This window comes from Delphinus delphis, chromosome 2, assembly GCF_949987515.2.
Source record: "Delphinus delphis chromosome 2, mDelDel1.2, whole genome shotgun sequence".
Classification (NCBI taxonomy): domain Eukaryota; kingdom Metazoa; phylum Chordata; class Mammalia; order Artiodactyla; family Delphinidae; genus Delphinus; species Delphinus delphis.
In genome coordinates, this window is record NC_082684.1 from 89,646,895 (window position 1) to 89,718,983 (window position 72,089).

Genomic DNA, 72,089 nt, shown 5'->3' on the forward strand with positions numbered 1-72,089 from the left:
ACACTTATTTCCACATCTGTTGTTCTTTTAATCTATCAAGCAAGGATTATTCTTGTACATGTCCCCTTGTGCACATATGCAAAAAATATGCTATGGAACTTGACTAGAGGAAGAATTGTTGAGTTGCTGAGAAGGGCATCTTTGACTTTATTAGATCAAAAACTTGCTTCCATTGTGTTTGTACAATTTATATAGTGGTGTATGAACTTTTATATTATCCCACATCCTTACCCAAACGTGTTATTATCAGGACTTTAAAATTTTGTCAACGTGAAAGATATAAAATGATAACTCAACATTTTGCTTCAATTTGCACTTTGCTAATTGCAAATAAGCCCATCATGACATGAGTTCCAAATATTTTTCCAGTTTTCATTTGCTTTTATAGTTTAGTGATGGTATCTTTCCAACTTTCTTTCCATTAATTTTTCTTTTTCTATTTGTATTTTCTTTTTACTGTTTTCTTTGTGTTTATCTTTTGTCCTTTTTTCTCCAGATTCTTAAGGTGAATTCTTAACTTATTTTCTCCAGTCTTCATTTTTTTCTTTATTTAGATATGCATTTAAAGCTTTCCTTTTATTCTTAAGACTTTCCTCTGGAGACAATGGTTCATCCAATGCAGTAATTTAAACAGTGGGAATTTTTTTTTTTTGCGGTACGCGGGCCTCTCACTGTTGTGGCCTCTCCCGTTGCGGAGCACAGGGTCTGGACGCGCAGGCTCAGCGGCCATGGCTCACAGGCCCAGCCACTCTGCGGCATGTGGGATCCTCCTCCCAGACCGGGGCACGAACCTGTGTCCCCTGCATCGGCAGGCGGACTCTCAACCACTGCGCCACCAGGGAAGCCCCCAACAGTGGGAATTTTAAGAACAACAGGCTGAAGTATGTAACAATTGTTTAAAGGAATTCTTTTGTGTTCCTTGCTATCACATAATGCAGGTGCCTAGCTGGTTGGGGCTGGTTTTGCATACATAATACAAATTTAATTGTGCTTAAGCTGGCATGCCCAGTAATCATGAACAAGTGCTTTTTCCAACTGAGAAGCTTCAGCTCTGCTCCCTTTAGGTCGTCTTACAAAGAAAGAAGTTAGAATTCTGTTTAATAAGATCAGTGAACCCTAGTCAGCAGAACAACTTCTAGAAACGTAACTGATTGACTAGGGAGTTATCCTTAGATACTATCAGCTTAATCCAGTGTCTTCTAACTATGCCTCTCAATACATATTATGGTTTTATGACTTGTCTTTATAAAAAGTTTCTAAGTGAGACATAAGAGTTGAGGTTTTCAGGGAAATTATTCTTTTACCCAGTAAATAAATTTCCTATTTCTTTTGGGGAAAAATGATAAAGAAATATATATATATATATATATATATAGAGAGAGAGAGAGAGAGAGAGAGAGAGAGAGCTATCATTCCATTTGTTTCCCATATTTTCTAGTCAATTTATGTTATATTTTCATTAGAAATTAATTAATTATAATTTTACTAGTACTTAAAGAGAAACGTTTTCCTGTGACTGAATTTGTATTTATACTAAATTTTGTTTGAAGTAAGTAGATTTTATCATAATTAAATTTAAAAGTTATAATTGCATTTCTCTGTTAAAACTTAGCTCATTTTTGTAAGGTTACTGAATAGTTTCATTAGTCTATTTTGGATTTTGAAAGCAAAATGATATAGAGTAAAAAATCAGGGTTTAGAAATCAAACTGTCTTAGATTGAAATCCTGGCTCTGCTATTCACTAGCTGTGTGCACTTGAGCAATTTAGTTAATTCTCAGTCTCAGTTCCTTATCCTTAAAATGGAAATAATAACACCCCCACTTCTAAGTAAATCTTATTTACTTCTGTGTAAATATGATTAATAAATATATGTATTTGAAATATCTGATCTCTAAACAAGTTTTGAGAGGGCTGATCAGCTTCTCTCACTCCTTCTCTGTCTGAATTCTGCACTTAATTTTGTATTTATTTATTTTCAAATTGAAAAAATTATAAGCACCCAGTTAAACAAGAGTGTAAAACAAAATAAGTCTACCTCCTACCCCAGACCTCCAAAGGTATATCTTCCCATTAAATTCTTCCAATTTCTTATTCTCTTTATAGAAATAATCAGCACACACTCATAATCTATGTATGTATGACTGTTCAGCATCTTGTTTTTTTACCTAACAATACATCCCATTAAGTGCACATACAGCTGCCTCATTCTTTTGCCTGGTTGCATAGGACTCTGTTCTAGGGATGCGCCAACATTTATTTGACTGGTCCCTTGTTGATGAAAATTTAGGTTGTCAGTGTTTTTTTTAAAAAAAATTATTACAGTGAACAACTTTGTACATACATCATAGTACACATGTATAATAATACTAGAATAGCAATTTTATGGAAAGGAAATTATTGAGTCAATAATTTCTTCATTTATATCATGCAGAGTTACTGTGAGAATTTAATGGAATAATTCAGATACACTGCTTAATGTAAGGTCCCGCATATAGTAAACAATCAGTAAACATTCTGTATTATTAGTAGGGCACCTATGGGTCTCAACGCCTGCAGGCAAAGCAGTATCCAGGAGCATCAAGGAAGCTCTCCAACAGAGAGGCAGGTGCTGGCTGTTGGGAGCATGAGCACTCTGGTAGCAGGCGTATATGAGAATAGCAGAGGGATCGGAGGGGATGTGGGCAGAACACTGAAGGTGCCTGCTCCAAAAGCACTCATTGCATTATTTTATTTTTCTTAAAGAGTGACATAGATGTCATTGGAAATGGTCTTACTGGACCCAATAATTACTGGACCCAATGGGCTTAAATGATAGATCATTGAGTAAAATGATCATTTTTGTTCTGCGTGATATAGAACAACCAGTATGACAATTTTTCATGTTTTAGTTGAACACTTTGGCAAGTTTTAGTCATTTTATGTAGGCATTTAAGGCAAAGGAAGTTTAAGCTTTATTTCTTAAGTTTATTCCGTAATATTTAGTACTGATATCAGAACATTCAACCACCTTCTACGATGAGAAAGCCAATAAACTGGAAACTGGTTTGTAATCTCCAGTATCAGGCATTCGTGTCTTTGGCATTAGAGCTGATGTATCGACTCTGCTTTGTGGTTCATGCCAAAGCAGGGGCCTCACAAATCCCACTTTTTAATTGGATTTTTTCCCTTTTTGTAACAAACAACTCTCTATTTCTATATTAGGAAATATTCTTCTTCCCTGCTGAGTGCTTAAAGGTTAAGCATTCAAGAAAGGAGGCAGATTTATTCTGGCTTTTTATTTTCACATATTGGATTGCTTTCTTAGTATTTACTGAGAATTCAAAATGTGAGAGCTTCTGAAAACTAAGATGCCTTGCTTCTTGTCCCTGAAGCTAATAATGAGAAGAAAGAAACCATTAGAACTAATAAGATATTTCTTTATATTTAAATGAAGGACAACTGTATGCATTTTTTTTTTTCAGCAAAAAAATCTACGTATTTAACCTCCTTACCAACCACCATACTATCCACAGGGAAGTTCTGTATCCTGTGAGCCTGTGAGCCTAACTTGGAACTATGCACCTTTATGGTTGCTCTGCCATGACGCGCATAAAGCGTGTCTACTTTATGTCCTGTCTACTTTCAGGGAGGTTATCTAAATCTCAGAACCCAGAGTCTATTTATGGTCCTGGATGCCAAGCTACTTCTGCTACTAGGCTATTTAAAACATTTTGTGAACAGTTATTATTTCTAATGACCGAGGTGCTTATCAGTAAATGACAATGAAAATCAACACCAGAAGGTGGTAGGAGCTTGAGGAGGCTGGTGGGTGCTGGTTGGCAGGACTGGCCCCTGGAACGACTGCAGGGCTCATCTGCGGTGGCTGCCATCTGCTGGTGGAAGGGGTTATTGCCCAGGTGGCTGTGAAATCTAGCGGAGATGTCTGGGTGGGTGGGGGTCTAAGCTGCCCACTTGCACTAACGGGTTAGATGGAGATTTCCAAAATGGCGCCTGCCAAAGCTGATATTAGCAAGGTGGCCTGAAATTGCACAAATGGCTCTCCCCAGTGTCTCAAACTCCAGGGAGAATTCCAGCTGGTTCCTGCGTCTTGGGCAGATGCTTCAAGATTAGTAAGTAGGTCTCCTTCACCGCAAAGGACCATGGACCCATGGACCATATCTGCGCACTTTTCAATCTGGTGTTTTGGCACTGTTTTTTGGGTTGAATGAGTCTGTGCACAAGTCCTTTAATAGCAGGTTTTCCATTCCTTGTAGTTCTATAATTTTCCTGGACATATTCCCCATTGGTTTTCAAAGATAGATGTTTTGGGATTTGGTTTCTCCTGTGCAGATCTAAGGGTTTGGGTGCCTGATGTGAAGCTCAAATCCCTCGCTCCTCAGGGAAAATAACTGTATCTTTGTGAATCTTCCTGACTGTGGATGACCGCAGCTAGGGTGTGGTGTTTCTCCTTGGTGTAATCGTGTATCTGTTTCTCCTACCCTCTAACACTGTCCTTGTACCCTTTGCTGTAGACACTGTGTTCATCCAGTTCTCAGGTCCCTTGAAGAGAAAATTATTCTATATATAGAGTAGATTTGTTGTGTCCTTGGGAGTTCAGGGTCTTCCTATGCCGCTATCTTGAACCCTCCTCTCTTTTATTCGAATACACAGATCTCTTTTGCTTTTCCTCCGCCTCTTTGGCAACAGTTTCTAAGCAGGACTTTCATACTTCATGGAAATGTTCATCCTAATTCCCTGCCCCCAGTCTTGTGCCTGTTATAAGTCACATTCTTCTAGGATCCTTTCCTGACTCTCGAAGTCTAGGTGAGGTATTTTGGAACTTTTCCTGTTGCATCACACCCTGTGCTTCCCTCCTTTCCCTCACAGAAGTTATCACTTTTCAGGGGACTGTGGATTTACCTGTCTTTATTCCTGACTGGACTATAAACTCTGTGACACCAGAAGTCATTGGCCTTATTTATCTCAGTAACCCCAGTACCCTAACACAGTGCCTGGCACAGAGTAGGTTCTCCCCAACAATTTGCTAAATCAATGACTCCTAATTCTATGTCTTAGCCCTGGCCTGTTTGCTATAATATAGCTGCCTGCCAAGCATTTCTAACTGTTTCTAGCTAGTACCTTTGCTTCGATATACCCCAAACTGAAATCCACTTCCTCCAAAACTCCAGATTATCTTCTCTCTCCATGGCAACACTGTTATTCCAATCCCTTGGACTCCAAACCCTGGCATCATCTCTGGCTCTTCTCTCTCCCTTGCCAGCCACATCAATGAGTTGACAAGCCTGTAGAATCTACTTTTTCAAAGTCTCTCCAATCTCTCTCTTTCACTATTCCTGCTTCCACAGTTCTAATATAAAAGATTTGGTACATTTTGACTAGATTACTAAAATAGACAGTCTTGTGGGTTTCAAACTCCAATCTTTTTCTAATATATCCCATTATTAGATTAATTTCTGAATAGTTCCAATTATATCACTTCCTTGTTCAAAATCTTCAAATAGTCCCTATTCTTTATCTAGTTAAACAAACAAATAGCCTAACATTTTAAGGCCTTCAATAATATGACACTGATCTGGCTGTTTATTTTTATTTCTTACTATTTCTTGCTCACAATAAGAATGTGATGCTGCAGTAAAACCACACCATTCTACCAGGAAGTCCTACACTTTCTTACCCATTAGTGAAATACCCTCCTTTCTACCCACCATATGTTGGAGGCCTCCTCGTGCATCAAGTTTCATGTTGGAGGCTGCGTCCTACATAAAGCCTTCCCTGATTTCACTCGATGAAATATGATATCTCTCATTTTTAAACCCCCAGAGTTCTTTGTTTCTCTCATATGGTACGCATCAGTACCATATTGTACCTGCCCTTTATTTTAATCATAATAAGACTCTAATACCCTTTTTTTTCTTCCTGTAAATTCAGTGAAGATAAGGATGATGGCTTATTTTTATTATCAACCTACCCAAGCACCTTATACATGGACATATATATATATATATATATATATATATATATATATATACACACACACACACACACACACACACCACACACACAACATAATGTGCAAGGTCTCATGAACTCACTGCTGAAACATCCATCCCCCTGCTCTCTTCTTTGCATATATTCATTAGGAAACATACACTAATACACTAATCATGGCTATATTTTTATATTCCTACGGTATCTAAGATGTCTCACTCCTTCAGCTCATAACCCTTTTGTAAACTAAGACTAGAGACACTGTAGGATCAGCTCTGTGTTCTCCTGCATATCAGGGAAACTCCCTTTATGGACCTGTACACCAACTAAAGGGGGACTCTCCCTGGAATCACGCACATTTCTGTATCTCCTGGGGCTTCAGACAGACACCAACTCCTAGACAATTTCAGAGAGTGCAGCTCTTTACCTTTCCAGGTAGTATTCATGTTCATATTTCCAGATTAAGTCACCAGCCCCTCTGAGACTTGGAAATAAGAGAAGGTTGTTCTTAGCGTGAACAAAAGGGACTTCATGCCTGACTTGTTCCCCAGGGAGAACAAACATGGCCATGTTTGCCCTCACCAAAGCACATTTGCAAGCTGAAAAGGACAGGGCATATTCATCCCTTTCCTGTTTAGAGTAATGGGGAGCCCAGCTGGGGCAGTTACTGGGTTTACAAAGAAAGAGGCAAAATTTTGGCAAGTCTTAGGGAGACCTAGCAACAAAACCCATTTCTCTCACCCCCTTTCCCATCCATTTGAAATGCAGGTTGTTTCAAAGCAGCATGAAATCCCTGGGAATTTCTTGTGCCCTTTCAACAAATCAGCTCTATGAAGGAAGATGACTCAGTCTCCTTTGCCCCCAAAAGCCAGAGCCAACTCTGGCTACCAGCAGTCTTCGCTTCACAATAGAACATTTTACCCCAGGTCTCCTCCCCCACCCCACCCCGACTCCAATCAGTCTCCTTGCTGCTTCAAATGGCATCAAAGAGGGCATGTGTACTCTAATTATTACTGCTCTTCTGGAAATACCTTTTTGATGGCCTGTATGTGCAAATGTACCCATTTACAAATGGACACCTCTCCTTATCAAATAGAAGAGGCCAATGCAAATGAAGGAACTCTTCTTCCTTTACACTGAGTTAACTTTTTTTGCAAAGGGGGCAGATCAGCTCTGGCCAATTATGAACTGGTTCTGCTGACTCTCAGCAATTTAAGTGTGTTAATTAAACTGGGAACTGCTTGCCTTCTGTGGTTCAGTAGAAAGGATTTGTAAGTGGAATATATATTTTAAATAAAATGTGTCTGCTGATTCTTTGTATTGGTCTGTAAACCGGTCCTGAGTTGGCCTGAAGCAAGAGCGCTGATGGAAAATTGAGACCCAGACACATTTCATTGCCTGATGGATGGGGAGAAGCCACCCAGCCATGTTGCCTCATTTTTCTCGGAAGGAGGAGGGGTTGCACCTCTGCTCAGAGAAAATAAATCACAGGGTCAGAGGTCAGAGGTCATGAGTCCATAAAGCTTTATGATCTGTAGCCGACAGTTATTTCTCTTGGATAGAGAAGCAGGAGAGCGAAAACTAAGCTTATTCTCTTTTTTCATGTCCTATCTCTCTGAATTTAATTTCCTTGTTGTTATGTTCAATCCCAAAACATTGCTTTCTCAGTGTTTCTATTATTTATTCTTCCCTATCTCATTCCTTTTTACTACTGTTTGCTCCAGCATCCTATTTACCTTTTCTCAGTAGTGTTATTACTGTTTTATTCGTTTCAGCCAGCTCTTCAACCTTCCCCAGGAACGTACTGTTAGTGACAACTTGCTTATTGACAAATTCCTGCCTCCTTGAAGAAATGCTGAATTAAATTATAGAGATAAACTCTTTGTGCTCTTGTAATTTTTTCTATTAAGTTTATTTCCTTAATTCAATATTTTTTTAATTTCTACATTTTAATTTGGCTTGGTATAGACAGAAGGAGAACAATACTTACACTATCTTTCTTATATTTATTTCTAATTCTTGCTTTCTAGTTTATTTAAAAATATAAAAGGTTTAGATAAAAATTAGGCTTAAAATCCATTATAGATTTCTCAGCAAATTTAACAATAAAATGAACCTGAGTACATGCATCTATGTGATTTATTTGGAAGGATATATTTCTGAATATTAATGGAGATGTCCATTTTGGTTATTTAAACAACAAAAGGAGTAAGAACAAAATAAAGAGTACAGCAGGAGAACTTAACAAATCTCACAAAAAAACAAAAATTTTTAAAAATGAGTCTGGAAGAGAAGAAATGGAGATCAGAGGCAGAAAGAATGTTACAGAATGAATCTGGAATGAGTCACGTGCTCCTCCACAGCCATCACAACCCTCATAAACTGCCAGTCCAGTGCTGTAACATCTCAGCTAGATTGAAAGCTCCTTTGAGGCAGGTCTGGGTCTTGTGCGGAATTCTGTGTCTAGTCTCTAGCACAACTCCTGACACACAATGAGTACTCATTAAGTGTGTGCCCAGTGAGTCAATGATTAAATGAAATTATCAAAGACTTATGATAATGGGGCTCCTACTGCAGGGCTGTTCTGTCACTCATATGTTCTCTATCAAGCTGTAGCTCATGTCATATTTCTTGTGGTCCTCCAAGTGTGCTGTGTTTTCTCACTTCAAGTTTCACATACTGTTCTTTCTGACTGAAGCAGACCCCAGTCTCCACCCACCTTTACCTACTTGTTCTGTTTAGTGTTCAGTTTAGATGAACTTCCTCAGAGAGCTGGGTGAGGTGTTGCAACCAAGAGCATGCATCAAACTCTACTGGAGTCGCATGTTTGACTTATCTGTACCTCTCTCTAGACTAAAAGTTTCTTAAGTGTAAAAAGAGTCTTACATATGTCTGTATTTCCAGGGTCTGGCCCAGAGCGTGAGGGTGAGTAGAAGCTCAGTAACATGCTTGTTGAATTAATAATGAACAAATGAGCACCAAGAACAAGAAAATGAAATGGAAAGGAGAAGTAAATAATGATGAGAAGGGATGTACTATTGCAAAGAGCTCGTCTGCGCTTACCTTGAGAATACAAGGTAAGATAAAGCACAATCTTATCAGAAAACTACATTGATTTTGATGCTAGTGTCATCCTACGTGGACCATGTGATTGGATATGTGTGCTGTTCTGGGAGAATACAGGTTAGTAAGAGGTTGATGAGAATAGAATGTTCAGTTGGACTACAAATGACTAGAAGGCACATGACAAATAGGGTGTGTGGGCATTACCTGGCCATGAATGGAAGACAGTTTGTTGGGTTGTCCCACTCTACATGCTGGAACTTTCTCCCCACTACCTTCTAACACATTCCTTTTCCTCTTATTAGGTTTATATTTTTATTCACTCCATGAAAATACCTTATTAATTTCTACTTCACTGTCTTTTCTCACAATATCCTTTTTTGTTTGTTTTTTCTTTTCCCTTTTCTTGTTCACCTATAAAATATGATTCTTCAGCAATCAGCTCAGTTGGGTATGGGGTCTGGGTTTTTCCAAACTTGTGTTGGCCTGCTAGTGGATGGAGCAAGGGCCCAGCTTGTCCCTGGATAGGGTCTGGGAGGCTGGAATTGCAGGCTGCAGGATCATGGTTTTCTTGCATCTGGTATCTGGCCCCTGGTGGGTGAAGCTGGTTCAGAGGCTAGGGCTAGCTTTCTGGAGAGCAGGGCTGGAGCCTGCCTACCGATGGGTGGAGCTGGATCTTGGTCTTCTGGTGGGCAGGGCTGTGTCTAGAGGTGGCTGTGGGCCCAGAAAGTCTTTAGGCAGCCTGGCTGCTGATGGGTGAGGCTGTCACTGTCCAGTTAGTTGTTTGACCTGAGGTGTCCAGCACTGGCACCTACAGGCTGTTGGGTGGGGCCAGGTCTTGGCACTAATGAGCTAGAGTGGATCCCAAGATGGCAACTGCCACCAGCAGTGTTCATGCAGTAGAATGTTCCCAAATATAGCTGCCACCAGTGTCCCCAGAGTGAGCTGCAGCCACACCCTGCCTCTCCTGAGACTCTCTAAGACTACTAGGTAGGCTTGCCCCGGCTCCTATCAAATTAGTCCTTTTGCCTTGCATCCTGGTGCACATGAGATTTTGTGTGTGCCCATTATGAGTGAAGTCTCTATTTCCTCCAGTCTTGTGGGTTTCCCAAAATAAAGGCACGCTGGACTTCAAAGCCAAATGCTCTGGGAGGTCATCTTCCCAGGGCAGGACCCCTGCCTGAGAGCCTGATGTGGGGCTCAGAACTCTTACTCCTGTGGGAGAGCCTCTTCAATATTATTCTCCAGTTTGTGGTTCACCCACTCAGGGGAATGGGACATAATTATATCGTGAGTCTGCCCCTCCTACCTGTCTCATTGTTGTTCCTTCTTTATGTCTTTAGTTGTAGAAGATCTTTCCTGATAGGTTCTAGTCTTTTTCATCAATGGTTGTTCTGCAGACAGCTGTGATTTTGATGTGCTCGTGAGAGGAGGTGAGCTCAGGGTTTTTCTACTCCACCATCTTGGCCAATCTGTGGGCATAGAGGGAACATAATTCAACATAATGAAGGCCACATATGACAAACCCACAGCTAATACCATTCTCAATGGTGAAAAGCTGAAAACATATCCTCTGAGATCAGGAAGAAGACAAGGATGCCCACTCTCACCACTTTTACCAACATAGTTTTGGAAGTCCTAGCCATAGCAATCAGAGAAGAAAAAGAAATAAAAGAAATCCAAATTAGAAAGGGAGAAGTAAAACTGTCAGTGTTTGCAGATGACAGGATACCATACATAGAAAATCCTAAAGATGCCACCAGAAAACTACTAGAGCTCATAGAGGAATTCGGTAAAGTTGCAGGATACAAAATTAATATACAGAAATCTGTTGCATTTCTATACACTACAAATGAAATATCAGAAAGAGAAATCAAGGAAACAATCCCATTTACCATTGCATCAAAAAGAATAAAATACCTACGAATAAACCTACCTAAGGAGGCAAAAGACCTGTACTCTGAAGACTGTAATATACTGATGAAAGAAACTGAAGATGATACAAACAGATGGAAAGATATACTGTGTTCTTGGATTGGAAGAATCAGTATTGCTAAAATGACCATACTACCCAAGGCAATCTACAGAATCAATGCAATCCCTATCAAACTACCGATGGCATTTTTCACAGAACCAGAACAAAAAATTTTTAATTTGTATGGAAACACAAAAGACCCCAAGTAGCCAAAACAATCTTGAGAAAGAACAGAGCTGGAGGAATCATGCTTCCTGGCTTCAGGCTATAATACAAAGCCACAGTAATCAAAAGAGTATGGTACAGGCACAAAAATAGACATATAGATCAATGGAACAGGATAGAGAGTCCAGAAATAAACCCATGCACTTAAGGTCAGTTAATCTATGACAAAAGAGGCAAGAATACACGATGGAGAAAAGACAGTCTCTTCAATAAATGGTGCTGGGAAAACTGGACAGCTACATGTAAAAGAATGAAATTAGAACACTCTCTAACACAATACACAAAAATAAACTCAAAATAGATTAAAGACCTAAATGTAAGACCGGACACTATAAACTCATAGAGGAAAACATAGGCAGAACACTCTGACATAAACTGCAGCATTATGTTTTTGGATCCATCTCCTTGAGTAAAGGAAATAAAAGCAAAAATATGCAAATAGGACCTAATTAAATTTAAAAGCTTTTGCACAGCAAAGGAAACCATAAACAAGACGAAAAGATAGCCCTCAGAATGGGAGAAAATATTTGCAAATGCTGTGACTGATAAGGGGTTAATATCTAACATATATAAACAGCTCATACAACTCAATATCAAAAAAACAAAAGACCCCGTTAAAAATGGGCAGAGGAACTGAATAGACATTTTTCTAAAGAGGACATGCAGATGACCAAGAGGCACATGAAATGATACTCAACATCCCTAATCATCAGGGAAACGCAAATCAAAACCACAATGAGATATCAACTCACACCTGTCAGAATGGATATCATCAAAAAGAAGACAAGGACGAGGGGAAGATGGCGGAAGAGTAAGACGCGGAGATCACCTTCCTCTACACAGATACAGCAGAAATACATCTACACGTGGAACAACTCCTACAGAACACCTACTGAACGCTGGCAGAAGACCTCAGACCTCCCAAAAGGCAAGTAAGTCCCCAGGTACCTGGGTAGGGCAAAATAAAAAAAGAATAAACAGAGACAAAAGGATAGGAACGGGACCTGCACCAGTGGGAGGGAGCTGTGAAGGAGGAAAGGTTTCCACACACTAGGAAGCCCCTTTGCGGGCGGAGGGGGAAGCTTCGGGTGGTGGAGGGGGAAGCTTCGGAGCCGCGGAGAAGAGCACAGCAACAGGGGTGCGGAAGGCAAAGCAGAGAGATTCCCGCACAGAGGATCGGGGCCGACCGGCACTCAACAGCCCGAGAGGCTTGTCTGCTCACCCGCCAGGACAGGCAGGGCTGGGAGCTGAGGCTCGGGCTTCGGTAGGAGCGCAGGGAGAGGACTGGGGTTGGTGGCGTGAACACAGCCTGCAGGGGGTTAGTGCACCACGGCTAGCCGGGAGGGAGTCCGGGGAAAAGTCTGGACCTGCCGAAGAGGCAAGAGACTTTTTCTTCCCTCTTTGTTTCCTGGTGCGCGAGGAGAGGGGATTAAGAGCGCTGCTTAAAGGAGTTCCAGAGACGGGAGCGAGCCGTGGCTAAAAGCGCGGACCCCAGAGACAGACATGAGACACTAAGGCTGCTGCTGCTGCCACAGGTCACTATCCACATCTCCCTTCTGGGGAGCCTGTGCAGCCCGCCACTGCCAGCGTCCCAGGATCCAGGGACAACTTCCCAGAGAGAACGCACGGCGTGCCTCAGGCTGGTGCAACGTCATGCCGGCCTCTGCCGCTGCAGGATTGCCCCACACTCCGTACCCCTCCCACCGCCCCCGGCCTCAGTGAGCCAGAGCCCCCGAAGCAGCTGCTCCTTTAACCCCATCCTGTCTGAGCAAAGAACAGACGCCCTCCAGCGACCTACACGTAGAGGCGGGTCCAAATCCAAAGCTGAGCCCCGAGAGCTGTGCGAACAAAGAAGAGAAAGGGAAATCTCTCCCAGCAGCCTCAGAAGCAGTGGATTAAAGCTCCACAATCAACTTGATGTACGTTGCATCTGTGGAATACATGAATAGACAACGAATCTTCCCAAATTAAGGAGGTGGACTTTGAGAGGAAGATTTATGATTTTTTCCCCTTTGCGTCTTTTTGTGAGTGTGTATGTGTATGCTTCTGTGTGAGATTTTGTCTGTATAGCTTTACTTTCACCATTTGTCCTAGGGTTCTATCCGTCCGGTTTTTTTTTCCTTAAAAAAATTTTTTTTTCTTAATAATTATTTTTTATTTTAATAACTTTATTTGATCTTACTGTATTTTATCTTCTTTCTTTCTTTCCTTCTTTCTTTCTTTCCTTCTTTCTTTCTTTCTTTTCTTTCTTTCTTTCTTTCCCTCCTTCCTTCCTTACTCCCTCCTTTCTTTTTCTTCCTTCCTTTCCTTTCCTCCCCCCTCCCTCTTTCCTTCTTTTCTTCCTTTCTTTCTTTCTTTCTTTCTTTTCTCTCTCTCTCTCTCCCCCCCCCTCACTCTCTCCCTCTCTCCCTCTCTCTCTCGCTCTCTCTTTCTCTCTTTCTTTCCTCTCCCTTTCATTCTGAGCCGTGTGGATGAAAGTCTCTTGGTGCTGCAGCCAGGAGTCAGTGCTGGGCCTCTGAGGTGGGAGAGCCAACTTCAGGACACTGGTCCACAAGAGACCTCCCGGCTCCACATAATATCAAACGGCGAAAATCTCCGAGAGATCTCCATCTCAACACCAGCACCCAGCTGCACTCAACGACCAGCAAGCTACAGTGCTGGACACCCTATGACAAACAACTAGCAAGACAGGAACACAACCCCACCCATTAGCAGAGAGGTTGCTTAAAATCATAATAAGTCCACAGACACCCGAAAACACACCACCAGATGTGGACCTGCCCACCAGAAAGACAAGATCCAGTCTCATCCACCAGAACACACGCACTACTTCTCTCTACCAGGAAGCCTACACAACCCACTGAACCAACTTTAGCCACTGGGGACAGACACCAAAAACAACAGGAACTACGAACCTGCAGCCTGCAAAAAGGAGACCCCAAACACAGTAAGATAAGCAAAATGAGAAGACAGAAAAACACACAGCAGATGAAGGAGCAAGATAAAAACCCACCAGACCTAACAAATGAAGAGGAAATAGGCAGTCTACCTGAAAAAGAATTCAGAATAATGATAGTAAAGATGATCCAAAATCTCGGAAATAGAATAGACAAAATGCAAGAAACATTTAACAAGGACCTAGAAGAACTAAAGATGAAACAAGCAATGATGAACAACACAATAAACGAAATTAAAAATACGCTAGATGGGATCAATAGCAGAATAACTGAGGCAGAACGGATAAGTGACCTGGAAGATAAAATAGTGGAAATAACTACTGCAGAGCAGAATAAAGAAAAAAGAATGAAAAGAACTGAGGACAGTCTCAGAGACCTCTGGGACAACATTAAATGCACCAACATTCGAATTATAGGGGTTCCAGAAGAAGAAGAGAAAAAGAAAGGGACTGAGAAAATATTTGAAGAGATTATAGTTGAAAACTTCCCTAATATGGGAAAGGAAATAGTTAATCAAGTCCAGGAAGCACAGAGAGTCCCATACAGGATAAATCCAAGGAGAAATACGCCAAGATATTATCAAACTGTCAAAAATTAAATACAAAGAAAACATATTAAAAGCAGCAAGGGAAAAACAACAAATAACACACAAGGGAATCCCCATAAGGTTAACAGCTGATCTTTCAGCAGAAACTCTGCAAGGCAGAAGGGACTGGCAGGACATATTTAAAGTGATGAAGGAGAAAAACCTACAACCAAGATTACTCTACCCAGCAAGCATCTCATTCAGATTTGATGGAGAAATTAAAACCTTTACAGACAAGCAAAATGTGAGAGTTCAGCACCACCAAACCAACTCTACAACAACTGCTAAAGGAACTTCTCTAGGCAAGAAACACAAGAGAAGGAAAAGACCTAAAATAATGAACCCAAAATAATTAAGAAATGGGAATAGGAACATACATATCGATAATTACCTTAAATGTAAATGGATTAAATGCTCCCACCAAAAGACACAGATTGGCTGAATGGATACAAAAATAAGACCCATATATATGCTGTCTACAAGGTACCCAGTTCAGACCTAGAGACACATACAGACTGAAAGTAAGGGGATGGAAAAATATATTTCATGCAAATGGAAACCAAAAGAAAGCTGGAGTAGCAATTCTCATACCAGACAAAATAGACTTTAAAATAAAGACTATTAGAAGAGACAAAGAAGGACACTACATAATGATAAAGAGATCGATCCAAGAAGAAGACATAACAATTGTAAATATTTATGCACCCAACATAGAAGCACCTCAATATATAAGGCAAATACTAACAGCCATAAAAGGGGAAATTGAGAGTAACACATTCACAATAGGGGACTTTAACACCCCACTTTCACCCATGGACAGATCAGCCAAAATGAAAATAAATAAGGAAACACAAGCTTTAAATGATACATTAAACAAGATGGACTTAATTGATATTTATAGGACATTCCATCCAAAAACAACAGAATACACATTTTTCACAAGTGCTCATGGAACATTCTCCAGGATAGATCATATTTTGGGTCACAAATCAAGCCTTGGTAAATTTAAGAAAATTGAAATTGTATCAAATATCTTTTCTGACAACAACACTATGAGACTAGATATCAATTACAGGAAAGGATCTGTAAAAAATACCAACAAATGGAGACTAAACAATACACTACTTAATAATGAAGTGATCACTGAAGAAATCAAAGAGGAAATCAAAAAATACCTAGAAACAAAGGACAATGGAGACACGACGACCCAAAACCAATGGGATGCAGCAAAAGCAGTTCTAAGAGGGAAGTTTATAGCAATACAGTCCTACCTTAAGAAACAGGAAACGTCTCGAATAAACAACCTAACCTTGCACCTAAAGCAATTAGAGAAAGAAGAACAAAAAAACCCCAAAGTTAGCAGAAGGAAAGAAATATAAAAATCAGATCAGAAATAAATGAAAAAGAAATGAAGGAAATGATAGCAAAGTTCAATAAAACTAAAACCTGGTTCTTTCAGAAGATAAACAAAATTGATAAACCATTAGCCAGACTCATCAAGAAAAAAAAGGAGAAGACACAAATCAATAGAATTAGAAATGAAAAAGGTGAAGTAACAAGTGACACTGCAGAAATACAAAAGATCATGAGAGATTACTACAAGCAACTCTATGCCAATAAAATGGACAACCTGGAAGAAATGGACAAATTCTTAGAAGTGCACAACCTTTTGAGACTGAACGAGGAAGAAATAGAAAATATGAACAGACAAATCACAAGCACTGAACTTGAAACTGTGATTAAAAATCTTCCAACAAAGAAAAGCTCAGGAGCAGATGGCTTCACAGGCGAATTCTATCAAACATTTAGAGAAGAGCTAACACGTATCCTTCTCAAACTCTTCCAAAATATAGCAGAGGGAGGAGCGCTCTTAAATTCATTCTACGAGGCCACCATCACCCTGATACCAAAACCAGACAAGGATGTCACAAAGAAAGAAAACTACAGGCCAAGATCACTGATGAACATAGATGCAAAAATCCTCAACAAAATACTAGCAAACAGAATCCAACAGCACATTAAAAGGATCATCCACCATGATCAAGTGGGGTTTATTCCAGGAATGCAAGGATTCTTCAATATACGCAAATCAATCAATGTGATACACCATATTAACAAATTGAAGGAGAAAAACCATATGAGCATCTCAATAGATGCAGAGAAAGCTTTTGACAAAATTCAACACCCATTTACGATAAAAACCCTCCAGAAAGTAGGCATAGAGGGAATTTTCCTCAACATAATAAAGGCCATATATTACAAACCCACAGCCAACATCGTCCTCAATGGTGAAAAACTGAAAGCATTTCCACTGACATCAGGAACAAGACAAGGTTGCCCACTCTCACCACTCTTATTCAACACAGTTTTGGAAGTTTTAGCCACAGCAATCAGAGAAGAAAAGGAAATAAAAGAAATCCAAATCGGAAAAGAAGAAGTAAAGCTGTCACTGTTTACAGATGACATGATACTATACATAGAGCATCCTAAAGAAGCTACCAGAAAACTACTAGAGCTAATCAATGAATTTGGTAAAGTAGCAGAATAAAAAATTAATGCACAGAAATCTCTGGCATTCCTACACACTATTGATGAAAAATCAAGAAAATCAAGAAAAGAGTCCCTTTTACCATTGCAACAAAAAGAATAAAATATCTAGCAATAAATCTCCCTAAGGAAACAAAAGACCTGTATGCAGAAAATTATAAGACACTGATGAAAGAAATTAAAGATGATACAAACAGATGGAGAGATATACCATGCTCTTGTATTGGAAGAATCAACATTGTGAAAATTACTACCCAAAGCAATCTACAGATTCAATGCAATCCCTATCAAACTACCACTGGCATTTTTCACAGAACTAGAACAAAAAATTTCACAATTTGTATGGAAACATTAAAGACCCCGAATAGGCAAAGCAATCTTGAGATCGAAAAACGGAGCTGGAGGAATCAGGCTCCCTGACTTCAGACTATACTACAAAGCTTCAGTAATCAAGATAGTATGGTACTGGCACAAAAACAGAAAGATAGATCAATGGAATAGGATAGAAAGTCCAGAGATAAACTCACGCACATATGGTCACCTTATCTTTGATATGGAGGCACGAATGTACAGTGGAGAAAGGACAGCCTCTTCAAAAAGTGGTGCTGGGAAAACTGGACAGGTACATGTAAAAGTATGAGATTAGCTAACTCCCTAACACCATACACAAAAATAAGCTCAAAATGGATTACAGACGTAAATTTAAGGCCAGAAACCATCAAACTCTTAGAGGAAAACATAGGCAGAACACTCTGTGACATAAATCACAGCAAGATCCTTTTTGACCCACCTCCTAGAGAAATGGAAATAAAAACAAAAATAAACGAATGGGACCTAATGAAACTTAAAAACTTTTGCACAGCAAAGGAAACCATAAACAAGACCAAATGACAACCCTCAGAATGGGAGAAAATATTTGCAAATGAAGCAACTGATAAAGGATTAATCTCCAAAATTTACAAGCAGCTCATGCAGCTCAATAACAAAAAAACAAACAATCCAATCCAAAAATGGCAGAAGCCCTAAATAGACGTTTCTCCAAAGAAGATATACAGACTGCCAACAAATACATGAAACAATGCTCAACATCATTACTCATTAGAGAAATGCAAATCAAAACCAAAATGAGATATCAACTCACACCAGTCAGAATGGCCATCATCAAAAAATCTCGAAACAATAAATGCTGGAGAGGGTGTGGAGAAAAGGGAACCCTCTTGCACTGCTGGTGGGAATGTGAATTGGTACAGCCACTATGGAGAACAGTATGGAGGTTCCTTAAAAAACTACAAATAGAACTACCATATGACCCAGCAATCCCACTACTGGGCATATACCCTGAGAAAACCATAATTCAAAAAGAGTCATGTACCAAAATGTTCATTGCAGCTCTATTTACAATAGCCCAGAGATGGAAACAACCTAAGTGTCCATCATCGGATGAATGGATAAAGAAGATGTGGCATATATATACAATGGAATATAACTCAGCCATAAAAAGAAACGAAATTGAGCTATTTGTAATGAGGTGGATGGACCTGGAGTCTGTCATATAGAGTGAAGTAAGTCAGAAAGAGAGAGACAGGTACCATATGCTAACACATATATATGGAATTTAAGAAAAAAAATGTCATGAAGAACCTAGGGTTAAGACAGGAATAAAGACACAGACCTAGTAGAGAATGGACTTGAGGATATGGAGAGGGGGAAGGGTAAGCTGTGACGAGGCGAGAGAGTGGCATGGACATACATACACTACCAAGCGTAAGATAGATAGCTAGTGGGAGGCAGCCATATAGCACAGGGAGATCAGCTCGGTGCTTTGTGACCACCTGGAGAGGTGGGATAGGGAGGGTGGGAGGGAGGGAGATGCTGGAGGGAGGATATATGGGAACATATGTGTATGTATAACTGATTCACTTTGTTATAAAGCAGAAACTAGCACACCAATGTAAAGCAATTATACTCCAATAAAGATGTAAAAAAAAAAGAACACAAATAACATTCTGGCAAGGATGTGGAGAAAAGGGAACCTTTATACACTGTTGGTGGGAATATAAATTGGTGCAGCCACTGTGGAAGCAGTAAGAAGGTTTCTCAAAACACTACAAATATAACTACCATATGACACAGCAATTCCGCTCCTGGGTATATATCTGAAAAAAATAACAACACCAACTTGAAAATATACACATGCCCCAATGTTAATAGCAGCATTATTTACAATTGCCAAGATAGGAAAGCAACCTAAGTGTCCATCAACAGATCAATAAAGAAGAGATGGTATATATATATATGTATACACACACACACACACAATGCGATACTAGACAGCCAGAGAAAGTAATGAAATTTTCCCATCTGTAGCAACATGAATGGACTTGGAGTGCATTATGCTAAGTGAAATAAATCAGAGAAAGACAAGTACTGTATGATATCATTTACATGTGGAATCTAAAAAGAACAAAAACAAATTAGTGGGACTTCCCTGGTGGCGCAGGTGGTTTAGAATCCGCCTGCCAATGCAGGGGACACAGGTTCGATCTCTGGTCTGGGAAGATCCCACATGCCACAGACCAACTAAGCCTGTGCACCACGACTACGGAGCCTGCACTCTAGAGCCCACGAGCCACATCTACTGAAACCCGCATGCCTAAAGCCCGTGCTCTGCAACAAAAGAAGCCACTGCAATGAGAAGCCCACGCACCCCAATGAAGACCCAATGCAGCCAAAAATAAATATAAATAAATAAATTTATAAAAACAAAGATGTGCCAAGACTGCCGCAATATAATGTTAAAAAAAAGAAAAGAAAGAAACAAAGTAGTAAATATAACAAAAATGAAGCAGACCCACTGATACAGAGAACAAACTAGTGGTTACCAGTAGGGAGATGGGGAGGGGTGATATAGGGGTGAGGGAGTGGGAGGTATAAACTATTGGTTGTAAGATAGGCTACAAGGACATATTGTACAACATGAGGAATATAACTAATATTTTATAATAACTGTAAATGAAGTGTAACCTTAAAATTTGTATAAAAAATTTAAAACTTTTAAAAACTATATCAATTCAAGTTTCCCTGCCTCCACGCTAATATAAGACTTCCAAATCTAAGCCTGTCATCTTCAGAACACGTGCAATATTGCCATCTACATTACACAACCAATACAGGATATAATCATGAATAACATTATATTTTCTACTGCTTTATCTACTCACTTTGTCTCCCAACCAGACTATAAACTCCTTCAGTGTAGGGATTACAATTTAGATTTTTTGTAATCCTTCAAAATATTTGGTCTGATAACATTTTATTTACTCAATGAGTACTTGCTGATTGAGGAAAACAGGTTTGTAGATAACTTTTAAAAATATATATTTATGAAGTAACATGGTTCTCAAACAGCTTTCTGGTTGTCCTCCCCCAATTTTTGCCTTTGATATAAAATTTGGGACATCCTGGTTCTATAATTCTGTATGTATATAGGTATACATGTATAAATATAATTATAGATAAGTAGAAGTAACTATTCCACTGTTTCATTTTAAACTTTATATTCAAGAAGTTGAATTATACTTATACGTGCAAGCTTCTTTTCTCTTATTCATTCCTTAGAGGGTATGATAAATAGTTGTTTACTGCCCTTTGAATAATAGACTGTCACAAATGTTACTTCTGGTTTTCTCCTTTCTCGGCTAAACAACCTTAGCTCCTTTAGACATTTAAATGCCATGAACAGATGCTCAATATTACTTGGTGGCTGGGCATGATTTATAGTGCTTATTTCTGGAAGGAGATCAAAATAGAAGCATTATGTATTTTTAAAGCTTTTCTTTCACATATGGCATGCTTTACAGGGAGTGAGGATTTGGATGAATGGATAGATTAATGCAGCTAATATTCTCACTTCAGTCTCATCTAAAAAGAGGAGAAACACAGGAAACATCATAATGGAAGCTAAAATGCACAAAATGCTATTTTACTATTAACTCAGACCTTTCTTATGCCAGATGGTGTTGGAGGAAAGCTTTTGTTGTCTTGATGATGGGCATCTCCTTTGAATTTTGCTAACCAGACATGTTTCCTCTCTTCTCGGCATTCACAGACACTGTGGTCTTCTTTTACGTATCTCTTGCATGCAGTAGTTGGTTTGCGTTTCCAGGCATTGAATATCCTTCTGATTGGTTTCTGGGAGTGGAATTTATGCTTCTTGATGTATTGATTTTAATCTTCAAGGATTCGGATAACCATGCATACTACCATAACACCCTGTAATAGCACTCACCATATTAAAATGTCATTTACCTATTTTCCTGTCTCTCTGAAACCCATACTACACACTCCCAGTTATCAGGAACTCTTTCTGATTTATCTTTCTATTCTAGTCTGGCATATGGCAGATTCTCTCTAAACATTTCTCAAGTACATGAACAAATGAAGACCAGAAATTCAAGTCTACTTTGATATTTAAAGGAAGTCTTTATACTTCCTGGAATCACATGGGACAAAGGGAACATTTATTATAAATAGATGCCTATGCTGTGTCTGTAGCACAGCACATGTTACCTCATTTAATCTTTTCAAGAAATTCATGAGCTATTCCCTTATTTGCTGCCATTTGTTAGTTATTTACCTATTTGATATATATACTATGTCCTGTCTTTTAAAACACTTTATCATTTAATATGTTTAATGATCCTTTGAAGCAGGTATTACTGTTCTCATTTTTAAAATAAGGAAGTTGAGGCTCAAAGAAGACATGAAGTGTTTGAATCCAAATCTACCTAACTCTAAACCCCAAATATTTCCTACTTGACCATCATGACTTGGAGACAAAATGTTTGGGACAAATAGGTTATTTATGTGACTTTTCTGCTTTCTTTATTTTTACACTAATGCTGGTATCTACCACTTCTCCTTGTGTATCTTGCATTAACTCTCTTCTAGACAGAAGACCTTATTATTCACTATAAAATATAGAGAAACCTTATTGGTCATCTTAAAGGCTGCTAGTCCAATGTTAAGTCAATAAATATATTCCTGTGATGAACAATCCTTGGTTCAGTCAGTTGTGACCAGATTCTTAAAGTCACATTCCAAAAAGCTTAGCTACCTTTGCAATAAGGACCTGCGCTGGCAGCTTTTCCCAGAAGAGGCCTGTAGGTCTGCCAGTTGCTCAGAGTTTCATGAGTGGTCCAGTCACAAATAGAAGATGCTCCCAAAGGTAAGTATGAGACCTTCATCAGTAGAGTAATTTTAAGCACAGCTTTACTAAAGCAGCACCAAATTCTAATTGGATCTACTAGACTTAATTTAAGGAGCCACAGTGGACTAATTCTAATATACTGTTACATCCAATATATCAGCACAATATTATATGTAAGCAAGGGTATGTGTGTATAATGTGTAAAATGGGAGAAGGGATGGGGATGTGAGAGCAGGGTGGTGGACTGAAAACATTATTTTAACCTTGTTTATTGTACCATAACAGGTCTTGGTATTGCCCCTCAAGAAGGACATAAGAGTAGAGAAGGAAAGGTAACTAAATAAGCAAAAGAGAAAGAGGTTGCCATGCTGGCAAAACTAGATCCTAAGATGAAAGGAAACATAGAGGTCAGCTAATACAACTCCCTAAACCAAGGGGAATGCCATTTCCATTGTCATCTGTGAGTATCAACTATCCTCAAAAGGATAGTTCAGAAGATTATCATTCCTCATTTTGCAAAGATGAAGACAGAGAGGAGAGAAGTCAAAAGTATTAATGCAGGAAGGGTATGGGTAGGCTATATCAGATGCAGTCACCCAACAGCAGAATATCAGACTTAAAAGCACCTCTTGAACCTGGGACATGGGCATGTATTTGGGCATTTAGCATGGCACAGATGGAATGTGAAATAGACTTCTTGTCCTGAGACCTAGATTCTAGGCCACTCTCCATCATTATTAACTAGCTATGTATCACTGAACTGTACACATGATTTCTTATCTGTGAAATGAAAGGGTAGGATTAAAAGATTCCTATATTATTTTCCAGCAATAAATTACTCAATCCTAAAGAAAATATTTACTTCTGACAATGGATGAACTGTAGAACAAATTACTCTAAGGTTGTATTGGTTAAAAATAAAAATACCTTTGGGGGATGTTGATCACTACTTCTGCAAAGAACTAAATTCAAAATCTTCATTACACCATTGGAACCTTAACTTTGATACAATCAACAGGCTTACTCATACATAATTTAGCCCCCTAAGGCCTATCTCTTGCTCATCTCTCTGTCGAAAGTGCTTATTTGTGTGCCTGTGCAGTGACCAACCTAGACTTGGTACATGTGCTGGGTGGAACTGGCTGAGTTGAAAACCATGGCATAGGTGCCAGTGGAGTCTGCAGTGGAAGACTTGATGCCTCAGATGTTGCCAGTGGAGCCCTGCAACTTGGCAGAAAAGTTAGCTCCCTCTCTATCCCCAAGGATGCCTCAGGAATCCCTGAGGCCAGTCTAGATTGAAGTAGCTCAATGTCCAGATGTGGTAGCTCACATCGACCCAAAGAATTTGAAAAGGAAGCAAAGTGTGAATGTTTCTCTTTCAGAATAAAAACCTGTTCCTAAAGGATATTCCTCCAAACTTCAGAGGCAAGAGCAACAAGTAGCACCGTTTTCAACTGTTCAACAGAGCGTGAACAGACACTGAAGTCACTGGCAATCTCAGCAGTTGGGTAGTAACAGGATCATGCCTTTCAACTATGTAAAATATGTAATTATTTCTCCTTTCCCGGGATAAATATCCTTCATTCTTCCAAAATCTGAAGATGAAGAAAGCTGCAAAAACTTTTGTCTGGGTGAAATGTTATATGCAGAAGGGGCTGTTGGATCAGCTACAAATTAAAGTCCTGGGATGGATTATACCCAGATTGGTTTTCCTCCCTTGCTTCTTATTGTTAGCAGAATAAATGAGTCAACAGTAACTAGTGTCTTGGAATTTATGAGTAACTGGCTTAGAGAAAGAGAATTATTACAGAATCGGGATGATGACTTTATGCTTTATTGGCTTGTCTTGGAAAACCTTTATTACCTGAGGATCATTCACTAATTTGGCAGCTTGCAAGAAGGTGCTCTGAAGTGAGGCTCTTAGTGGACAGCAAAGATGAATTTGAATTTATTAATCTGCTTGGTTAGCAGGTATTTTCACCAATGTGATTGAGATGATAAGCCATCTTGATGTAGCTGATCTCAGGGATAGAAGATACTTGTGATGATGGCAGCCTAAGTCTGAGGCAGTGCAATGCCAATTCAAGTGCAAATTGCATCATATCTTCAACACTATGTGAAGGGTCCTCAGCTTAGCCTGTGTAACTCAAGCTGATATTCAGAAGACAGATCGTATTGATTTGAATACCTGAGTGTCTTTGGAAAATCCCACCCAGTTTCTGATGGACAGTTTAAAGAGTTTTCTGAAATCAAATGTTTTTAAACCACATTAAGTGCCATTTATTGATGAAGCATCCTGCACAGAAACTGTATGACGAAATTTTACAGAGGTCCTTGGTGCTGTTATATTGTTTATTTACATATACACATATAAAAATTGAATTGAAAATGTGAAAAAAATAGCTTTCAGGGATGTGGAGCTCAAGCTTTCTATTACATTCTCCTCCACTAAAAATTATGTCGTTATTGTGGCTTCCCCATAGACCTGTTCCACATCTTCTTCTCTGGGCCCTATATTTTTCTTTATAAGATCAGCTTGCTTGTGCTGGGTCCCTCCCATAGACTCGTTGCTGGGTTACAGAGGTGCTAACATTCACAAGGATGATATCAAAGCTATTATGTAGCTGTACCTTGTACAGGTTGTGCACTGCACCGGAGCACCCAACTGAAGGAGCAAGTGGGGGCTGCAGTGTGCCTTTGTGTGGGTGCATCCACCTTAAGGCAGGCATGCCTTTTTTCCAATTCACTCTAGGGTGTAGTATGGGCGTGAGGTGTTCTGGGAAGCAGGATTTACCCATTTGCTGCATGATCTGAAAAGGTCTGACCTATACCAACATTGTGAATATCCATTCCTCAATGCCAAACATCACAAAATTAATTACAAGGGGCTCCTTTTGGGGGGCTAAAAAATAAATAATACAAAGCAGTTCCACTTAAGGGGTAAAACATTCTAGGCAGCTCAGATTAAACTTCTGTATCAGCCTATTTTGTTGAATAACAGTACATTATCATGGGAGGACACATTTTTTAAACAAAATTTATTGGTCAAAATTTCCTCAGGGCTAACTTGCACTGAATCCCTGCTGAATGATCTCAAAGGAATAAAGCAAATTACATACACTGCATTAGGCCTTAGAATGCATGGTGCAGTAAAAAGCAGATTCAGACACTCTCTGTAGGTGCCATGCTTGACAGAGAATGGAAAATCTCATTGAAACACTTGTTGATATTCTTTGTCTCTCATGAAGAATTCGATACACTTCTCTGCAGATCTACTTGTGGTTTGGAATGAAAATGTGTTGTGTAAGGCTGCCCTAGAATTTCATGGAAAATGTAAATTGTCCAAGCTCCCTTCCAAATACAATCAGACTTAAAGTGGTTCCCATAGCTCTCCCTTCAACCATAAGATGTTCCCATTAGTGCCAATTAATGCCGAGACCCTGGCAGCCTGTGTGCATGATTCATTAATGAGAAGCCTCATTTACAGCTGAGAAAGCAATGCAATGTAGCAGCTGTAATAATTTCTCACCTGCTCTGCAAACTGCTGACCTCTCACCATGGATAAGCTGCCCTCCCTTTGGCCTATGGCAGTGTGTGCTCAGGGGACAGTGGACAATGGCAACAATGATGGTGAAATTCTACCTAACATTCCAGCTTCCATGCTTACTTGAGACCAAATGTGAGACTGAGACTCTAACCTTCCTTTCTCAAACAAAATTTCTAATTCAATTAAAGATGGGACAGAGAAGCCGAAACCTCTATTACTCTACAATACATTGCTTTCCTACAAGATACCCACTTCATCAACAGCCTCTAAATCTGTAGGCTATATTGCTAGTCTCCTTACTAACATGACTCCAGTAATCAAACTGGCTCAAGCAATTTATAACCAGGCTGTGTAAAAGATGCTGGTTTATACAATCTACATATATATATATATATTTAATTATGCTCAGATATTTCATTGCTATGACTCCAGATACCATAGTTATTTATTAAATGGTAACAACCAAGTTACCATTTTTTTCCTATCCAGATGCTATCTTATTCTGCAACCTAAACAGGGGTACAAACAAGAAGTGATTGGACACTGAGTGCCACCCACAGTCTCCCAGATCTGCCAGAGTCAGAAGACTAGGGAGAAGGTACCCCTGAGTCCAACAAGCCCGGTCGCAGTCATGCTATTCAAAATGAGAAAGGGACTCTCTGCTTCTGAGAGAAAAACATTCAAGGCCCAGAAATCCCTTTTATCCATGAACTTGGCAGGCATCTTTCTCCCCATTCCTATCCTTCTTGCTCCTAGAAGTGAGCGTGAGACACTCATCAGTAGAGTTGTTGTAAGCCCTGCTTTACTTGAAGCAGCATCAAATTCTAATCAAAAATCTTTTGGCTTTAGTATTAATTTTCATTTATCTCAAGAGGGAGCTGGGCTGAAATACAATTTCGTACTTTCTACAAACAATAGTGCAAGTAACATTGAAGGGGAAGCATTTATGTTACTTAGGATAATCAATTGCTTTTCAAGCACCATTAAGCCTTTTAGAAATGGTACATTTGATCAATAGCCCAGCTGTGCTATTAACAAGTATGTGACCTCAGACAAGTCCCTAACCCTCTATAGGCCTCAGTCTGTTCATCTGTAAAATGAGAGCACTAGATGGGATCTTCCCTATGGATCCTTGTAGCTCTAAGAGGCTATGATTCTATACATCAGTTGCAAATAACTCTTACCTCGGTGATAAAAATCAGTGGTCTGAAACACTCTTGGAATCAAAGCTGTTTCCAGCTTTTTTTCTCCTGGATGAAGATGGAAATAGCAATCATTACCTGGGGCCTTGGGGGCTACTTGCTTGTACTCAGGCTTTCTGAAAAGTTGAGATGCATTAACTGGCTATCTTCTGGGTCTAAATCTATTTCTAAATTGATTGGGGATTTTATATTTTTCCCTATGAGATCCAGTGACAGCTAGGTACTCAAAAAAATTAGAGTTAAACAAGGAGACATAGTTCTGCCCCCTGGAGGGCTCCACCTACAACAAACCTCAACCCCGCTCAAGCCTCTGGTAATTTTCTGGAGAATGCAGGGACCAAAAATTACCCAGGAAAGTTATACATTTCTGATATGTTTAAATAAATTGAGGCAGAATTTTATGTATCTCATAGAGTCAAGATGATGGCAAGTAAACTGTATTAAACTAAGATTTATTATTAACCATCCATACCCAACGTGGCGAAAGTTATCCACGAGGCTATATATCTTTTTATGTTTGTGACCTGTCATTTTTAAAAGCTATATATGTTAATACCTGAAGGATTCAGAGGCTATAAAGCTATGTAGTCAGATTAAGCACAGGTTAATAATACCAGTTCTTTTCAGAGCAAAGCAAAAGCCTGTGGACTTATGGACAGAAGTTTCACAAGGCTAACTGTCCTTACAAACCTCTACTACAAAGAATGATAGGACTTTGGCTTCGTTTCCTCGATGGCTATATCAGTGGGGTAAGTTCTATAATTTCATTTCTTGAGCAAACTATTCAGATAATCCTTCACACAGAATTATAGCTTCTATTAAAAATGTGTATTCTTTCCCAAAGCCTTTTTCCTCTCTTGTTTTAATATGAAACAATATCAGAGCATTGGGAAAGAATTATTATCCTTGTCAACATCCTTAGGGGGCCTGACTAATATAAGAACCACTTCTTCCTGACTAATGATATTACAGGCTGCAGGAGCCTTCCCCAAACAACCCTGTAATTCAAGTCCTTTGTATCTAGTGTGTTTTTGACAGACTGGTTAATAATGTCTGCTAAAGAAAAGTATTCCTCTCAATTTCAATCACAAAGCAACCTCTAAGGAAATTCTCAAGTCTGTTAAGTAGGCTAGACTTAAAACATCATACTCACCTGTGACACTCTTGCCTCAATAGAGATGTTGCTTATGAAAGCAGAGCCTATACAAGGAAATGTGGAGCATGAATGACAACTAAAGGCCGTGTACTGTAGTACAGAGGAAGACAAACAGATGAACAGTAAAAATCTTAAATTCTTCTTCTACATGATAATACAAGTAATAATAAAAAGCTATAATAAAAGTTATATATTGAATACTTACCTAATGCTATAAAATCTTCTAAGTGTTTTACATATAACTAATTTAATCCTCATATGAACCTTAGAAGGTTGTTAGTAGGACTATAATATGTAGATAGTTTTGTCTGGTATTTATTTTACTTAATATTTTGTTTGCATTTTTCTACATCATTTTTTAAAATTTGATTTTTAAAAGCTATTGACATTCCATTATTTGGGTAATATATAACTTCATTCATTTCAATATTGCAAACTTGGCTTGGAAATTTCCCCTGTGGCAAGAAAGAGCAGAGAAGATTCAAAAGATATAGCAGAGGACAGATAAGCGAAAAGTATATTGTATTGTGTAGTTTCTCAATAGTTTCAATTGTGTAAGTGTCTTTCTTTGATGGGTCTTTTGTTATGTTTGTGAATGTGCCAAAATGGCTGGTGATAGATTTGGCACCTATTATGAGCCCTACTGTGTGTCCTCCCCCCTTCACCCCCATTCATATGTTGGAGTCCTAGCCCTCAGTACTTCAGATGTGACTCTATTTGAAGATACAGACTTAAAAGAGGTAATTAAGGTTAAATGAGGTCATTGGGATGGGCCCTAACCCATGTGTCTGTATTTGGAAATAGGACCTTCAAAGATGTGATTAAGTTAAAGTACCTCAGGGTGGGTCATAATCTAATCTGACTGACATCCTTATAAGAAGACGATATTTGAACATGGAGACAGATCCCAGAGGTACACGCACCTGCACAGAGGGACAACCATGTGAAGAGGCAGCAAGTGAGTGGCCATCTTCAAACCAGAAAGAGTGACCTCGGAAGAAACCAACCCTGCTGGCATTTTGATCTTAGATTTCTAGTCTCTACTACTGTGAGAAAATAAGTTTCAGTTGTTTAAACCACCCCATCTGTGGTATTATACTATGGCAGCCCAAGCAGACTAATACAGTGCCACAGAGCACAAGTACAGGTGTTAGCTATCTTTAATTTAGCTATTTCCCCTTTAATTGTCTCAGACAAATTTGCATTGAGGAAAAACAGGTCTTAATAAGCTCTTAGAGCATATGTCTGGAAAGCAGTCAAAGCCATAGACCCAAGCTCTATTTCCATAAGTAATTTAGCCCTAGTTATTTAGTAACAAGACTGAAAGCCTATGGGGAGTATCTAGCAGAAGAAGGGTGACTTTCACAGAGCTGCCTGAGCAGCATTCAGTGTTCTTCAATCCTAGGAACTACTGGACATTGTGGTACCCATGGCCATGGACACCCTTAGACCCATTCACAGTGAGACTCTCAGATCAGTAACAACACAGAGAATAAACTTTCAATAGCCCTGCCTTTCTTTGGCAGAGCTGGGTCTTGAAACAAGCTCTCCTGATACCACTGTTTACTTTTTCACTGCACTGGCTTAAATATTCTGGCATTTGAGTATGTATTAAGTACTAATTATGTGACTAGTAAGTACAGTGCTTGAGGTAGTACGAGAAGGATCTGAAATAATATTGGCACTTAGTTGAACTTATCCTTTTTCTGAAGGAATCCAAAGTCCCAATTAACTGAGATGTCTGACCTTGCCACATTATTATACTGGGTGGTCTTACACATCCTGGAAATAAGGCCAATTTTTAAATGGTATCTTTTAGGTATTTAAAACAACCCTTTTATGACAGAGCTTTGATTACAAACTCATATAAGATAAAGCATATACTATCATTTTTAGATACAGAAGAGATACAGTCAATCACATGTCCACACACACACACACACACACACACACACATATACACTCACATAAACATTCCTTCAGACACTGTTATTGGTTACCGATTGAAGAGTTTAATCACTTTCAACATTGAGAAATATTTTCTTATATAGTCGATCTTAATCTCTAATGGAGCAGTTTATTTCTTCCTTTTAGGTCCTCGGTACAAAGAGGGGACAGCTGGCCCCAATTCTTTTTCCACACACTGGGGGACTTAACGTGGTGAAATAGGTCATGCCTGTCGATTACAATAGCAGACTTGAATTTTATATAACTTTGATTCTTTTAACTCCCTGCACCTGGGAAATAGAGGGTAGGGAATAACTGGTGTTTGGCAGGATTTCATACATTGCCCATAAACTTTTCTTTCAACAAAAATTTGTCCTCATCAGATTTGTCGTAATCATTTAGCAAAATGTCTAGGGAAAAACACACAAAATAATCAGTAAAATTTCTTCTGTTTGTGATTGAAGAAAACTAGTGAAAAAGAGACAACCAAGTCCCTCAGACTCCTCCTGTGTTGTTCACGATTTGTTAAAAATGTGGTATACGCTTTTTGTTAAATGCTGTTGACCCTTGTGATTCTTGAATCGTTAGGCTTTAGAGTGACAATAAAAGCTTTGGGGGTTGGTTTCTATGCGATAGATTAGTTAGACCAACCCTCCCATTGGTAACAGTTATCAAACCTAAAATTTAAAAAACAAATAACCAACTCTTTGAAGGCATTGAAGAGTGACTAAAAATGGGAGAAACTGGAGCAGAGAATACTTTTCAAAGATGACCTGAAGAGGTGAAACTTGCCATTTTGTGGTTGACTAAAAAATGTCAAGTATAGCAGAAAGACACAACTTTACACACTTGAGGTATGAGATACTACAGTTTGGTATTGTCAGAGTTGGGACATTTGGGAGGAAATCTTGAAAGGGAAGGAACTACAGAGAGGATAAGCCCCAAATTAAATCTGTAATTTGGCTGACCACTAACTGGAGGGGAAACAGAGAGGTCCAGAAAAACAAAAACAAAATGAAACAAAAAAAATGGTGGAAGCTGAAATTACTCAGTTGAGAGTTCAGCAACTGCCAATGTAGAGAAGAGAGTTTGACTATCAAATTCAGTGCCTGCTAGAATTTAAAAAAAAAATCACGCTGCTGGATATGTCTGTTAACTGACTGTGGTGACAGTATCACAGGTGTTTGCATTTGTGGAGTTACACACAATAAATATGTACAGTTCTTTGTATATCAAATATACCTTAATAAATCTGTTTAAAAAACACTCCACAGATAAACATAACAGAATTTAGGGTCTTTACAATGTATCACTCATAATGTCCAGTATCCAAATAAAAATCAGTAGATATGTAAAAATAAAAGGAAATGTGACCCTAGCTCATGAAAAATCAATGGAAAACAAAACCCTAAGGTGAGGCAGATGTTGCAATGAGCAGATAAAGACTTTAAAATAACATATAAATATGTTTAACTTCTTAAAGATAAATATGTGCACAATGGAGGAACAGATGGAGAATCTCAGCACAGAAATAGAAACTAGTAGAAAAAAAAAAAGAGAAAAATGGGAATTATAGACATGAAAAGTACAATAATGGAAATAAAATTGTCATTGGAGGAGCTTCAAAACAGGTTTGAGATAGTATAAGAGTCGGTGGAATTGAAGAAAGATTAATAGAAGTTATTAAATCTAAGAAACAAAGAGAAGTGAGATAGAAGAAACTTGAACAAAGCCACAGCTGTCTGTGAGATGATAGCAATAAGTCTAACATACATGTAATTTGAGTCCCAGGAGGCAAGATAAGAGAGAATAGGATAGAACAACAAAAACAAAACAAATTGAAAAAATAATGGCTGAAAACTTCTCAAATTTGCTGAAAAACATCAATTTATAGGTCGAAGAAGCTCATGGACAGAAAGCAGTATAAATACAAAGAAAATCCCACATAGGTACATCTTTGTCAAACTCTTGTAATCCAAAACTAAAGAGAAAATCTTGAAAGTAGCCAGAGACAAAAAGACACAATACCTATAAGGTAAAGCAATAGAAATGAAGGTAACTTTTCAAAATGTAAGGAAGACAGACTGATGATATCTTCAAAGTACTAAAGGAAAAGTAAAAAAAAACCCTGCTAAATCAGAATTATATATAAGAAAAGTACACTTTACAAATGAAAGTGAAATAAACGTATTTTAGAATTAAAGGGCTTCCCTGGTGGCGCAGTGGTTGAGAGTCCGCTTGCCGATGCAGGGGACACGGGTTCGTGCCCCAGTCTGGGAAGATCCCACATGCTGTGGAGCGGCTGGGCCCGTGAGCCATGGCCGCTGAGCCTGCGCGTCCGGAGCCTGTGCTCGGCAACGGGAGAGGCCACAACAGTGAGACGCCCACATACAGCAAAAAAAAAAAAAAAAAAAAAGAATTTAAAAAGTAAAAGAGAATTTATTGCCAAAAGACCCATACTACTAGAAATGCTAAATGAAGATGTTGAGGCTGAAGGAAAATGACACCAAGTAGTAAGTAGGATCTGTGAGAAAGACTGAATACCTCTTTAAAGTATAAATATGTGTATAAATATACATAAATATATATATATAAATATAAAATCTAGAGCTATCTATATAGTTCTATCTATCTATCTATAGTCTTATAAATATAGACTATAGATAGTCTTTCCTTAAAAGACTTAGGATGGTTTAATGTGAAAATTACCACACTCTTTCATGTAGTTTATAATGTTTGTACATATATATGCAAAGCATAATTTCACATAATAGCAGTAACAGCACAAAATATTGAGGTGGGGCAATAAATGCAACAAGACTGTTGCAAGATTCTAATATTTTATTTGAGTTAGTACAGGGGTAGCTCTAAGTAAATTATGATAAGTAAATATATTATAATACTCAGAGCAATTATAGAAATAATGCAAAGAGCTATGGCTAAAAAGCCAATAGAATATTAAATTTTTGGATAAACCCCCCCAAAAGCAAAAAAAGGATAAATAGAAGAACAAAAATTGATGATATAAATGGAAAAAAAAACTCCCTAACTGTTGACTTAAATCCAATCATATTATTAATTACATTAAATGTAAATCTAATAAACACTACAATTAAAAGGCAGAGACTATCAGACTGGATACAATAGTAAGACCCAACCACATGTTATCTACAAGAGACACTCTTTAAATACAAAGAAACAAATACACTGAATGTAAAAGGATGGAAGAAGATAGCCCATGAAAAAATGGCTCTATTTAGACTAAGCACATTAATAAAGATAAATCTGAGCAGTTCATAATGATAAAAGGGTCAATACATCAGGAAGATATGGCATTTATGAATTACTCTGCACCTGATGACAACAACTTCAAAGTAGAAGAAGGGACCTGAGAGAACTGAGAAACAGCAAAGGAAAGAAATCAATTAAAGTAAAATCATTATTGGATATTTTAGTAGTTTTCTCTCAATAACTGATATAGCAGTTAAGTCAAAAATTATTAAGAACATATAAAAGATACGGAAAATCTAAGTGGCATTATCAACCATCTTGACCTAAGTGATAATAGTAAAAAACTACATCCTACAACTTTAGAATATGCACTCTTTTCAAATGCACACGGACTGTTCGTCAAGAAAGGCATATGTTGGCTATAAAACACGTATAATTAAATTTCAAAGACTGAAATCATAGAACAATTATTCTTTTAGTATAATAGAGTTGAATTATGAATCACTAAATATTTGAAAGTTAAACAGTACACTTTAACCCATGAGGTAAAGAAGGAATTGTAGGAGAATATATAAAATATTCTGAGCTAAATTTCAATAAACTAAATATAACAAAATATGTTTGATTCAGCTAAGAAAAATATTTAAAATGATTTTTTTGTTGTTGCTGTTTTGCTTCAAATACTTACACTGGAAATATTTAAAGGTTTAAGATAAACTATCAGTTTCCACTTTAAGAAAGCAAGTAAATTGAATTTAAAATAAGTAGCAGGAAAAAATAGAGAACAGATATCAATAAAGATAGATAATATAGAAACAGAAAATTAACAAAAAACAAAACTGATTCTTTGAATTTATTAATTGAAATTGATAAACACCTGGCAAAACTGATTGCATAAACCAAGAATAAAACCTGAATTATCTGAGCAAGAATAAAAGAGGAATTATCAGGGCATATATTAAGATATTACAAAGGTAATGAGGGAATATTATGAACAATTTTATGCCAATAAATTTGACAACTTATATGATGGAGAAATTCTTTGCAAAGCACAACTCTCTAGAAAAAGGAAACAAGAATATAAATCTGAGTATACTTATACCTGTGAAAGAAAACAATTTTGCTATTAAAAAAAAATCCTCCAGGGCTTCCCTGGTGGGGCAGTGGTTGAGAGTCCGCCTGCCGATGCAGGGGACACGGGTTCGTGCCCCGGCCCGGGAATATCCCACATGCCGCGGAGCGGCTGGGCCCGTGAGCCATGGCCGCTGAGCCTGCGCGTCCGGAACCTGTGCTCCGCAACGGGAGAGGCCACAACAGTGAGAGGCCCACGTACCGCAAAAAAAAAAAAAAAATCTTCCAAAGAAAACTCCAGGCTTAAATAATTTCACTAGTGAATTCTATCAAATATTTGGTGAAAAATAATAACAATCTGAAACAAATCATTTCAGGTAATGGAAGAGGAGAAAATATTTTCGAACTCATTTGATGAGGCCAACACAATCCCGACAGGTAAACCTTACAAAAACATTACAAGAAAATTATAGAGCAACAGCCCTCATAAACACAGTGCAAAAATCCTTAACAAAACATTAACAAATCAAATACAATAACGTCTAAAAGTGATAACACATTGTGGCTGTATTATTCAGGGTTCTCCAGAGAAATGGAACCAAAAGGATGTACATATATTTATAATAAGGAATTGGCTCATGCTATTATGGAAGCTGGCAAATCCCAAGATCTGCAGGGTGAGCGGTCAAGCTGAAAACAATAGAGCTAATGGTTTAGTTCCAGTCCAAGTCAAAGTCCTGAGAACCAGGAGAGCTGATGTTGTGGTTCCTTTCTGAAGGGAAACAGCCTCAAGACTCAGGAATAGCTGGGATTTCAGTTAAAGTCCAAAGGCAGGAAAAAAGCTACTGTCCCAGTGTGATGGCAGTCAGCCAGGAGGAATTCTCTCTTTCTCAGGGGATGGTTAGCCTTTTTATTCTATTCAAGCCTTCAGCTGACTGGAAGCCCACTCACATTAGGGAGCGCAATCTGCTTTACTCAGTCTAAAGATCTCAATATTAATCTCATCCAAAAACTCTCACAGAAACATCCAGAATAATGTTTAGCCAAATATCTAGGCACCCTATGGCTCAGTCAAATTGGCACATAAAACTGACCATCACAAGTCCACCCTTTGTCAACTTGGCATCCTTATGCATCCACTTAAACCATACTTAATCTCCTAATAAAGATAATAACAAGGTTATAATTCTGCTTAATGTGATAAAAATGCCTTTCATACAACTTAAAATGCATTAGCCATTTCCCCAGAAGAGGAGATAAAAGTCTTTGAGTGATGTTTACCCTCCTCCTCGATATCCTGTAACTTAAATACTAAGATGTAAAGATAATGATACTTAAATACTATGATATGAAGTCAATGCATCTTATATTACTTGATAAGGGGATAAGAGAGCAAAGAAAACAAAGATGCTACACACACACACACACACACACACACACACACACACACAAACACATCCATAACAAAATAAGGAAAAATACTCATAACAATTACAGGCTTCTATAACTGGTCATGTGGTTGTACTTGGTATTTACTCCATTACCCATTCTGTATTCCCTATGCCTTCAGCAAGTACCTCAGCTGATTGTAGTTCTTTACTTGGTGGAGTACTCCAACACTCACTCCTAAAGAGCTGTGGCCATTAGTAATCCTACCTGGATTGAGTTGTTATAGTTTCCACTGACCTTAATTCCAGGGTTTGGTAATACTAAGAGACATCCTAAGGATCTCCTGTATTCCAGATATACTCTTCCTTTCCTCCACATGGATCAGTAGTCCAACTTCCCCTTGGAAGTTATCCACTATCATGCTATTACTATGGACGCTAGCTTTGGCAGAAGCACTGCATGCAGGAAAGGAAAACCCATATCCAGAGTGAATGTTTATTTCAGTAAGAACAAATTGCTGCCACTTTCATGACGGAGGCCATCTGTTGTAATCAACCTGCCACCAGGGAGCTGGATGATCACCCCGGGGAATGGTGCCACACTGAAGGCTCAGTGTTGGTCTCTGCTGTTGATGGATTGGGTACTCAGCAGTGGCCATAGCCAGATCACCCTTGGTAAATAGAAATCTATGTTGCTGAACCCATGCATAATCTCCCTCCCTGCCACCATGGCCATTGTGTTCATGAGCCCATTGGGCAATGACAGTGGGACTGCAGAACGAGGCTGACTGGTATCTACAGAATGAGCTACCCTATCCATTTGCTTATTAAAATTCTCCTTTTATGAAGTCACCCTTTGATAATTATTCACTTGGGACACAAATATCTTCAGGATTTATACTCATTCAGAAAGGTCTATCTCATATCTCGTTCCCAAATTTCCTTGTCACCAGTTTTCCAATCATGTTCCTTCCATGTTCCTGACCATCCAACCAAACAATTGGCCATGGCCCATAAATCAGTGTAAAATTGTACATCTAGCCATTTCTTCTTCTAATAAAAGTTACCAACCAGGCGCACTGCTCAGAGTTCTGGCCACTGGATTTGCCTTCACCATTGTCCTTCAGAGATATCTCAGAATGGGGCTGTAATGCTGCAACTGTCCACTTTGGAGCAGTGCCTGCATATGGTGCAGAATCATCTGAAAACCAGGCCCAAGTCTTCTCTTCATCTGCTAATTGATCACAGGGAACCCCCCATAAGCCATAGTTGCAGGCTGAGAGAGAGAAAATAGTGTAGCAGGAGTGGCATGGGCATTTTGGCCACTTCTTCATGTCACTTACTGGTGCTTTCAGAGCTTGCTTGGTCCTGATGATGTATATACCACTTCCATTTGATGATGGAGTACCCTAAGCATGACCAATTTTATGGCTTGGTGGGTCAAATAATACCCAGTTCATGGTGAGCAGTTCAGGTTGCATGATAAGTTAGTGGCCTATGGGTAAGAGTTCAAGCTCTACTAAGGCCTAGTAGCAGGCCAACAGCTGTTTATCAAAAGGGGAGTAGTTGATGCCAGAGGATTGCAGGGCTTTGCTCTAAAACCCCAAGAGCCTGCAGTGCGATTCACCTAGAGGGGACTGCCAAAGGCTCCACACATCATCTGCCAATGACACTTCAAGTCCCATTGGATCTGCTGAATCATATGGCCCAAGGGGCAGAGCAGCTTGCACAGCAGTCTGGACCTGATGCAGAGCCTTCTCTTGATCTGGGTCCCACTTAAAACCTGAAGCTTTCCAGGTCACTCAGTAAATGTGCTGGAGTAACACTACAATGAGAAATATATTGCTTCCAAAATCCAAAGGGGCCCACTAGGCACTGTATTTCTTTTCTTTTTTTTTTTTTTTTAAGTTGTAGGAGGGACGAGAACAACAGCTTCTCCTTCACCTTCGAAGGGGTATCTCAATGTGCTCCACACTCAGAAATTTCACTGAGTAAGGCCCCTGAAACTTTGTTGGGTTTATGTCCTACCATCTGACATGCAGATATCTTACCAATAAGTCTAGAGTCATTGCTACTTCTTGCTCACTAAGTCAAATCAACATTATGTAATCCACTGCAGCATGGAAGGGAAAGGCAATCAAGATCCTTGCGAACTAAATTATGACACAGAGCTGGAGAGTTGATAGGTAGGACAGTGAGTGTATATTGCTGGCCTTGCCAGCTGAAAGTAAACTGCTTCTGGTCGTTCTAACTAACAGGTATGGGGGAAAACCATTTGCCAGATCATTAGCTGCACATCAGGTACTAGGGGATGTGTTAATTTGTTCAAGAAATAAAACCACATCTGGGGATCTAGGAAGATGGCAGAAGAGTAAGACGCGGAGATCAACTTCCTCCCCACAGATACATCAGAAATATATCTACACGTGGAACAACTCCTACAGAACACCTACTGAACGCTGGCAGAAGACCTCAGACGTCCCAAAAGGCAAGAAACCCCCCACGTACATGGGTAGGGCAAAAGAAAAAAAGAAAAACCAGAGACAAAAGAACAGGGATGGGACCTGCACCAGTGGGAGGGAGCCGTGAAGAAGGAAAGGTTTCCACACACTAGAAGCCCCTTCGCAGGTGGAGACTGCGGGTGGCGGAGGAGAGCGCAGCAACAGGGATGCAGAGGGCAAAGCGGAGAGATTTCCGCACAGAGGATCGGGACCGACCAGCACTCACCACTCCAAGAGGCTTGTCTGCTCACCCACCAGGGCGGGCGGGGCTGGGAGCTGAGGCTCGGGCTTCAGTCGGAGCGCAGGGAGAGGACTGGCGGCTTGAACACAGCCTGAAGGGGCTAGTGCACCATGGCTAGTTGGGAGGGAGTCCGGGACCTGCTGAAGAGGCAAGAGACTTTTCCTTCCCTCTTTGTTTCCTGGTGCGCGAGGAGAGGGGATTAAGAGCACTGCTTAAAGGAGCTCCAGAGATGGGCATGAGCCGCGGCTAAAAGCGCAGACCCCAGAGACGGGCATGAGACGCTACGGCTGCTGCTGCCGCCACCAAGGAGCCTGTGTGCGAGCACAGGTCACTATCCACACCTCCCTTTTGGGGAGCCTGTGCAGCCCGCCACTGCCAGGGTCCCGGGATCCAGGGACAACTTCCCCGGGAGAACGCACGGCACGCCTCAGGCTGCTGCAACGTCAGGCCGGCCTCTGCCGCCGCAGGTTCGCCCCGCACTCCGTACCCCTCTCTCCCCCCGGCCTGAGTGTGCCAGAGTCCCCAATCAGCGGCTCCTTTAACCCCATCCTGTCTGAGCGAAGCACAAACGCCCTCCGGCGACCTACAAGCAGAGGCGGGGCCAAATCCAAAGCTGAACCCCGGGAACTGTGCGAACAAAGAAGAGAAAAGGAAATCTCTCCCAGCAGCCTCAGGAGCAGCGGATTAAATCTGCACAATCAACTTGATGTACCCTGCATCTGTGGAATACATGAATAGACAACGAATCATCCCAAATTGAGGAGGTGGACTTTTAGAGCAAGATTTATGATTTTTTCCCCTTTTCGTCTTTTTGTGAGTGTGTACGTGTATGCTTCTGTGTGAGATTTTGTCTGTATAGCTTTGCTTTCAACATTTGTCCTAGGGTTCTATCCGTCCGTTTTTTGTTTAAAATTTCTTCTTTATAATTATATTTTTATTTTAATAACTTTATTTTCTTTTCTTTTATCCTTTCTTTCTCTCTCTGTCTCCTCTCTCTCTCTCCGTCTCTCTGTCTCTCTCTCTCTTTGTCTCTCTCTCTCTTTGTCTCTCTCTCTCTCCCTTTTTATTCTGAGCTGTGTGGATGAAAGGCTCTTGGTGCTACAGCCAGGAGTCAGTGCTTTGCCTCTGAGGTGGGAGAGCCAACTTCAGGACACTGGTCCACAAGAGACCTCCCGGCTCCACGTAATGTCAAACGGCAAAAATTCTCCCAGAGATCTCCATCTGAACACCAACACCCAGCTTCACTCAACGACCAGCAAGCTACAGTGCAGGACACCCTATGCCAAAAAACTCGCAAGACAGGAACACAACCCCACCCATTAGCAGAGAGGTGGCCTAAAATCATAATAAGTCCACAGACACCCCAAAACACACCACCAGACGTGGACCTGCCCACCAGAAAGACAAGATCCAGCCTCATCCACCAGAACACATGCACTAGTCCCCTCCACCAGGAAGCCTACACAACACTGAACCAACTTTAGCCACTGGGGACAGACACCAAACACAACAGGAACTACGAACCTGCAGCCTGCAAAAAGGAGACCCCAAACACAGTAAGATAAGCAAAATGAGAAGACAGAAAAACACACAGCAGATGAAGGAGCAAGATAAAAACCCACCAGACCTAACAAATGAAGAGGAAATAGGCAGTCTACCTGAAAAAGAATTCAGAATAATGATAGTAAAGATGACCCAAAATCTTGGAAATAGAATAGACAAAATGCAAGAAACATTTAACAAGGACCTAGAAGAACTAAAGATGAAACAAGCAATGATGAACAACACAATAAATGAAATTAAAAATACTCTAGAAGGAATCAATAGCAGAAAAACTGAGGCAGAAGAACGGATAAGTGACCTGTTAGATTAAATAGTGGAAATAACTACTGTAGAGCAGAATAAAGGAAAAAGAATGAAAAGAACTGAGGACAGTCTCAGACACCTCTGGGACAACAACAAACACACCAACATTTGAATTATAGGGGTTCCAGAAGAAGAAGAGAAAAAGAAAGGGACTGAGAAAATATTTGAAGAGATTATAGTTGAAAACTTCCCTAATATGGGAAAGGAAATAGTTAATCAAGTCCAGGAAGCACAGAGAGTCCCATACAGGATAAATACAAGGAGAAACATGCCAAGACACATATTAATCAAACTGTCAAAAATTAAATACAAAGAAAACATATTAAAAGCAGCAAGGGGAACACAACAAATAACACACAAGGGAATCCCCATAAGGTTAACAGCTGATCTTTCAGCAGAAATTCTGCAAGCCAGAAGGGACTGGCAGGACATATTTAAAGTGATGAAAGGGAAAAACCTACAACCAAGATTACTCTACCCAGCAAGGATCTCATTCAGATTTGATGGAGAAATTAAAACCTTTACAGACAGGCAAAAGCTGAGAGAGTTCAGCACCACCAAACCAGCTTTACAACAAATGCTAAAGGATCTTCTCTAGGCAAGAAACACAAGAGAAGGAAAAGACCTATAATAACAAACCCAAAACAATTAAGAAAATGGGAATAGAAACATACATATCGATAATTACCTTAAATATAAGTAGATTAAATGCTCCCACCAAAAGACACAGGCTTTCTGAATGGATACAAAAACAAGACCCATATATATGCTGTCTCCAAGAGACCCACTTCAGACTTAGGGACACATACAGCCTGAAAGTGAGGGTATGGAAAAAGATATTCCATGAAAATGAAAACCAAAAGAAAGCTGGAGTAGCAATCTCATATCAGACAAAATAGACTTTAAAATAAAGACTATTAGAAGAGACAAAGAAGGACACTACATAATGATCAAGGGATCGATCCAAGAAGAAGATATAACAATTGTAAATATTTATGCACCCAACATAGGAGCACCTCAATACATAAGACAAATACTAACAGCCATAAAAGGGGAAATCGACAGTAACACATTCATAGTAGGGCACTTTAACACCTCACTTTCACCAATGGACAGATCATCCAAAAAGAAAATAAATAAGGAAACACAAGCTTTAAATGATACATTAAACAAGATGGACTTAATTGATATTTATAGGACATTCTATCCAAAAACAACAGAATACACATTTTTCTCAAGTGCTCATGGAACATTCTCCAGGATAGATCATGCCTTGGGTCACAAATCAAGCCTTGGTAAATTTAAGAAAATTGAAATTGTATCAAGTATCTTTTCTGACCACAACGCTAAGAGACTAGATATCAATTACAGGAAAAGATCTGTAAGAAACACAAATACAAGGAGGCTAAACAATACAATACTTAAAAACGAACTGATCACTGAAGAAATCAAAGAGGCAATCAAAAAATATCTAGAAACAAATGACAATGGAGACACGATGACCCAAAACCTATGGGATGCAGCAAAAGCAGTTCTAAGAGGGAAGTTTATAGCAATACAATCCTACCTTAAGAAACAGGAAACATCTCAAATAAACAACCTAACCTTGCACCTAAACCAATTAGACTAAGAAGAACAAAAAAAACCCAAAGTTAGAAAAAGGAAAGAAATCATAAAGATCAGATCAGAAATAAATGAAAAAGAAATGAAGGAAACGATTGCAAAGTTCAATAAAACTAAAAGCTGGTTTTTGAGAAGATAAACAAAATAGATAAACCATTAGCCAGACTCATCAAGAAAAAAAGGGAGAAGACTCAAATCAATAGAATTAGAAATGAAAAAGGAGAAGTAACAACTGACACTGCAGAAATACAAAAGATCATGAGAGATTACTACAAGCAACTCTATGCCAATAAAATGGACAACCTGGAAGAAATGGACAAATTCTTAGAAGTGCACAACCTTTTGAGACTGAACGAGGAAGAAATAGAAAATATGAACAGACAAATCACAAGCACTGAACTTGAAACTGTGATTAAAAATCTTCCAACAAAGAAAAGCTCAGGAGCAGATGGCTTCACAGGCGAATTCTATCAAACATTTAGAGAAGAGCTAACACGTATCCTTCTCAAACTCTTCCAAAATATAGCAGAGGGAGGAGCGCTCCTAAATTCATTCTACGAGGCCACCATCACCCTGATACCAAAACCAGACAAGGATGTCACAAAGAAAGAAAACTACAGGCCAATATCACTGATGAACACAGATGCAACAATCCTCAACAAAATACTAGCAAACAGAATCCAACAGCACATTAAAAGGATTATACACCATGATCAAGTGGGGTTTATTCCAGGAATGCAAGGATTCTTCAATATATGCAAATCAATCAACGTGATACACCATATTAAAAATTGAAGGAGAAAAACCATATGGTCATCTTAATAGATGCAGAGAAAGCTTCTGACAAAATTCAACACCCATTTATGATAAAAACCCTCCAGCAAGTAAGCATAGAGGGAACTTACCTCAACATAATAAAGGCCATATATGACAAACCCACAGCCAACATCATCCTCAATGGTGAAATACTGAAAGCATTTCCACTAAGGTCAGGAACAAGACAAGGTTGCCCACTCTCACCACTTTTATTCAACATAGTTTTAGAAGTTTTAGCCACAGCATTCAGAGAAGAAAAGGAAATAAAAGAAATCCAAATCGGAAAAGAATAAGTAAAGCTGTCACTGTTTGCAGATGACATGATACTATACATAGAGCATCCTAAAGATGCTACCAGAAAACTATTAGAGCTAATCAATGAATTTGGTAAAGTAGCAGGATACAAAATTAATGCACAGAAATCTCTGGCATTCCTATACACTAATGATGAAAAATCTGAAAGTGAAATCAAGAAAACAGTCCCATTTACCACTGCAACAAAAAAAATAAAATATCTAGGAATAAACCTACCTAAGGAGACAAAAGACCTGTATGCAGAAAATTATAAGACACTGATGAAAGAAATTAAAGATGATACCAATAGATGGCGAGATATACCATGCTCTTGGGTTGGAAGAATCAACATTGTGAAAATGACACTACTACTACCCAAAGCAATCTACAGATTCAATGCAATCCCTATCAAACTACCACTGGCATTTTTCACAGAACTAGAACAAAAAATTTCACAATTTGTATGGAAACACTAAAGACCCCGAATAGCCAAAGCAATCTTGAGAACAAAAAACGGAGCTGGAGGAATCAGGCACCCTGACTTCAGACTATACTACAAAGCTTCAGTAATCAAGACAGTATGGTACTGGCACAGAAACAGAAATATAGATCAATGGATAGAAATATAGAATATAGAAATATAGAATATAGAAATATAGAATATATTTCTATAGAATATAGAAATATAGAATATATAGAATATATATTATATATTTATATTTATATATTTATATATATATATTTATATAATATAATATATATTATAAATTATATAAATTTATATATAAATATATATATATTTATATATAAATTTATATAAATAAATATATATATAATATATACATATATATTATATATATATTAAATATAAATATATAAATATATATATAAATATATAATATATATATAAATATAAATATATATATATAAATTTATATATTTATATATAAATTTATATATATTTATTTATATATATAAATATATAAATATATATATTTATATATATATAAATATATATATAATATATGTAAATAAATATATAAATATATATATTTATATATATAATTATATATAAATAAATATATAAATATATAAATATATAAATTTATATATAAATATATATTATATATTATATAAATAATATATATATATTTATTTATATTATATATATATAATATATATATTATTATAGAATATAGAATATATAGAATATATAGAATATATTTCTATATTCTATTGAATATAGAAATATAGAACAGGATAGAAAGCCCAGCGATAAACCCATGCACAAATGGACACCTCATCTTTGATAAAGGAGGCAGAAATGTACAGTGGAGAAAGGACAGCCTCTTCAATAAGTGGTGCTGGGAAAACTGGACAGGTACATGTAAAAGTATGAGATTAGATCACTCCCTAACACCATACACAAAAATAAGCTCAAAATGGATTAAAGACCTAAATGTAAGGCCAGAAACTATCAAACTCTTAGATGAAAACATAGGCAGAGCACTCTATGACATAAATCACAGCAAGATCCTTTTTGACCCACCTCCTAGAGAAATTGAAATAAAAACAAAAATAAACGAATGGGACCTAATGAAACTTCAAAGCTTTTGCTCAGCAAAGGAAACCATAAACAAGACCAAAAGACAACCCTCAGAATGGGAGAAAATATTTGCAAATGAAGCAACTGACAAAGGATTAATCTCCAAAATTTACAAGCAGCTCATGCAGCTCAATAACAAAGAAATAAACAACCCAATCCAAAAATGGGCAGAAGACCTAAATACACATTTCTCCAAAGAAGATATACAGACTGCCAACAAATACATGAAAGAATGCTCAACATCATTAAGCATTAGAGAAATGCAAATCAAAACTACAATGAGATATCATCTCACACCAGTCATAATGGCCTTCATCAAAAAAATCTCGAAACAATAAATGCTGGAGAGGGTGTGGAGAAAAGGGAACACTCTTGCACTGCTGGTGGGAATGTGAATTGGTACAGCCACTATGGAAAACAGTATGTAGGTTCCTTAAAAAACTACAAATAGAACTACCATATGACCCAGCAATCCCACTACTGGGCATATACCCTGAGAAAACCATAATTCAAAAAAGGTCATGTACTATAAAATGTTCATTGCAGCTCTATTTACAATAGCCCGGAGATGGAAACAACCTAAGTGCCCATCATCGGATGAATGGATAAAGAAGATGTGGAACATATATACAATGGAATATTACTCAGCCATAGAAATAAACGAAATTGAGCTATTTGTCATGAGGTGGATGGACCTAGAGTCTGTCATACAGAGTGAAGTAAGTCAGAAAGAGAAAGACAAATACCGTTTGCTAACACATATATATGGAATTTAAGAAAAAAAAAATGTCATGAAGAACCTAGGGGTAAGACCGGAATAAAGACACAGACCTACTAGAGAATGGACTTGAGGATATGGGAAGGGGGAAGGGTAAGCTGTGACAAAGTGAGAGAGTGGCATGGACATATATACACTACCAAACATAAAATAGATAGCTAGTGGAAGCAGCCGCATAGAACAGGGAGATAGCTTGGTGCTTTGTGACCACCTAGAGGGATGGGATAGGGAGGGTGGGAGGGAGGGAGATGCAAGAGGGAAGAGATATTGGAACATATGTATATGTATAACTGATTCACTTTGTTATAAAGCAGAAACTAACACACCATTGTAGAGCAGTTATACTCCAGTAAAGGTGTAAAAAAAAAATAAATAAAAACATAAGGGGGAAATGGCATTTACTTTATTGAGCAGTAGATATATTCTTTTCTGTGTGTATCATTCAATATTTTTATAGATTATACTCCATTTAAAGTTATTATAGAACATTGGCTATATTCCCTGTGTTGTAAAAAAAAAAAAAACACATCTGGTGCTGCAGCTGCAGTTGGAGTCATGATCTGATTAAGTTTATGATAATCTACAGTTATGCTGCAAAATGTGTCTGTCTTCTGCATCAGCTGAATAGGCAAGTTGAATGAGGATGTGGTAGGAATCGCTACCGGTGTATTAATCGTGGTGCTTGTCTCTGCAATCCTTCTAGCAACAGAGTACTGCTTTTGGCTTACCATTTTCCTAGGTAGAGGCAGTTTCAGTGGTTTCCACTTGGCTTTTCCCATCAGGGTAGTGCTCACTCCACAGATGAGAGAACCAATGTGGGGGTGTTGCCATCTGATGAGTATATCTTTTCAAATTATGCATTTTGGAACTGGGAAAATAACTGCAGGATGGGTTCAGGGTCACGCTATGCCTGCCCACTGTGCAGTAGACCTGACCTCCATAATCCTTACTCTGACTAGCAGACCACAGTGGTATTTTGGGTCTCCTGGAATTAATATCAGCTCAGAGCTAGTGTCTGTTTAAGTTAGAAAACTCAAGCAGTTCTTTTGGAGTGTGTTGTACCTCTTCACAGGTCACAATTTGTACTTCACCTTTAGGGGCCTGCTGGGACTTAAGTCTAGTTAGGTTTAGAAGAAAAGAAAGGTGGCAGGGGTGTATTGAGGAGAATCGGCATTGTTTTGCATGGCGACTGCCTCAGGGGAGGCCATTATGGTCTCCTCAGGCAATCTGGAGTTAATCCTTTCAGGCTGGGTAGAGAGGCCACTTCCACCATGGCTGGAAAGACTGTTTCCACTGGCAGAGAAGATTCATCAGAATTTAGGGCTCAATGTTTCCACTTCATCACGGTCTCCCAATATAGCCTATTCCAACTTTCACAATACCATTCCATCCCAATCAAAGTCCTCACTTTAATTGTAGACACCCTTGTATTGTAATTCAGTCAGTTGCAGGATGAGATTTTTGGGTTTGATTTTTCAGAAATTTTAGCCCTCAGCTATAGGAGATAAGGGTCTCCTTTAGGGAACAGGTAGAAGCTTTCAGGTCATCTGTGAACACTTGAGCTGGGAATTTGAATCCCTGATCTCATCCTTTTCTTCTTAGGAGTATTCAACAGTGATACCTATACAACCAGATCACACCATGAACTATCAACACTCACTTCAATAGTGGAAATAGAGTTATTAATGTCTTTAAATCTAATCAGACTAGAGAGCCAATTCCAGGAACTCCAGAACAAATTTAGAAAATTCATCCTTAAAATTTTATTCTGATAGAACCACTCTCTGTATCAATATTTCATTAATGAATTCTGTGAAACATTCAGTGAAAAATAATACTAATCTTAAATTATTCCAGATAATAGAGGAGGAGAAAATGTTTCCAAACTAATTTCATGAAACTATTACAATCCTGATAGGAAAACCTTACGAAGACATTACAAAACAACTATAGAGCATTAGCCCTTATAAACATAGTGCAAAAATCTTTAACAAAATATTAGTAAAGAGAATGCAATATTTTCTGAAAAATGATAATGTATCATGGCCAAGTGGTATTTATCCAAGTAATTCAAGATTGTTTTAACACTTAAAAGCAATCAATGAAATCCACTATAGTACCAAATAAAAGAAGAAAATCCTGTGATGTGTTGAATATCATTATTTTGATACATAAAGCCAAAACATGTGACCAAATATAAAACCCATTCATGACACAGAAAAAGAAAATCTGCTAGGATGCTTGGAATAAACCACAATTTCTTCATTCTTAGAAATGACATCTATGAAAAATCTGCAACTCAAATCATACCTAATATTCTCCCTAAGATTGGGATTTATGCATGATGGCTCTTAGCATTTCTATTCAACATTTTTTGGAGGACCTGGCCATCACAATAAGTGAAGAAAAAGGGGAAAAAAATCCATATGGATTGGAATGGAAAAAAGTTCAACCATCCTATTCAGAGAAAATCTGATAGCTTTTTGTAAAAACAACAACAACAAAAAAAAACCTAAGGAATTAATAGCAATATAAAAAGGTTCTCAAACTAATAAGTGAGGTTCACAAGACCTGAGATTACCAAGACAATATACAATTATATTTCTATACACTAGAAGCAAACAACTGGAAAAGAAAAAAAAAACAATTAAATTCCTTTTACAATTATATAAAACTATTTATAAAGTGCATAGGAATATATTTTTAAAAGTCACACAAAACCTTTATTTTTATTTATTTATTTTTGGCTCCGTTGGGTCTTTGTTGCTGTGTGCAGGTTTTCTCTAGTTGCGGCAAGAGGGGGCTACTCTTCTTTGCGGTGCATGAGCTTCTCCTTGCCATGGCTTCTCTTGTTGCGGAGCATGGGCTCTAGGCGTGCGGGCTTCGTTAGTTGTGGCACGTGGGCTCAGTAGTTGTGGCTCATGGGTTCTAGAAGACAGGCTCAGTAGTTGTGGCACATGGGCTTAGTTGCTCTGTGGCATGTGGGATCTTCCCGGACCAGGGCTCAAACCCGTGTCCCCTACATTGGCAGGCGGATTCTTAACCACTGCACCACCAGGGAAGCCCAAAAACCTTTATTTTTAAAACCATGGAACACTGCTGAAAGAAATGAAGAGACGTATCTATATCTTGAAAGATGCAATATTTTAAAGAGGTCCATTTCTCCAAAATTAATCTATAGATTGCATATAATCTCAGTCAGAATCCCAACAGATGTTTTTATATAAATTGATAAACTTGTACAAAAATGTATATGAATATGCAAAGAATCTAGAATTTTCAAAACAATCTTGGGAAAAAGAAAAGCAAAAAACTAGAAGTCTTGTACTCATGACTTCAAGGCTTACTATAAGTTATATTGATCAAGATAGCACGGCACTGTCATAAAGACAGACAACAGATCAATGGAATAAAATAGAGGGTCCAAGTGAACCCATATTATATAGAAAATTGACTTTCAATATAGGTGCCTCAATTCAATGAGGAAAGGACAGTCTTCTCAACAAATGGTGCTGGGACAATTGAATATTCACAAGAAACAAATAAACAAAAATCCACCCCCGCTTTCTCACACCATACATAAGACTTAATCTGTTATGGATCATAGACCTAAACATAAAAACTGAATCTAGGGGGCTTCCCTGGTGGCACAGTGACTGATAATCTGCCTGCCAATGCAGGGGACACGGGTTTGAGCCCTGGTCTGGGAAGATCCCACATGCCGCAGAGCAACTAGGCCCGTGCACCACAACTACTGAGCCTGCGCATCTGGAGCCTGTGCTCTGCAACAAGAGAGGCCGCGATAGTGAGAGGCCCGCACGCCGCGATGAAGAGTGACCCCTGCTCGCTGCAACTAGAGAAAGCCCTCGCACAGAAACGAAGACCCAACACAGCCAAAAATAAATAAATAAACTGAATCTACATAGCTTTTAGAAGACTACATACAAGAATATTATCATTACTGTTAGAAACATAAAGAACATGAATAGACAAGCCACATATAGGAGAAAAGTATTCAAAAACGTATATTCACAAAACATATCTGACAAAGGACTTGTATCCAGCATATATTCAGAATTCCACGACTCAATAATAAAGCAAAATTAATCCAATAAAAATATGGGCAAAAGATGTGAACAGACACATCACAAATTAAGTTACCAAATGGTCAATAAAGACATGAAAAAGCATTCGGCATGGAAAATGATCAGGGCAATGTAAATTAAAACGGTATCACTAAATACCCAGCAAAATGGCTAAAATATAAAAGACTAACAACACAGATTGCAAGGACCTGGAGCAACTGGAACTCTCATACATTGCTGGCAGAAATGTAAAATGGTATAACCATTTTGAAAAAAGGTTTGGCCGTTTCTTTTAAACTGCCTGCTCTTTGACCCAGCATTCCACTCCTAGGTATTTACCTAAGAAAAATGAACACATATGTCCACATAAAGACTTAGATGAAAATGTTCACGGCTGCTTTAATCACATTAGCCAAAAACTGTAAGTCCAAATGTACATCTGCAGAAAAATAAACAAACTATTGTATAGCCATAAAACAGAGCACTACTCAACAATAATGAATGACTTGTTGATTCACTCAGTAACATGGATGACTCTCCCAAATAATGTGCGGAGAGAAAGAAGGACATATACAAACAGTACATGCTGAATGACTGCACTTATGTTAAGTTTTAGAACCGGCAAAACTTACGTAAAGTGAGAAGAAAATCAGAATACTATTTGCCTGGGTTGAGATGAAGGGAATGTGACTGGACTGGGACACAACAAAAATTTCTAGGGAGACAGGAATACCCCACATTATGATAGAGCTGTGGATTGTGGATTACTCAGTTTTATCCATTTTTCAGAACGGTATATCTAATATTTATATATTTTAGTATATGAATTTACCTGAACGAAAAAGAAATTAAAATACTACCACTACTACTGCTGCTGCTACTACTACTACTGATAAAGTGGTGGACAGATAATGAATGACAGCATAGAGAAAATAAGAATGGCGGGTGTTGATAATTGTAGCTAATGGGTCCAAGAGATTTCACTATACTATTATACTATTCTGTTTACTTCTTATAAGTTTTAAATTTCCTACAATAAATACTAAAAATAATTTGATATGCAATACAAATAAGTAACATGACAGTGATTGAAAAACGGGGTTATCCAGTAATCATTTAAGACTCAAATTCTTGTATTTTATCTAAAAAAGTAAATCTAATTGCACATGTATACATACATGTTTTTAACTTAAAAAATCAATTGGGCCCCGTTGCTCGCCGGCCGGCGGCCTCGCTCGGCCCTCAGCTCCGCGGCGGCGTTGGAAGGCGGCCCGGGCCCTTGCAGGCCCATGGCGGCGGCTGCGGCGCTGCCGGTCGCGGGCGGGCCTTCCGCGGGCGGCGGGTCCCCGCCGGGCGGCTGGGCAGTGGCGCGCCTCGAGGGCCGCGAGTTCGAGTACCTGGTGAAGAAGCGCTCGGTGACCATCGGGCGAAACTCGTCGCAGGGCTCGGCGGACGTGAGCATGGGCCACTCGAACTTCATCTCGCGGCGCCACCTCGAGATCTTCACGCCCCCGGGCGGCGGCGGCCATGGCGGGGCGGCGCCGGGGCCGTCGGCGCAGCCCGGGCCCAACGCGGGCGGCGACTTATACCTGCGTTGCTTCGGCAAGAATGGCGTGTGCGTGGACGGCGTGTTCCAAAGCTGCTGGGAGCTGCAGCTGCAGCTGCGGCGCGTCTGAGTGGGGCCGGGGGGCGGGGGTGCGGCCTGGCCGTCGCGACCCGGACCACCGACTCGCGATCCACCGTGACCCACGACCCCCTACCCCCACCTACGACCAGGAGGACCCAGATCCGGGCCCTGACCAGCCCCTCCAGGTACGGCCCGTGGCAAGGACCCAGCCCCCGGCCAACGATCTCCACCTGGTCCTAGCCACGAGCAGGACACAGGACCCAGACCCGGAGGCCCATTCCGACCCCAAGCACTTGTCCATCCTCCCCACAACCAGGATCTATATCCCCGACATCTGGCCTTGTTCTTCCTCCATGTGGGCTGAGGTTTTCTGGGGTTCTAGGAGTTCGCATATATTTTTCATAGCTAGCATGTAGGTAGTATGGAATAGAAATGTAAAACTCTGGTTGGTGGAACTGCCCAAAACAAAAAGCTGTATCTTCTTAACTGATAATGGGTCATCTGTTACTTTCTTTTTGTTCTACATGTTTTCAGTAGTGTATTATTTCAAGCGTGTGTTTTTTAGGCTGCAAGGACTTCTTTTTCTCATTGTTTTTTGTAGTCTAAAAATTGAAAGCTCTTGAAGCATGATGAATTTTTAAATCTGTTCTCTGAACGTTGAAATTTTGGGAAAACTAGATACTTTCAACATAACTTTTTTTAAAAAAAGTCACTTTATTATTTAGAAATTACTATAAGGTGTTATAAAGTATAATTAAGTGAGCTTCATGAGGAACTGTCAATCCTGCGACAAAGCAGTTCAGCTTGGTTCTGTGGTTTTGTGAAGTTATCATTTAGTCTGCTTGAAAAACAAACTTGCTCTCTAGGAAATGCTAATTATTCCTTAGGGGCTTTCTAGATTATTCCAAGTAGAACCTTTCTCCACAAACTGGAATTTTTGACTGCTTTCAGTTGTTGAAGATGGTGCTTTTCTTGATTCCTTCACTCTTGTAGGTGGCTGCTGTGTTACTGCTTAGCCTGGAAAGCTGCACCAGCTAGTTCCTTAAACCTTGATGGGAGCATTTCAAGGACGGTTATTTTTCAAACCAGAAAAAATAAAAAATCAATTGGAACAAATCAATAAGAAAACAACCCAATTAAACAGTGGCAAAAAATTTGAACAGACACTTCACTAAAATACAGAGATGGCCAATAGGCATATGAAAAGATGCTCAACATTATTAGTCATTAGGGAGATACAAATTAAAACCACAATGAGATGTCACTACATGCCCATTAAAATAACTAAAATGAAAAAGCTTAACAATACCAAGTGCTGACAAGGATTTGGAACTAGTGGGAATGCAAAGTTAAACGTACTTTTCAAACTACCTAGCAATTTCACTCCTAGATATTGACACATGGAAAATAAAAATATATGCCCACACAAAGACTTGTAAGGGAATGTTCATGGTTTTTATTCATAATAATCAAAAACTGGAAACAACCCAAATATTTATCAACTCAAGAATGGGCACACAATTTTGGAATATCCATAAAATGAAATGCAATTCAGCAATAAAAAGGGAGAAACTACTGATATTTATACCATGCCTGAACCTCGATAGCATCTTGTTAAGTAAAGGAAGACAGACAATTACACGTCCTATACTTCCATTCATATGAAATTCTAGGAAAGGGAAAAAGTACAGCGATGGAAAGCCGATCAGTGGCTGCCAGGGTTCAGTGGGTGGGAGGAGACAATTGACTTCAAAGGTACATATGAGAACTTGTTGGGATGAAGGAAATATTTTGTATCCTGACTGTAGTAGCAATACCATAGCTATATTTTTGACAAAAGTCATGAACTCAGACACTTTAAAAGGGCAGATTTTGCAAATTTTAAAAACAATGTATTGAGAATGTGTTTTTACACGCTCAGAATCTATTTTCTGGGGGAAGTATAATTTTCTTCCTAGTACTGTTTCTGGCAAAGTGGCAAGTATGATTACAGAAACTGCAGTAGTATAAAATCCATTAAACATGAAGACACAGAATGGAAACTAGGCTAATACTTTGGCACAGGCACTAAAAAGCTCAAGAAACACTAAGATCTGCTTAGACTCAGTCTTATGACTCAATTAGAGTAAAACGTCTTCCCACTGAAATTATTAATGGGCTGTGGGGCTTCAAATAACACAGTTCCCAGATCAGTTCTAAGTAGAGGCCAGCTTCTTATGTGATATCCTACTTGCTGAATGTACCTTACATGGTTACAAAGTGCTTCTGCAAGAAGTTGTTTCAGAGTGTTATTTTAGTCTTCTGTCCTCCTTCTGAGTCAGAATGGGAGAAAGAACTCAGTTGTTGATATTTGAATGGGTGAACATGAGACACAGAAAATAACTTGTCTATATTAAGAGACAAATAGAGCTCAAAAGGCAATCATTTGACTAGTGGTATTATCAACCTATTCTCAAAGCTTTTTTTTTTTTGGCAATTGTTTTAAGAATGAGAAATTCAAAGTGTATCTTAATAGCACCTCTGGGAATTCAAAGTGTGAATAATCTTCCTGATATCTTCTTTAAACTCCTAGTTGCCATTTTTGGTTCCAGAGGTCCTAGAATGCAAAGGGGACAATGGGCATTCCTTGTTTTCAGTACAGTCTCACTTATGGAAAGCTGGCAATTCCAGGTTGCTGACAGTTTCCTAACAATGTTTACAGCCGATTAGGATGGTTTGGCAGCAGCATAGGGAAGAAATGACAGAGAGGATCTAGGTTACTCCTGCTGCTAAACCCAATGCCAAAAGTCGCTGTTCTTGGGCTCTTTCTCAAAGTTGTGTCCTGGCAACAAGCATTTCTAGAAAGAAGAATATGTGTATGTGTGGAGGGGAGCAGGGTAAGCTGTTGAAGGGAGGGAAAGAGATATCAGGGAGACAGTGTCTTCATGTTTCCTATATGGTACTCGGCTGGGTACATCAATCATATTTAAATATTAAGTTGGTCCCTAAACCATATATCAGAATTTTGGTGGCAAATCTTTCACTCTACACTTTTGAATCCCAGTGTTCTCCCCACTGCACCATTCTGCTCCAGCTGAGGCGGGTGCTATGTGGAGAGTGGATTGGCGAGGGAAAGGATAAATGAAGGGCAAGAAGACCTCCTGGCTGCTGCAATAAACCAGGGTAAACCAAGCAAGTAGTGATGATGGAGATGTAAAAAATTTGAAGATACAAAAAAAAAAAAAAAGGTCTTGGTGACCTAATCAGGTGTGGGAATTAAGCAGAGAATTCTTGCTTGAGCAACTGGGTAGACAGCAGCAGCGTCCATAGAGCCAGAAAAACATAAAAAATTGCTAGCTGGGTTGAGGTTAGTTGGGGGAGCATAGCCACATAAGACATGCATATGAAATTCAATAGGAATCTTAAACTGTGGTGCAAATCTTGTGACCCCATTATTTTTTGTTTGCTTGTTTACTATTATTCTATGTGAGTCTCTCTCCAGCCTCACTTCTTTCTATACATTTTCATGCCCACTTGCTTTGCTTCCTTAATCCCCTAACAGACTTACACTTAACTTCTTTTAGTTCCTTGAATGTTCCTTTCCCTATCTCACCTCTGCGACTAGACATATGCTTTGCTTTCTGGAGTGCTTTTCTCCTTCCCTCTAGCCCTCTTTCTTTGGGTCACTGCTATTCACCTTTCAGTCTTCCACTTAGCCATCACTTTCTCCAGAAGCCTTCCTTGCACCATCCGCAACCTTCCCAACCCCATGTTAGGTAACTCTTTAATGTACTTCTACTTCCTCTATCATAGTGCTTATCACTAGTATTGAAACTGTCTGTCTTCACCTCTACATTAGAAGCTCAACTAAAACAGAAGAAATGTTTGCCTTGCCGATAATTAAGCCCAAAGAATCAGAATAAAACTTAAATACACATTAATAGAATTGAATATTTCTAAAATTATCTAGCAAACATAAAATAAAAACAAATGTACAAAGAGACCCAAATTCTCAACCTTTGTAGTCATTATGACCTTTCTTCATTTATATCAATTGATATGTCAATTATAATTTATAAGAATAAATAAGTATATATGTATGACATATATAATATGGGGAGGGAGAGAGGGGTAATGAACTAAGAACTAGAAAATAGCGTTCTATATGACATTCTGTGCTTAAAAAGCAAAGTATGGCTTTATATATGGCATTTAAATACTCTGGGTTTAAATTTTATCATCTGTACAAATGAAAGGTAGGATGAAGAAAGTTTTATGTTTCTTCAGATTTAACATTATGTGAATCTATGAAAATAAACAACAAGGAGGAATCTAAGTCTTATCAATTGTAAATGTTGTAAACAGAGATTTTCAAAAATAAGATAAGAATTGGGGTGATGTACAATAATATGGGAGTAGAAATAAATTTCAAATTTCTGTCAAAAAATAGAAGTACCATGCTTTTTTTTTTTTTTAAAGAAGAACTTTATTCCTGGATTCTTCAAGTTTGACTTTGTATATTATAAATATTTTGTAAGCCTAGCTGTAGACTTGCTCGTCAAGATGGTTAAAGCTCACCATAATACATGATAAATCAAGTGCAGCTAGTAAGCACTGGTAAAAAGACCTTCTACTAATATGTAACATTAATGAGGGGCAAGATGGAGGGAGACTGTAGACACAAACAAAGCACTTGGATACATGCAAAGATAAATTACTGATATAATATTACAGCATTTCCAAATAAAGGTAAGATATTAAACCAATACCAAGGAAAGTGGAAATCCTTTCAAGTGTTCCAGAACCAAATAGGTACTGGTTGGGAGAGACCCTCAGAGATCATTTGATCCAGCCTCACTAGGGTCTTTGATCTTGAAATACCCCCAGTAAGTGCTGTCCCACTTATTCTTGAATGTCTTTGAGGAGACAATCTCACTGGAAGCAACTCATTCCATCTTTGGGCATCTCTATCTATTCCAGAATGTTTTCTTTTATCATGCTCCCTGAAGCTTCCATTCATTGGTCTTAGTTCTGCCACTGGGATCAAGCAAAACACATCAAATATCTCTTTCACATGAGAGCTTCAAATTGCTGTTGCAAATCTGGAATGAATTAGCAATTTTGTATTTCTATGCAACATAAAAATATACTATGACAATCAAGACCTTTCTGAACTAGATGTGATAGAAGTTTAATTTCTTTTTTATTCACCAAATTATAGAAATTACAGTTTTGCTTAAATCTGATTCATGTTGTTTTTAAACTAAAGCTATCCTTTTTAAAAAGTATCGCACCACCTCTTGCCTCTTTTCTGTAGTTTTACATCAGTCATCAGAGTGTAATTGCTCTTGTTCTTGCTTCTTGGTATGTGAGAGGTGGGTGGTCAGTTTGTATGACATCTGACATTAAATGCTTGCTGAGTTCCCTCTTTTATAGAAATAGCTTATGTATCACACTGTAATATGCTGCCAGCTAAGGTACACTGGGGAGTAGAGTGGCTGTGAGGATGGTGTGAACAGAAGCCACTTCTTCTCTCAGACAAAAGTATGTTGCAAAACGGTTAAGAAAATGACAACTATAAAACAATGAAGGGCTTCCCTGGTGGCGCAGTGGTTGAGAGTCCGCCTGCCATGCAGGGGACACGGGTTCGTGCCCCGGTCCGGGAGGATCCCACATGCCGCAGAGCGGCTGGGCCCGTGAGCCATGGCCGCTGAGCCTGAGCGTCCGGAGCCTCTGCTCCGCAACGGGAGAGGCCACAACAGTGAGAGGCCCGTGTACCAAAAAAAAAAAAAAAACAAAAAAAAAACAAAAAAAAACAATGAATTCTTTGAAATAAGACCAGAACTAATTTTGTAACTTGGCCTAGAAAGTTACCATCTATATAACCTTCATTAAATGAGTTAACTTCACTCAGCCCTAGGGTCTTCATCTATGAAATGGGAATAATATTGACTTTGCAGGCCTCTTGTGATAATTAAATGAGGCACTTTCGCACACTTCATCTAGTAAAATGCCTGGCTTGCTTCTCCTGTTTCAAAGCTAGTGTACTTAGAAACTTTCTCTCTTAGCTCTTGATAGCTTCTCCAGGCCTCCACACCCTCCCACACGACAGTGCTGCTCAGGACACCCTCCAGCCCTATATTCAGGCCAGGTAGCATTTTCTGCTCTGAGCTCTTGCCTCCTGCAACTGGATGATTCCAAAATGAGAGCTCCTCAGCAGTGGTGAAAGCATCAGGACTGAACTGAGCCGCCTTATTCTCATTCCTCAGAGTAATAAAGATGCCGGCAATGCACAGACTGATGAGGAATTGAATGTCTCCACGACCCAGTTTGGTAGGTCCCTGAGTAACTGAGGCTGCTTGGCTTCTGAAGGTCCTCTTGGTGGTCTTCCTTGGATAGCTTTGGTTGAGAGAACCCTGCTGCTATTGCCCAGGGAACCAAGGGGAAGGAAACATGTACAGAATACTGATCATGTGTCAAGAACTCTGCCGGGTCTGTGCCTCAGAAACACTCGTTGAGATATCCATGCATTCTTCATTTATTCATCAAAATCTATTGCAAGCCACCTCTGGGCCAAGTTGTGCGTGACAGTTTCAGAGAAGAAGTCCAGTGAAATGTGTAAAACAGAGAAATTACACAGAGAAAGGAACTCTTAGTCTCTGGGGTTGTAAGATCCTGGAAGAAATGACATAGGAACTGAGGTTTGAAAGAGAACAGGCTTTAGAGGGAAGAATAGTTCAGGCATGGGAAACACACATATGAAAATACAGGAGGCCTGACCAAACATAGCTTGTTGTGGAAGTATCCATATGTTGACATTATAGAAGCTTGACATGCAGAAGAGGATTGTGAAAATAGCTTAAGCTAGAAAAGAGGGTGTTGTGTAAAATAAGACCAAAGACATAGAATTTAAAGCTATGTTGCTTACCAAGGTAGGAAGGAGGGAAATCTCACCAGCTCATGGCTGGGATGCAATCACTTTTCAATTCCTTTGCACATCAAAATCACAGACTTTCTGGTCAAAAGGTACAAACTTCCAGTTATAAGCTAACTAAGTACTGGGGATGTGATGTACAGCATGGTGACTATAGTTAACACTGTTCTACGGTACATACGAAAGTTGTTAGGAGAGTAAACCCTAAGAGCTCTCATCACAAGGAGAAAAAAACCTTTTTGTTCTTTTTTGCGCTTTTCCTTTTTATTGTATCTATATGAAATGATGGATATTAACTAAATCTGATGTGGTAATCATGTCACAATATATATAAGTCAAAACATTATGCTGTATGCCTTAACTTATACAGTGCTGTATGTCAATTACTGTAGAAAATTAATCATAGAGTTTCTTTTATATAAGGATATAACATAAGATCCTTTGAGAATTGAATTTTGTCAGCAGTGGAGTAGAAATTTGAGGATACATTGGTGATGCAAGTATAAGATGATGTGGGGGCAGGGAGATTCTTGGGAAAAGTTGTGGAGAGAAATCTTAATGAAAGCCCACCTCAGAAGGTTATCTGTGAAGGGTAGTGACAATTTAGATGTGAAAGAGGCACAGGACTTGTGTGGTAAACATTAAGGTATTTTTATTTTGCTGAGACCATATACTCTTCTAACTAACAGGAAGTTATATAAGATGAAGTTCTGTTTAATATAGGAGAGTTGACTTTTTTCATCAGGAACCTGGACTTGTGTGTTCTATATATTTTGCAGGGTTAATGAGTAATTTAAGCATGTAGAGTCATGATCAGATTTACACTTCATAAATATTACCTTGATCACAATGCAGAATATAAATTTGTGGGGGATGAGGCTGGAGGCAGATAAATTAGTTAGGAGGCTACTGCAATATACTGCGGGGAGATAATGAGGGATTAAACTAAGAAGAGCCACTGGGAATAGAAAGGAGATGAGGTTATCTAATAAAAACCTGCAGAAAATAGCAAATATAATGGAGAAAATTTAGATGCATTCTGTTTAAAGTTGGGGTAAGCCATGGGTACCTGCTATCACTGCTACTTTTCAACATAGCACAGAGATTCTGGTCAATTCAGTGATTTTAGAAAAAGAAGGTGCAGTAGATTGAAAGCATGAGACAGTGTGTGATTATTTACTGATGATGTAAGGACACACACACACAAACACACACACACACACACAAATCCACAAACTATTAAAACAAAAATTAGAGTCCATCTGTATGCTGGATACAAGATCATTTTAAAAATCAACACACATTAAGATCTTTAATCCATTTTGAGTTTATTTTTGTGTATGGTGTTAGGTAGAGTTCTAATTTCATTCTTTTCATGTAGCTGTCCAGTTTTCCCAGCACCATTTATTGAAGAGGCTGTCTTTTCTCCATTGTATATTCTTGCCACCTTTGTCATAGATTAGGTGACCATAGGTGCATGGGTTTATCTCTGGGCTTTCTATCCTGTACCATTGATCTATATTTCTGTTTTCTTTGACATAAATCACAGCAAGATCTTTTATGACCCACCTCCTAGAGTAATGAAAATAAAAACAAAAATAAGCAAATGGAACCTAATTAAACTTCAAAGCTTTTGCACAGCAAAGGAAACCATAAACAAGACGAAAAGACAACCCACAGAATGGGAGAAAATATTTGCAAACGAAGCAACAGACAAAGGATTAATCTCCAAAATATACAAACAGCTCATGGAGCTCAATATCAAAAAAAACAAACAACCCAATCCAAAAATGGGAAGAAGATCTAAACAGACATTTCACCAAAAAGACATACAGATGTCCAAGAGGCACAGGAAAAGATGCTCAATATCACTAATTATTAGAGAAATGCAAATCAAAACTACAATGAGGTATCACCTCATACCGGTCAGAATGGCCATCATCAAAAAATCTACGAACACTAAATGCTGGAGAGGGTGCAGAGAAAAGGGAACCCTCTTGCACTGTTGGTGGGAATGTAAATTGATACAGCCACTGTGGAGAACAGTATGGAGGTTCCTTAAAAAGCTAAATAAAGAACTACCATACGACCCAGCAATCCCACTACTGGGCAGATACCCCGAGAAAACCATAATTCAAAAAAACACATGTACCCCAATGTTCATTGCAGCACTATTTATGATAGCCAGGACATGGAAACAACCTAGATGTCCATCGACAGATGAATGGATAAAGAAGATGTGGTACACATATATAATGGAATATTACTCAGCCATAAAAAGAAATGAAATTGGGTCACTTGTAGAGATGTAAATGGACCTACAGTCTGTCATACAGAGTGAAGTAAGTCAGAAAGAGAAAAACAAATATCATATATTAATGCATATATGTGGAATCTAGAAAAATGGTACAGATGAGCCTATTTGCAGGGCAGGAATAGAAACGCAGATGTAGAGAATCGATGTGTGGACATGGCGGGGAAGGGGAGGGTGGGGTGAACTCAGGGATTAGGTTTGACATAAATACACTACCATGTGTAAAATGGATAGCTAGTGGGAACCTGCTGTATAGCACAGGGAGCTCAGCTCGGTGCTCTGTGATGACCTAGATGGGTGGGATGAGGAGGTCCAAGAGGGAGGGGATATATGTATACATATAGCTGATTCACTTCACTGTACAGCAGGAAGTAACACAACATTGTAAAGCAATTATACGCCAATAAAAAAAAAAATCAACACACAAAATATCAACAAATTGCATCAAAAACAATTGTGCCAAAGATTACATATCTACTCAGGGATTCCACCCCACTCCTCCCCAGCTCTCTTCCTTTTTCCCACTCACCTCTAAGTATGGCAAACCTTCCTGCCTCCTTCATGGGAAACCCAGGGAACTATAGTATTCCTTGTGGTAACCCTACATCTTAGCCACATTTAAGCAAAATGTCCTTTATTAATCTCTCCTGCTAGGACCCTGACAAATCATAATACTAATCATCCCTTCTCAAGATGATTAGTATTAGCCACCACAGAAATTCCATGTTTCTTTTCCGTCATTGATCCAACAAATATTTGTTGACACGTGACCCAATTTTGGCCGATTAAATGGGATAGGAAATCTAATTAGCTTCCAGGGAAAAGTTTATACACTCATTAAAAAGCATCACAGCCTGGTGTATAGCACGGGGAACTCCACTCAATACTCCGTAATGGCCTATATGAGAAAAGAATCTAAAAAAAAGGAGTGTATAGGGACTTCCCTGGTGGCGCAGTGGTTAAGAATCCGCCTGCCAATGCAGGGGACACAGGTTTGAGCCCTGGTCCGGGAAGATCCCACATGCTGTGGAGCAACTAAGCCCATGCACCACAACTACTGAGCCTGCACTCTACAGCCCACGAGCCACAACTACTGAGCCTGCGTGAAGCCCGTGAGCCTAGAGCCTGTGCTCCGCAACAAGAGAAGCCACCGCGATGAGAATCCCATGCACTGCAATGAAGACCAGCCCCCGCTCGCTGCAACTGAGAAAGCCCGCTCGCAGCAACGAAGACTCAACGCAGCCAAAAATAAAATAAATAAACAAATAAATTTATTAATAAAAAAGACTAGATGTATAACAGATTCACTTTGTTGTACACCTGAAAGTAACACAAAGTTGTAAATCAACTATACTTCAATAAAAATTAAAAAAAAAAAGAAGTATATGAAAAAAAAAGCATCGCAGGAAAAGATGGTTCTCTCTTTCCTCTGAACATTGTCCTAACTGAATGTGGAACTTGAAATTTCTGAATCATCTTTCTATCACAATGTGGATGAAGTTACCCCAAAGAATTTGTTCAGCACTGAGAGAATGAAGTGAGAGAAGAAAGCAAAGAACCAGACTCTAGAGAACTTCAACACTGACAGGTGGTGTGAAAGAGGAGTTCTAGAAGTGACTGAGAAATGTCAATCAAAGAGACAGGACATGAGTCAAAAGAAAGGACAAGTATGGAAAGTAAGAAAGAAAAAGCTTCAAGAAAAAAGGGCATGGCCGATATCATCATGCTGTTGAAGGGGTTGGTCAACTGAGGTCTGCGAAGAGACTATACAATCTGAAGCAAAAGCAGTTGCAGTGGAATGATGGTGCTGAAACCCAATTGTTAAGGCTTGAGAAGTTAAAAAGGAGTTAGAACATGGATGTAGAACATGAGGAGAAACTGGATACATTTTCGGAGAGTTTTCCAGGGAAGCAGGGCATTAAAAGGAGGAAAGAAAAGTTGTTAGCCCTTTTCTTCCCTTTTTATATAGGAGATAATCCAGGATGGAATATACCTGCGGGTAGAGAGTGAGAAATTAAAACTGCAGAGGAAGACAGATTGATCACCATAGAACTTTCATCAGTTTGAACAATTACACTATTTTTAACAGCGGATTGATTTTAATCAAGTCTACCTCATGTATTTGAACACTTATACCTATGGTCTGAAGGTGTAGGATCTGAGTTTCTCCTCCTGCACCCCCCTCACTCTCTCCCTGCACCTTCCTTTAGGGCTTTAACACTCCAACGTAACCTGATAACTGTCAGTGGCCCTGCCTGCAGCTTGAGTTTTAGGTATGTGACCCTCTAGTGAAAGTAAGAACTATGGAAAAAAAGCAGGAGAGCTGACCAGAACCAGAGCACTTGGGCAGATATTCTGACTTCTGATGACATTTCTGGCCACAGAGTCATTTCACTAATGCCTGAAATCTAGATGGTGAGGCAGGGCAAGGGGCCTGGGGCTTGGAGAGAAGCAGGTTAGAAAAGGGATTTCCTTGGGGAAATTGCTCAGAGGTAGGTCTAGAAAATGTACTGTTCAAAGGGAAAACAGTAGCTACTTTCCTTTTCCTCCCTCCCTTTCTCCCTCCCTCCCTTCCTTTTAAAATTCCTAATGCCTTTATAATAGTTACAGTTATGCAGAAAAGAATCTAAGCTTTTCTAATTTATTTTGCACTTCCTGGGATTCATTTCCTCCTCCACACTCTGCCCTCCTGTATTTTCTTCCTATTTAATATTAATGTGATTCCCATCTTGTTTCTCCTCCACTCAGCCTACTTTCTTTTTCAGCTTCAGTGATGAGTCTCTGGCACTCAGGTTAATTTTCCCTTTATTTTAATCATTTCTACTTTCTCACTTTGACCTTTCCTTCATTTCTAATCGACACCCCCAGACTGCTGTGAGAAAATTAAGTCACCTCCATCCATTTCAGAGGACCAAAGTGTGCACTGCTCAGTCACAAATTCTCCATCTCATTTCCTTCCATAGCAGAGGCCCATCGAGATTAGTCGAAAGGAGCAAGAAATGGGTGAACTATCTGTCCGTGGCAGCTAAAAATTTAGCATACAACAACAGCACATTTGCCTCATTTCCTAAGAGTATGAGGTGTTCCACAAAAGTGATTTTTAAAGATAACAGAAATTTACTGTTTCTCAAGCTCCATTTTTTTTTTTTTTTTTTTTTGCGTTACGCGGGCCTCTCACTGTTGTGGCCTCTCCCATTGCGGAGCACAGGCTCCGGACGCGCAGGCTCAGCGGCCATGGCTCACGGGCCCAGCTGCTCCGCGGCATGTGGGATCTTCCCGGACCGGGGCACGAACCCGTGTCCCCTGCATCGGCAGGCGGACTCTCAACCACTGCGCCACCAGGGAAGCCCTCAAGCTCCAATATTTAAAAGAAAAAACTTTTTGTTGGAATCTTCATGAAGACCGATTATTCTATAAATGCACTTGCTAAATACCAGCCTCAGTGCATGAAGTCACTAGGAAAGAGAAGCAGTGTGGTGAACACACCGGCTATCGGAGTTATTTTCTTAGCTCTGACAACTTCTTCAGGTGAAGCTGTGCAGCTTTGGGCAGTTACTTAACTTCTCTGACACTAAGTGGTTTCATCGGAAGTAAATTAGGTCTCTGCTCCCATGAAGTCAGCAGTGCTAGAGCGATCTTACTGTTCTTTAATGTTCATAGTGTCATAATGTGATTATTATGAGTGTGGAGGCTTTGTTTTACTCAACTTACCTAGCATCAAAGAAACAGGTTTTAGGGCTTGTGTGTCTTCAGTTTTTGTTCTGGATTTGCCCTTTATTTGAGTGTTACAGTACACAGAGTGTGGTGCTATATGTCCAGACTGCAGGGAATTAGGATTCTCTTCTCATTTACCAGTATCTTTCTCAGCAGACAAATGTTTTATTTTCCTATTAGTCTATCCCAACATTTTACTGCATCTAGAGATTTATACAGGGTGCAAGTTTGGGGGTCTATAAAGGCTAGAAATGGAGGCCCACTCTTCACTTCTGCAACACTGCTGCAGTCACAGACTTGTACAGTCAGTATTTTTGTGCCCTGGAAAACCAGGTTGGATGACAGCACCCGGAGAACACTAATGTCTTTCATTTAGTTTCATTTCCTGGTGTCAGGGCAGAGGAGGGCATGCTCCCTTTGCTGCTGGCAGGTGTTGTTAGCCATGTTCAACTGTATTTTCCTTGTAATTTACTTCTGTTCTTCTTGAAGTAAATGTCACTCATGGTTTCTTGTAGCTCCCATTGGTCTGAAGTGTATAAAATCCAAGCCTGAGTCTTGAGTTGCTGACCTATCTGAGGTTATTGCAGCAACAGTTCAAGAAGACTAGGACATAGAACTGGGGACAAAACTTGGGAATAACCTTGAACAAGTCCATTAACCTATTTTGGCCTCAGCTTCTTTATTGGTACAATGCACATGTTAACCAATATCATCCCTTCATCTGTGACATTCGAAGACTCTAGTTCTTGATGTTGCCACTAGTGGTTAGTTTCTGCATTTCTCTGTGAGTTGTTTAGAGATTTTCTTTACATATATACTTAATTATTGGCCTGGGCCATTGATTACCATTTCATGTATATATCTAGATATTGGATTTAAAAATATGAATGGATCATTATAAGCCCATGTAATTCAATATCAGATGGTGTTGCATTAAGGAAAACAGTCTAGCTTCCAAATTTAGAAGTAACTCAAATATTTTCTTGAAAGCCTCAAGACTACGAGATTCTCCAAACAAATAGTTCATGAAATATTTCTTAACATCCCTTGTCCTCTCTTCAATTCTTTATCTTCATAAAACTCTTTGGAGACTCTCCCTCCCCAAAATGCAGAAGACCTTATAATTCCTCACTTTCTTCTTCCTCCCATCATTTCCCCTTACTTATTTCCTGTTTTACACAGGTTTCTCCTGACTTTTTTTAATCGTTGTTCTCATGCTCTGTCCTCATCCAGTTCTTGAGCAAAGGGTAAAAGGCAGGGAGGCCAACAGTGAATGTTCACTTTATTGCTACATTCATCTCTAACTGATGATCTTTTGCAAATAACTGAAAAAGCAGGAAGTCATGGTGAGAAATGTGACAAAAGTACAGCTTAGTTCCTCACCTGTAGTCTGGGAGAGACAAAGGGGAAACAAAAGAATTAACTTCCCAGTAGGAACCCCTTCTTTTCTCCCATATTGAGTTCATCAAAATGCAGGGGGTCATACATCTTTGGAATAACAAGCTAGGCACACTGCTCATTACTTCTCCTCACAAATCCTAGAAAACTATGGGACCTTCATGGGCTAATTCTAAAATAATGGAATATTTTAAGTGCCTAATTCAGGTAATAATTGCCCTAAAGAGCCCATTCTAAGACAAATTATTTATGAGATAGATAACTCTAGATAGGCAAACCAATCTTTCCCTTCATTTATTTAAATTCCAACTTTCTTGAGAGGGTCTTGAGTTGCTCTGTTTCTGATCACGTTTATCCCTATCCAGTCTGGGTGTTCACTAATGGGTGTATATTATTATCTGTTTAATCCTTTACATAGAAGGCATCCTGTATCATTCAGGAACCATTTGGCTACTAACACTAAATAATGAAGGCTGTTTCTACATGCAAAATGTCTCCAGGGATGCTGCCGATTGCATTGTTTTGGGGACTAGACTTACGACATCAGAGCTGGCTGGCATCTCTGTGATTAATCTAGCCATCTCTTATTGTTTCACATCATGAACTCAAGATGGCTCTTGTAGTGTTAGTTTAATGTCCACATTCAAGCAGAAAGAAGGGGAAGGGGAAAAGGGTTTTAAGTCAGGCATTTTGTCCCTTTAGTTAGGAAAGCATAAGCAAAAGTTTTCCCCAAACACTGCCCCACCTCTAGTTCAGCAGACATGTCACTGAATAGAACTGGATCCCATGGCCATCCCTCACTGTAATGGAGGCTCAAAAGGATGAGAAGAGGATTGATTCATGAGCCACTGCCTGAGGCTGTGAATATTATTTCTCTGAACAGATTAGGTTGCTTTTCTCAAGGATAATACGAGAATGGCTCTGGAGAAGCCAATCCCCACTGAATCTGCTACACCTTTCAAGGAAGTAGAGAATCATCTTTGAAAGAAATTTTCTTAAACAGATAAGGGCTACTAAGTTTTCGTAGAGATTTACCAGTAAGTGTTGATCAAATAGTCTCTTCGATGTATGGGAACAGGAAGAAAAAAGAGGAAGGGAATAAGAAAGCAAGAGTATCTGTGGAGAAAGCAATGGAACTGAGACTTTTTCTGGTGGATCCAGAGTTCAAGTTTATATCTCTCTGTAGAATTTATCATCCACGCTACTCTGTATTTTACTGCTGTGGAATTTTTCATCCATTCTACTTTGCTGCTTCTATTAGTAAGTATTATATTTTAATTTAAATTCCTTAGCTTCAACACCACTGAGAGGGTTACAGAGTGCCTGCTGGTATATCCCTTTCCTTCACTTGTATAAAGATAAGTGAAAAACTGAATGTATAATTCTCTGAGAACTCAAAGGTCACAGCTGTGAGTATTTTGATGAGGAACAAAAAACTATGGTCACCATTTGGATGTGGGAAAAATTTTCTCTCTTGGGGGAAGTAGATGTTCTAGAATTCTGAGAAATTAGACGTAGAGGTATATTCAGAAACACTTGGACACTGAATCTGCTTTTGCACCTTAGCTGTCATGTGGCCTCACTGCTTCTGCGTTTATTTGGAGAACTGCAAGAGCCTAATGCTTTAAAACATTCCTTTAAATTGTAGTGAATAAATTAAGTGTAATTTCTTCTAGATGGAGATGTAAGCCTCAAATATAAAAGACATTGGTGTAGCAAGAATAGAGTGTTTCACCTTTGGTAAGACCCTAACTTTGTGTGAGCAATGCCACTGCAGCTTCATGCCCACACTGGGGACTCTGAAACTGAGGAAAGCTCTGCTAAAATATGTCATTTTTGTTCCAGCCCCATGTGTCATTTCACTTCCATTAAAATATTTTACCTGTGAAGAATTAAATGGTGAAGTAAGTCTAATCTTAGGGTTATCTGTGTGTGTGGTTCTTTCTCACTTTCCAGTCCCCAAGAATGCAGGTTCCACAAGTAAGTCAATGACATGGAAGACTGTAGTCCTGTTCTCTCTTCCCAGCGCTAGTTTCCAAGTCACACTATCACAAGGTTGTTTGGGGAAGGACTACTCTAATAACGAGCAAGTCGTACCACTGGAAGGACGCCAGAAGGCCTCCTCATTGACTAAAATGATCTATTATGCCAGTCTCAGTGGGTATATGAAATGAGTCCCAAGGAAAGACAAAAAGTGAGAAAATTTAGGAGGTACCTGCTATAGAACTGATGGCATATTTACTCATAATCACCCACCAAAATCCTAATAAGAATTTATATGCCTGCTTTCCTTGTTGGCATCTGTTTGGAAAACACTGAATCAAGTACTTGTCTGCAAAGATATAGTCCTGAAGCCCAAAAGGCTGGCCTGCATAGACAAGCTGCAGAAGTGATTGCTGGGATCCTAGGCTGCAGTGTGAGTGGGTGATATATGAAGAGAATGGTTACTGAATCCCAGCATAGAAACCCTGTCTATCCAGCGTGGTTTCCTACAGCTAAGCAAAGGAGCAGCCTGTCTCTATATAAGTGGCTTTAGCACCAACATAGCTGTGAATCTGGAGCAGAAATAACTAGGAAGAATCTAAAAAATGTGGGCTTTAACCAAGAGATGCCAAAAGCCTGCAGGAATAACACAAGAACAGGAGCCTAACCAAGCAGAAAGCAACAATCTTTATTACAAAGCAAAGAGCAACAGCAAATTGAAAGGCATGAGCTATATCAACCAGTTATAGACACAGCAGGAAGGGAAGCCACACAGAAGGATGCCACGTGGAAAATGTTCTGTGAGCTTCTTAAAGGAACACAGAGCAGAGAGCATGGTGCAGAACTAACATCCCACAGGCTAATTCTTACTGTCACGTTATGATGCCTTGATTTGCTGTGATTGTCAAAGACGTGAGAGTTGCTGGAGTTCATCCCCACCCCCACACTTCAAATACAGCTATCCTAGTAACTTCACTGACAGCAAATACAGCTGAGGTGATTACTGCCATGCCCTGAGTTCACCACACTAGGAGAAAGCTCTGCCACCCAGCTATTGGGTTCTGAAGCTTTGCCATTGAATATCGTGGCTTCAGATGTCCTTTGATTCTTCTTCTGCAAAAGAATATGCTTAAGCACAAGCAAGCATAGGGTATCTGGGAAAGGACAGGGGCACCAAATAAAACCTCTATTACCTCATAATTTTGCATGTGGCCAGTGTTATAGTTATGGAGAAGAGCAAAACAGGTTATTTGGGTACAGCTAAACATTTTATCTCAGTATCAAGAACAAAACAAAAACTTGAGACATCAGGCTAGTGAGTAGCTGTGCTTTCCTAAAAAATGGTGTATGTTATAGACTGAATGTTTGTGTCCCCTTCAAATTCATCTGTTGAAAGCCAATGCCCTCCTCCCCCCACCTCCAGGGATGATATTAGAAGGTGGGGCCTTTGGGAGTGATTAAAATTAGATGATGTCATAGTTCTCAGGAACGGAATTAGTGAGTTACCAGAGAGCTTGCTTTCTCTCTCTGCTCTTCATATTACGAGGTTACAAGGAGAAGTCGGCAGTCTGCAAGCAAGAAGAGGTTTCTCACCAGAACCTGGCCATGTTGGCACCCTGATCTAGGACTTCTAGCCTCTGGAACTGTGAGAAATACATTTCTGTTGTTTATAAATACCTGGGTGCTTTTATCTTGGGCTTTTACAAAACATTAAAAAAAATTGTTGACAGAAGAGAGAGAGGCTTGCAAAACAGCAGAGCAGGAGGATGTGGAGCTCATCTCCCTCCCCATGAGCACATCAAAAATACATCTACATGTGCAGCAATTCTCACTGAAAACAGACTTGAGACTGGCAGAAAGACTTATACAACAAGGGTATGAGATAGAGCTACACAAAATCAGGCAGAAAGGGTGGAGATGTGATTAGGTTGGGGCCAGTGCCCCTGGGAGGTGACACAAAAGTGGAGGGAAATATCACGGCTTTGAGAACCTCCCTGGGTAGTAAGTGGCATGAACCATATATTGGGCACCTGAGCCATGGGGTCCAACACTGTGAGAATGAGTCCCCTTAGCTGGTTGAAAACCAGTGGGACTGAAAGCAGGGCTGTAAGAAATCTAGACTCCGCTTGTGAAGAGCACACACATGCTTGCTTACTACTGAAACAAGGCAGAGGAAGCAGACTGAAACTGTCCAGGTCTCAGGCCAGTTTCTCGGACCGTCCCAGTGCATGCCCCAGCCTGAGCAGAGTGCCCCTTCTTCTCCTCTTGCTCTGCCACACAGCTCCACATTGGGGTGAGGGGTGCTGCAGTCAACGGGAGTACATAGATGTGAGGGATGGAGCCAGCATTTGAACATGTCTAGGGCAGCCATTGCTGGCACTGAAGGAGGCAGTGAATCAGAAGCAGTCCAGGACTTTAACTGGTGTGACTTCACCACACTAGGGTGAAGGCTGGTGATGCCAAGGGAATGCCCAGTTGTGGAGGATGGAGCCATATTGGACCTGGCACAACATCCAAACGGGACAAAAGTGGCCATTACTGGTGTTCATGGAGGTCACAGATGGGGAAAGTTCTGGAGCTCTGACTGGTGTGACAAGACTGCATAGTATGCATCCTGACCTATACAAAGGGCCCACTCCAGCCCATCTTGCTCCAGCACTGCTCCCTTCTAGGACAAAGATGCCATTGCTAGTAGGGGGAGAGAGTGCACATCTAGAGGGAACAGAACCACTTTGGACCCAACCCTCAGGGATTCTGGTCCAGCAACTTGGGACCTGCCCTTGACCCCAATAAGATAATGCCAGCCACTGAGGATAGGAGAAACCCTAGCTCATACCTGGTTCTGGCTCTTATCCCTTCATCTCCAGCCCTAACTCACACCAAGGAAGAGCCAGCACACCCTGGGGGAAGACATAATCCATGCTCACTTCAGATTCTACTTTCTCACCAAAGACACCAAGCACATGTTGACTGTATAGGGATGCACCCACACAAGGACACACCATTAAGACTGGGATAGGCAACTGTTTCACCTAGTTTCGTAGAGTCAGAGAAAGTTAATAAGCAAAATGAGAAGAGAAAGAAATTTATTTCAAATAAAAAAACTAGAGAAAACACCTGAAAAAAATAACTAATGAAAGAGAAATAAGTGATATATCAGATAAAGAGCTCAAAGCATTGGTAATGAGAATGCTAACTGAATTAGGGAAAAGAATAGATGAACACAGTGAAATTTTACCAAGAAACTGGAAAATATAAAAAAGAACTAGTCAGAATAACTACAATAAGTGAAATAAAAAACACACTAGATGGAATTAACCACAAACTTGGTGATACAGAAAAATGCATAAGTGATCTGGAAAATAGAAAAATGAAAATCACTCAATCAGAACATCAAAAAGAAAAAAAATATTTGAAATGAGAATAGTTTAAGGGACCTCTCTGACAACATCAAAACTACCAACATTCACATTATAGGGGACTCAGAAGGAGAAGAGAGAGAAGAGGGTTGAAAATTTATTTGATGAAATTATGGTTGAAAACTCCCCAAACCTGAAGAACGAAACAGATATCCAGGTACAGGAAGCACAGAAGGTCCCAAACAAGATGAAACTAACAGACTCACACCAAGACATATCATAATTAAAATGGCAAAAGTTAAAGATAAAGAGAATTCTAAAGGCAGCAAGAGACAGAGTCATATACAAGGGAACACCCATAAGGCTATCAGCTGATTTTTCTGCAGAAACTTTGCAGGTCAGAAGGAAATGGCATGATATATTTAAAGTGCTGAAAGGGAAAAATCTGCAACTTATGATACTCTACCCAGCAAGATTATCATTTAGAATTGAAAGAGAGAAAAATAACTTTTCAGAGGAGCAAAAACTGAAAGAGTTGATCAATACTAAACCTACCCTAAAAGAAATGGTAAGAGGTCTTCTCTAAGTGGAAAAGAAAAGACTACGACAAGAGGTAAGAATCTATAAGAAAGGAAAAATCCCACTATTAAAAGTGAATATAGAGTGAAGGCTATGGATCAACCACTGAAATAGGGTAATACAAAGATTAAAGACAAAAAAAATGTGTAAGATCAACTATAACTGAAATAAACAGTGAAGAGATAAACATGAAGATGCAAACTATGACATCAAAAACATGGGGGAGGGGAGTAAAAAAATGTAGCTCTCTTAGAATGTGTTTGAATTTAAATGAGTACCAGTTTAAAACAAGTAGATA

At 39.3% G+C, this 72,089-nt stretch overlaps 2 pseudogenes; one reads left to right on the forward strand and one right to left on the reverse strand.

The window, feature by feature from the left end:
* The first annotated feature begins 23,675 nt into the window (after nucleotides 1–23,675).
* On the forward strand, nucleotides 23,676–24,563 carry LOC132419687 (gem-associated protein 2 pseudogene; annotated as a pseudogene).
* Nucleotides 24,564–36,393: 11,830 nt separating this feature from the next.
* On the reverse strand, nucleotides 36,394–51,195 carry LOC132418531 (uncharacterized; annotated as a pseudogene).
* Between the last annotated feature and the right edge of the window lie 20,894 nt (nucleotides 51,196–72,089).